Genomic DNA, 71,226 nt, shown 5'->3' with positions numbered 1-71,226 from the left:
TATTTGGTTTCTTTTCAAACTTCCCCATTTCCCACAACCAATGCAGTTCATTTTAACGATCCTTGAGTGCGCTCCAGTAAATATTATTTGTGGGATTCACACATTTCCTTTAGTATAAGTCACACTCTATGAAATTTTCTCCTCATATGGCCTTTCCTGGTACATCTTGAATTGGAATGGGTTCATATTGATACAAGTTGAACATGGTATGAATTGTCTTTGTATGAGCTGGGTGGTTGCCAGTGCCAAAACGTTGTATCAAGAAAAGGGAAGACAATGACGACGACTTGTTGACGACGTTCACAACAACTCGTCGACGACGACAACGACTTGGGCGGCTGCCCCCCCTCACTACGGCTCTGTCTAAGAGCTTTCGTTGTATGCAAAGCTGTTATGGTAGTACATACATGACTGTACATAACACTGTCATTGAAGTGTTCAGAAACTTACCTCTTCTGGAGAAAGCAGGATGGACAGTTTGATATTGGACTGAATGTTGCGCCGACGAAACTTCGCATGGTACACAAAGCTCAAAGCCAGACGACGAAGATACACAAATTGGCGATCTCTGTCGCAGCCAGTAGAGGATCCCCTGGGTGATTCGACGTCTGCAAGCACTGCTCGTAAGCGAACAGCCTGGAAGTCATAAGAAGCAAACTTACTCCTTTTCAACATTTGGAATGTGTCAACGTGTAATGCAATAATGCTGTAACAATTTTTTAACTGCAGAAAAGAGAAGTTCAACATCCAATGTCAGAGGAAAGAAAAAGAACACCAGATAGCTCTGAGAACTGCCCATGTATGGAAGCGAAACGCAGAAACTAGTTTCCAATTGCCTGTGGAAGTCTTTTTTTTTCCTGTGTGTGAATGTGAAGATTGATGGCATGGAAAGACGTTACAAACTAAGCGTGAACCGCAAAGATTGCGATAGGCCAGTGCCAGGATTTCCCTAGCACCAGCTCACCCATCCCAAAATACTTGCCAAAAAGGCCAGAGAAGCCGACTGATACGGATGTCACGTAAAACGGGCAAGCTGGAATAGTATGTTACGGTCATAGGCTTCCGAATTAATGAAGAAAAATGCTACCTTTGCTTGGGTAATTTGCGAGTTCAACTAACAATATTTGCTGAATTAATGCGTGACACAAATGCAAACTACCGTGATGTGTGACAAATACCTTATGTATGTATCCCAAGTAGTTTCAAATTTTTATGTAGTGAAACCTGTTTTTACGAATTAAATGACATCCTCCCATTGGACACCCTGTGTTGTTACTTTGTTACGTCCCTAGGTATTAGTAGTTACAGCTAGCAGACTTGTTTTCAATATATTTTACTTTGTTTTCAACTTACACACATCTGACAGGCAGTTATATAGTAAGTTTTCCATCAAAGTATGCTGCAAAAGCATATACTACCTAGCTGCAACTTTCTTTGCAAAATTTGCAACACTTGGTTACCAGATATGTTGCATTGAAACAATGTTACAAAAGATTTGCAGACCAAGTTTAGCTTGCTTGAATGGATGTCACTATCGTGAAAGTATCAGAGCATCTTGGTTAGTCACAAGCAAGCTGTCCTGTTTCTGAAAGAGGGACAGATGTTTGAGGACACTGAGACCCACATTGTCCAAGTGCTAGGGTTCACCCTTGCAGCTTATACAGGGTGTCCCAGAAAACGTGTCATTGAATTATAATAAAAAGACTACGCCACCTAAAATCATGCGGTCAACGGCATTTGTTCTTACTAGGTTTTTGCCAACTCCTGATGTGAATTTCATGTATCGTAAGTTTAATTATCTAAATATTTGCGAACTGAACTCTGAAATTTGCCAAGTAAAGGTCACTTTTTTACCCCCACCAATATGAAGAGCGTGCCGAATTCACTCAAATTCATGATAATTGACGGTGATATTCACAAGCTATCCCATCGAGAAAAATAGCCGAACATCACGCTTTTCGTAGCACCGAACCATAACGCGCGATGACTTTTTGAGCGCAATCGCTCTCAGTCCGATGAAAGGAGGTTCCAAACCTAGCCCACAGAGTGATAGTAGAAAAAGTGACAGTTCCTGAAATCAGGAGAGGGAAAGTGGAAGGAAAAGCGATCCCAGGGAAAGTCGGATGCGATAAGCCATACCTGTGTTATCTCTTTCTGCGTTACAGGTGTGGGCTGGGTTTCCAACCTCCTTTCGTCGGACTGACAAGGATTGCGCAGAAAAATCTGTTGCGCGCTCGCTCCACAGAGCATGATGTTCGACTATTTTTTCTGATGGGATAGCTCCTGAATATCCCTGTTAATTATAATTAGTTAGAGTAAATTAGACACGCTCTTCACATTGGTGAAGTAAAAAAGTCACCCTTACTTGGCAAATTTCCAACTTCAGTTGGCAAAAATTTACATAATTAAACTTACGTTACACGAAATTCACATCAAGAGGTGGCAAAAACCAAGTAAGAACAAATGCCGTTGACCGCATGAATCTAGGTGGTGTAGTTTTTTTATTATAATTCAATGACACGTTTTCCCGGACACCCTGTATAATTACGCTTGTGTACAATCTGTATCCTGCACCACTGTGAACTGGGCACTAGTGGGGGTTGCAATGCATGAAATCCAGCATACTTTGCTTGTGAGATGTCAACACTATGCTAGGTCTGCAACTGGTAGTTAAACAAACAAAAATAATCTTTAGAAGATTCTGTTGCAGTAGTGAGAGCTAGGATCTAGTTGGGACAATGCAAGGCGGGCGCATCAATGTTGTTTCATCCCATTCCCATCGCAATGAAATGAAGTGAAACATCAGGTCCCTGTATCGTGTATACTGCAAGCAACTATATACTCTACCTGCAAGTCAGCTTGGCACTTCTGAAGGTCCGTTTTCAGTTCCCGGCACTTGCAGTCGCAGGGGTCGCACAACGGTGCAGGCTCTGAGCGCACCTCCTGAGTCTCTTGTGTTGGCGGAGGTGGTTTAGTGCGGACAAGCTTGGGGGTTGCCCATGCTTTCTTAGAATACAAAGCTTTCCGTTCACTCGGAGTCACGGTGTCTTCAGATATCGGCTCGTCAGTCTCGGCTGTGCTCTCTGATCGTTCGCTTGGTCGGTTCACTTGAGATCCTTGGTTGTAGCTGAACATGTTGTGTGGATTCACCCAGCCGGAGCTGTCTCCAATGATAACTCGAAGTTTTTCAGCGTCGCCAACGTCTTGGCTGTAAAAGTCATCATCTTGAACAGAGTTGACAGCAAATACATCGTTCTGTGGGATGTTTTCTGATGCACACAGGCCAACTGTTACAATTAAAAATATTACTCGCAGCATGTCGGTGTCTCGCACCACAGCGTCCTATTTTTAGAGTTAGATGGTTGTAACCCGATCACAGCTAGCTGCAGTGACCTCCCAGAGCAAGGTGAACGGCAGGTGCAAATTAAACGACTAGCTTGTGCAATGGTATGAACAACACATAACACTTTCACACAATTGTCTCAGTGCAGTGAGTTGTTGCAGTCGTGTCTTTGGTGCACAACATTTGAGTCTTGTTTCTGCGGTTTCTGTTTCGTCGTCGCGTGCTCTTTCGTGCGCTTCTTTCGACTCGGATTGGATTGGATAAATAAACGTGACAGCACACAAATGATGCGCTATGCAAGACAGAAAAGTTGTAGGAATGGACATTCACGTTATTACTTAGCTGATCACAACATTACTTCTATGGACAGTGCGTAATTTTTGTTGTAGCAGCTCGTCAAAGCCAAAACTACAAAACACCGCTCGTGGCGGATACGGCGGATGGCGGATATTATATTGTGACGCACGCTGTGATGACCAGTGACGACTGACGACGTGCGTCACCTGACTAGTCTATTAGCTTCTGCTCTATATCGTCTACACACTCCGTTGTTAGACAGATCGAAAATATACGAGCATAAAAATACAGCGCTCTCATGTTGATTTGTGCTTTAAACATCTGAGCCGTGGCTGTATTCGCCTGGTGGCCGGTACGACCATTAGACGTAGTGGTGGATGAGTGGAGGTATCCAGTTAAAGGCCATTTGTCGTCACCTGACTTGATTGAAACGGGCAATCGGAGAGGCTATTAATCTATTAATCTCCGTGCATATTTCTGACCAGCATCAACTTAGAGCGGAAAGTGCGGTTGCGAGATTTGAGGTGTTCACGAAATGTTTAGTTGGTCTAGCGCTACATTCGACAAACTCTTGGGTAAGTGCGTTTCCCCCGATGTTCACACATGATTCTTCATCACTAAGCAATACGTTCCTGAGCTGATATGTTAAGAACGCTATTTCGATCTTCATTTATTTCAAGCTGCTGATGCAAAAACTGCCATTGTGATATGGAGTAATCACTGATACGCAGCCTTCGGCTGTTTGCAGTGTATTTGCAGAACGTGTTTCCTCCTCCGTTATCGGGCGGAGTAGTGTTTAATTTTCGGTGAATTACAGACAAAGCTACCAGTCACCTATTACTGGAGCCCGACTGGCCCTCTATACTTCAGATTTGCGATTGCATTCGGCAGGGGGATGTCCAGTAAGTATGACTCATCGCATATGTATGCGCTGACAGATGATGGACATCTCTTTCCAGATGTCATACATATATATTACATTTTCAGGCCCAAGTACGCGATAAGCGCCGTTAAGAAGAGGCTGTACACTAGGAATCCTCACGTTACACTGTTTGCATTACAGGTAGGTTGTTGGGTACTGTCCAAACTTATAACATTACAAAAACAACAAACAACCAAGTAAACTGTGTTGGCAAAGGATGCTACTGTATAAAAGATGTTACTATGAAACCAGTTGTCTGAAACCAGATAGCAATAACAAATATGCGGGTAAAGAATTAAACTTAATTAATTAATTAAAAATAATTTTGAACCAAGATAAGCCATAGCTCGAGGGAGGAAGAAGATTGGTACGTGCTATTGATATGATGAAAACAGTAAGAGTTCTGAAGGTAAATAAGAGACCGTGGCCATATAAGCCCATGAGGTGTAATCTGCGATGACCTTGGACAGACACAAGGATCTGTAGGAACGTACAATGTACACGCTGTACTAACTGCAAGGACCTCTTCCGGGCAAAGCGAATTTGTGAAGGTTTGAACAATAAGACATCTAAAGTGTAAGAAGTGTGCATATATGCTTTACTGCACAATGTGCAATGGAGAGTGTGTTAATAGGGAGAAGAGAAGGAAATTAAGGCTAGAGCGACCAAATTTACCAGAGGTGAGCTTGGTTCAAACAAGGATGACATGCCTGTTCACATATTTTGTTAGGCAGGTTACCCCTGGGAACTAAGTTGTTGCAACCCTGCGAATTGTGTGACGAGAAAGATGTAGCGACTCCTGCTCAAGGCCAAGAGCGTTTCGTCATGTGCGACAAAGCATATATGTAATTATCTGGATGTTAGGGACCTAGTTATTGATTGCAAGGCAAAAGGGAAGCTAATTCAAGATACTTAAACAAATAAAGCTGGAGCTGCCTACATAAAAGAGTTGCTATCATCCACATAACGAACACAATTTTTTGACACATAGCTAGGTAGCTAAAAGGGAGAACCTGGGGCAGTTGACTTATATTTTGAGATTAAATTTGTGCAGCGTCCCAAGGCACCTTGTCAGATGTCATAAGAATATGTGAGTTGTTGGGATACCTGGCAATGAACGAGCTGATCTTGCTGCTACGGCTGCGTTAACCAGTGACATAACCCCTTTCGAAACACCATATCAAGATCTGAAACTATGTCTAAAATGATTAATCAATATCGACTGGCAGACATCTTGGGACAGGCAAACCTACATAGTATAAATTAAAACAAATAAAACACTGTCAAGGAGCCCGCGAAGAGGGAATCACACACGTAACATGAAAAACGGTTAGGAGCAACTAATATTTATTCAGACAAGAACTTTCGTGCAAGAGACTGCACTTCTTCAGGTTACACAACTAAGTGCGACACGAGTATATATACCAAGTGAACAGATACAATAAAACAGGTTTCCAGAACTAAGTAAACACAAAACAACCAGACAGTAATAAAATGCATCACGTGAGCAACCGTCACATAAGAATCAGGAAAGAGAAGGTGTACGGGTAAATCTTTGCACTGTAACTCCTTTAACATTTGTTATCTAATAACATGTATGAAATGCAATGTTCAGTACATTGGTGAAACCTCCAACACCATGCGTCAGAGGTTTTACGGTCATAAATCCGACATTGTCAATAATCGCCCCACTCCTGTTGCTATACATTTTAATCTTCCCGGGCACGACGTGGATACACACCTGTCCAGCTTACACAACAGCTTTCGATCATTCACATCCTTATCACATGTCCAGCGTACCAACATCTTCGTCAACATAATTCTGCTTCCTTTTAGAGAAACTTTTTGCCACTCCACCCAACTCTTCTGCTTGGTGACGACACTTTTGCACCTTTTGAGAATGTGTATAGTTTTTTTTAGGGATACTGGGTTTTTAAAAGATCTATGATTTTAAATACTAATGTAACAGTTACTCCAGTTTTAGTCCTGAACATGCACATTTTAACTAGCTTGTCTTCAGTGGTATTTGGCGCACTATGGCCTTAGTAGCTGATGCGCCAATAAAACCCAAATAAAATCAAAACAAGGGTGTGAGACTGAGATATGCAGACTGAGGACTGTTTTGAGAAGCGATAAAACATAATCCCCGAGTCTGTCTCAAAAACTGTGCTCGCTTGCTTGGCAGAACCAAAGCTACTCACAGCAATGTCATAGCAACAAATGTCCTGGTTGTAAAATTCTGTTTTAGATATGGTGACACTGAGCATAATAACAAAACATGCCAGTGTGTTTATAGCTTTGGTTTGGGTATGAACTGTCATTGTAATGTTCAAGAGTAGGATGCTGTGGAATGGGTGGTCAGACAGTAGAGGATTATGAAAAATAAATATGTTCACTCAGTGTAGAGGTAGCTTATCGTATATCCACACGAGCAACATTTCCCAGAATACTTCAACAGAAGGTGTGCAAACCGTCATAGCTTTCTGCTGCTGCCGCGCGAGCACAAGCGCTCAGCGTCGTGTTTTTTTCGTGCTCTTCTAACCATAATGGATATCCTGTGCCTCAGCCACAAGATATTTCATAGCAGACGACAGGGTTGATGGTGTCGTCTGCTATGTGCACCATGCCACTCCTGATATTCTGTCGCCGTGCAAATGCTCAACATAAGACGCGTTGGAACTTCCAGTTCATAGGCAGTTTTTTGCTTTTTCCTCCACTAGAATATTTCACGGTGATGCTGCTCATGTGAGTCAGACTTCTCCAGTAACATGAGCAGAGTATCTAAGTTACATATATCTATCTTCTATACTTTTTGCAATAACTTTGACTCATTTTCTAAGTTACTTTGAAGATACTCCTCTGTGAATAGGGATGAAAGTGGGATTATGACGCAGAGACCGAGCTAAAGATTCTCCTTTGTCTCGGCAATGAGTTTTGTGCTGCACATATGCCATAGCGTCTGAGATGTTCGGGTCATCGTATTCCATCTTGGGAAAGAGTGATGATGAGAAGAGACGATGCTTTGTATTGAAGGGTATGCAAGTAAACAATTTAGACTCCTGTCAGGTACGATAGAAGACCCGTTCTGAAAGCTGTAGCGAGAGAGGGCACGTGAAATATTAATAGCTCTTTATGAGGTTAAAGCAGCGATAACGAAAAAAACGTCTGTATCTGTAGAGCACTTGTTTAGTGTAAGGGATAATATTAAAAAAAAAAAGTGGGACAGGCTATCGGACAGTAATTTTGAAAAGCAGTCGTTCCTGCAAGCTAATGAAGTTTTTTGGTGATGTCATTTTCAACTTCACGCTCTTCATATTTCTCTGATAGCGAATTCCAACTGCGACGTCAAGCTATTTTGAATGTAACAGGTTACTTTAAGAGTATTTAATACTTTATCTTAAATACTTTTCAAGATTGAGTGTTTGGTAGTCTACTCAGTTACTTCTTTGGTCCGGTACTCAGTAGCTTAACTTAAATACTTTGTGTGAGCACCTTGTGCAAGCCTAGTGTGAATACACTGTTGCAGGACCAGAAGTGAAGATTTGGCTGCTTGGTGCATAACTGTGTTCACAGGGGCATGATGAAACTGACGACAACAAAACACACTGTCAGTGCTTTCTCATTTCTCAAGGACAACGTTTTGTTGTCCTTCTTTTCTTCATGCTTCTTCGAGCACTGTGTAAGCTACAGGTAAAAAGAAAAACGTTTTCAAAAAGTTGTCACATATTATTTGGAAGACTGGCAATTGTGGGGGGAATTGAAACAGCATAAATGTAGCCATTAAAATCTGTGCAGATTGGGTGATGCATCTAAAAAACATAACATTTTTGTTTTTTGTGCATCTTTTGTGTTCCCAGCAGTTTTGAGAGTAATAAGTGGGTATACAAGAATGCAAATTTGAGAGAACATGGTGGAAAATTTGCTTGTAAAGTGTTTCTCATATACTGTGGGATTTGTGGATATCGAAGGATGGATAGCACTGACATAACGTATGAGTAGGGTTTCTTGTTTTCCACTGTCATTTTTTGTGGGGTATTATGAGGTAGGGTGAAGATAGGTGAGAAAGAGAAGATATCCTGTCATCTCACGATGTTACAAGCCAAACCAGACCTGTAGCACTGTAATTTGGTTTTGCACTAATTTTTGCCACATTTTGTGAAGCCTGAAAAATTATAACTAATTGCCGGAAACGATAGACAGTACATATGAGAAATAATTCCCTATTGCATCTCTCACAAGTGGATATACCGAGGGAAAGTAAAACTGTTAGGAACACTTTATTACAATTAACATGACCTACGTGACGTACTTGACAGACAGACTTCCACTAAACAGAGTGAATAATTTGTGCCAGAGAAGCCCCCGAAAAAAATCGTGGTTACCAGGCACTGCATAACAAAGTAAATACGACCACGCAAACTTGTGTCTTCATGCATTTCCTATGCGCTATACCGATGTAAACACAGCAGTCTGCCACTAGTTGAGTGCAGCTTCCGCCTAGGGGCGCTAGCGGCGTCGAAACCGAAACGAATTCATGTGGGCGAGCGCCTCTAGGCGGATGCTATACACAACAGTTGGCAGACTGCTGTGTATACATCGGTATAGCGCATAGGAAGTGCATGAAGACGAAAGTTTGCGTCGTCGTATTTATTTTACAACACCTTGCTTGGTAACCACGATTTTTTTTGTACATTTCTCTGGCATAAATTCTTTACTCCGAGGCAATGGAAGTCTGTGCGCAAGTAGGTATCGCACCATGCGCAAAAATGTGACTGACCTTTTAGAGTACCCACCCTATACTTGTGTACCCTGTACTTGACGCAGCACAATTTTTCTTATCTATCTCAACCTTAATTGCCTTGAATGAGCTAAAGCTCATAAAGTGCTTTGCTCATTGTGTCTTCTCACTCTGACATAAATAAAGACGAGTATGTTAACGATGGCGTAGGTGGAGCACTTCACGTTTCTGAGGTCTTTTACGGGACAGGAAACAAAGCCCTTCCTGTTCCTGCATTTTAATGTCGCATGTAATTAGATTTCAGAGAACTGTGAGCCAAAAAATAGAAAAATATAGAGTTACCCAACAAGAGTTGTATACACATCATGTACCTTTCATACTGTTGTCTTCATTGCTGGTTGGACTTAAAGCGAATTGCAATCCCAAGTCAATACCACCATTACGGAAACATAGAATGATGGCCCAAAATACCATATTTGTGTGGGTTATTCTCGGGTAATGCGTGTGCTTAAATCTTTGTGATGCAGGACGTGTTCATTTGTGTCCTACTATGTTCACATACTTATCTTATCACATTGTGATGTACGGCTTTCTGATGTACAAAAGGGACGAAGGCATGCTTCATGCATAGGGTTGCGAAACATTTGCTGTGTGGTATGGAGGTGTGACATGCTTGCACTTGAGTGAGAATTCTACTACTAATGCCCAGTGTTCTCCCTCTGACGTTGTTCACCATTAGCCCGGTGTCCGCCCATTACATCGAATGCTGTTTCGTCGAATGCCGTTTCATCGACGCCTGACCAAGAAGAGCCTATTACGTATTTCACATGTTAAGGAGACTGGCCAAAGTTAGGTCAGGAGAGTCTTTTACGTATTTCACATGTTGCCGCAAGAAAAAGTGGCGGCCACTGATTCGATGAAATGTCAATTTTCGACGAAATGGTGTTCGATAAAACGGCGTTTGACGAAATGTCACGGAACCCATTAGACCATAAAACATCATCTCCTTCAACCAAAATAAATGTGTTACATAGTTATCAGACATTTCACCTCACCTAAAGCAGGCTCCATTTTTAGTGTCTCGCATTACGCCTTTAAATATAGCTTTTAGGCATTTTTGCAAACTACAAGCTAAGAATATGTGATATAATTCTTGTACAGGAGCAGAACCATCAAGATGCAGAGTAATATGCAGTACAGTGCTAGGTGACAGTTTACGGAACAAGGAGCGTCATATGGAGTCCCTAGATTACTCTCATCCCATTAGCCATCATTAAGGCCTCTAGGGACCATCTCTCTGAGTGGATGCACATGTTCACTTCTGTTCCCAGCTTAAGTGTCGAAAAGGGAGAAAATAATAGAGCTTCTATGTTCCGTTAGCCTTTGTCTAACACTGTACTTGTACATTCATAGGACACATTGTACCCTTGTACCTTAAAGGGGCACTAAAATGCAAAAACAAGTTCATTCCAAATTACATTACGTGCTACGTTAATTTAGTACTTGTTATCATAACCCTAAACTTCAATTTCGTTACGAAGCTACAATCAATATTATACCGAACTCTTTTGTGCTTCTGCGCTAAGCAGTGAACGACCCTTCAGCTCGTGCATCTGGGTTTTTAGTCCAAGGTGCGCGTGCTTGGCCATGGCGCAGTCCTGGTGAAAAATGTAGCGCGCGTTGCTAAGCGGACTGGCGTCGCTGTCCGAAGGACGTGAAGATAAATGTTGGCAGTGAAACATTCTCAAAAACTGTTGTGGGCTACAGTTCAGAGAATCGCTATTAAAAAATGCAGTAGTGTGCATCATGCTGTGCACATATGGAACACTACGATCGGACACATTCCAATCCACACACGCACGATAGGTATGTGCTCGCTTCTCCTGCTGTCTCATTGGATGCCGCCAATATTGGCCTCCTGGGGATCCCATTCGTTGCCGCCAAAGACGGCTCTGTTTTCATTGCGTTTTTCTTCTAAACGGTAACACTATGTGAACTAATTTTGTTTGAACTATACTAATTGAAACACAGACTTTCATTTGAGAGCGAGTTGTTTTTGCATTTTAGTGCCCCTTTAGATCACGTGTACAAGGCATGAAGTACGCTCACTGTTACTAAGCAGCGTAATACTCCTGCAGGTTCTAGAATCGTGCGTGAAAAACTGTGGAGCCCCAGTTCACAATGAAATTGCTACTAAGCAGTTTATGGAAGAACTTCGTGACCTGGTGAAGGTATGTGTTGTAAGAGCCTGTACCATGCTTTGCGCTGGAAAGGGTCTCGTTCATTTGCAGGCAAATACCAACGAAGCAGTGCGAGACAAGGTTCTTGAGCTGTTACAGGCCTGGGCCCATGCTTTCCGTAACGACCCTAACTACCGTTCTGTGCAGGACACGCTCAACCTCATGAAAGTTGAAGGTACGGCAACAAACGGGAAACAGTTTTTTGTTTGTACAGGAATATCTGGTATAGTGTTTGTTCTTGATACTTGTATCATGCCAACTTTCTGTATTCCTGTTTTGGGTTCTGTAAAAGTTGTGCAAAAAAAGAAGAAAGACACAAAAATTTATGTGTACTGCGCATAAAAGTAGGATGTCAATGGTTACATATATTTTTGCCCTTTATAATATAAGTCTGAAAAATTTCCCATGTCGGGGGTACGTCCCTTTGTGAGAAAAATGTTGCACATGCATTTCTTATGTGCATTCATACATTTCTATTGTGAAGTACCATAATTTCATGTGTATAAGCCGGGCTTTTAAGAATTGTGACAAAATTTCCGACTCCATCTCCTCCTGATAATCCACGGCTGGTGCGCAGGAATCGTGTGACATGCTTGCTCTAATTACGAGGGATTTATGCTTTTATGTACCTAATTGCGTGACGTTGCCTCTGGTGTGCATTCATGTATTATCAGTTGTTTGAGTGAGCTCATTTGAGCCGTTACCTCTGCAGCACTAGGACACTTCTTCATTTCGTTTCAGTTATTTATTTCATAACGATTTATCACGGTACAGAGTCATAGGAACTGGTCCGATAGCAGTGGCTAGTAACGGGTCTGCTAAAGACGTTTATCATTAGTATTGGCAACAGCAGCATTTCACACTACAATCTGTCGAGAAAATCCCACGAAGGTACACATAACTATAGAGTGTAATTGGCATAACGAGAATTTACATATAGTTATAGGATTCTCCGACAGAATAAAGTCCCATCAAGATTTTGTGAACAACTGGGCGTTCTTTATTTTGAGCAGTAGCTGGTCCCATATGCACACTCCTAGATACTGTATAATTCTGGTATCATAGACATTTCTTGAAGCTGACAGGACAAACTTTTTGTCTATTTGCAATTTGGTTACTCTGTGCAGTTGCTACAGGTTGGAAACAATAATTGGAGAATTTTATCTAATTATGTTACGCATTATTCGAGTCCATCGCTCAACGACTAACTGCTCCAAAGTCTGCAGTGTATTGAAAATAACCTTGGATGCACTCTTAAAAATGAACTTCACCATATAGCACGCTCCTAGCCAACCATCATCTCGAATGATATAGTTATCTGCCCTGATTTGTTGAAAACGGGAGGCATACACCTCTTTGTGACACTTGCGCTGTTCATAATTGTCACAAAAAAGGCGTACGCCTCCCGTTTTTCAGCAAATCAGGGCAGGTAACGATAGCATTCAAGATGGTGGTTGGCAAGGAACATTCTGTGTGGTGAAGTTCATTTCCAAGCGTGTGGGGAACGTCAATTTGTACATCCTTTGAATATGTGTGATTCGTACTAGTACCCCATGTCTCAAAACAGTAGGTAAAGTGACTCTGTATACAGGAGAAATACAGCAATAACTTTATTTCCAAGATGAGGAATGGGGAGTTTCATTGCCAGGGGTGATACTCTACCCCATCGCTGGTTGTTATGTGGGGAATGAAATAATGAGCCCCTCCACAATACGGATCGAAGTCCTATTGTGTCCAAAAAAGGTCAAAAGGGCTCTGAGGGCCGAGCGTTGGCGAGGCTGGATTTGGCCAGGGACCAAGCAATTTTGATAGAGGTGAAATACACCAGTTTCATTACACGCATTGAAAAAGTATGTCTACACTTGATAAGTACATGGCAACCGTACACCAGTTTCCTTTGAAGCGATGCTGTATGCGGCTTTCAACACGGTATGTTATCAAGTAGTATTATGCCCAGGTACCGAACCTGACTCAATTGTATTATGGGATTATCACACAATGTCATGTGAAAGTTACTTGTGTCTGTCTGGCTCTTAAAGGAGCGAAATATAAGGAATATAGTTTTCATTGTACCTAATGTCAACTGATTGCGCAGCAGCCACCTTTCTAGTTTATGTAAATTTCTTTGCATATTGTCCGAGATATCCTTTAGTGTTGAATGAATTAATGTTGAACCCGACATGAATAAGCACATGTCATCAGAATCAAGGTAATGAGTAAAGGACCTTAAGGCATTTGGGGGATCATTTACGTGTAAAGAAAATAGTACAGTTCCTAACGTGGAGCCTTGCAGTACACCAGTCTTTATGTCCAAATATGTTATGATTTATTATTTATGATACAAATAATTAATGATCCCCACATAGGAAGCCCATGTCGGAAGCTCCTGTCTTCATTTTTGAAACTGTCGTCTGTGCGGATAACGGAACCAGAGGCGGTGACGCATCACAGCCAAGACCTTACTCTCTCCACTAATGGGAGGGAATTAGGTACCAGCAGGTGCATGTGCATTAGAGTGGTAACAGGCTTCCCTTTGGAAAGGGGATCAGGGAAAACTTTCTCGACAGATAGTCTGCAGATTACACATGTGAAATTCCGGTACCTTCGTTTACATGGGCTTATTCATTCAAACAAATGATGTGAGCACTGCAATTTTGGTGCATTTGACTGGCTTCAAATGCATACATGTCATCAGTTGAAGTGCAGCATAGGAAGCTGAATTAGGCAACCGAAAATGGCATGAAGAAAGAAAACAGAGAATTCTTATGGGACAACAACAACAACAACGAAACAACAACTTTATTTTGGTGTTAATGAGCATAGATCGACAAGTTACCCGTCAAAACGAACTCGTTACAAGTTAAGTTACCGTGTGAAAAATGTAACTAAGTTAGCAACGAAGTTCTTCAGCCTGAAATGTAACTCGCAGTTACAGAGTTACTTACAAAAAAGAACGAGTTACTTCCAAGTTACTTCGGACACAAAATGGCAATACACAGGTGCAGCGCGCGTGAGCAGTTGAGTTAGACCTTGAGTTAGACCTGCGGAGGAGTGCAACATACTTAGATCTTTTTCGTAAACGAGCCACAATTTGAACGCTTTGCATCTTACTCCCTGTGGGCGCACAATGGTTCAGCTTCATTTCAATGGCAGCGTTCTTACTCCCTGAATGGAATACTGTTATTGATTGAATATCACGTTTTATGGCATAAATGCCATAAAAGAACTGGAGAGAAAGCAAGAAAATATGTGGACGTGAGTGAAGAGCGAATTAAAAGTAACTTGGAACTTAGCTTAAATTACTTTGGCAAAGTTACCCAAAAAAGGAACGAGTTCCTCTGAAAGTTACCACGGCGCAAAAGTACGAAGTTAAGTTACAAGTTACCAGAAAAAGGAACTTACTTACAGTAACGAGTTACCTCGAACTCTGTTAATAAGTGAGCAATTTCATTGCCAAAGTGGGACATGACTGAGTGTGACACCGCATAATTTTTTTTTTCTCTAGAGGCCTCGTTTCTTTCAAAGTTTGCTGTCAACTGATGAGGTGAAGTCGACATTCTGTTTCACTACACCTATGAAACTGCAGGAGCATTAGTGTACGATGGAATAAACACATATGTGTCTACTGTCTTGAAGAAAGGTGGCATACATGGATAAATAAGTCCTTCGATCAAGTTAATTAAATGTTGAAACTGCGAGTGGACCACCGTATAATTTGACAAAAATGTATGACGTATGTTACTGTGCTGTCCACCCATTACTGTGCCAACATGTTTCTTTATGTCAGGCGGGATGGCTTGCATCTAAACCTGCATTGTCAGGCCTTCGCTACAGTTAGTTACACATGCACAATGTCACATTTGCGCAGTTATGATATGACCACTAGAACAACATGCTATTATCTGGTTGGAAATGACGTATGTGGTGCACCCATTGTGTATTGTGCTCGAAAGAAAAAAAGCCTCTGTTGTCATATTTGTTTATTGGACTCGAGGTAGTCTTGCAGGGTGGTACATGCCAAGGCTGGGGGGTAAAAAAAATCACTTCGTACGTGTATGTCTTCTTCTTTGTCCCATCTTTGTGCTTTTTTCCCCCCTGCCTCGAAGGTCTTGAAGTTTGAATACTTAACAGGTATCGATGATGCAGCTGACCTAACCAAGATCCAGCGAAAGGGTGATTACTATGCTTTCCAGTTCTATCATGTAGTTAAAGACGATGCGCAGCCTCCAGGGACACATTGTAAAGGGTTTACCTATCATCATGCATACTATAGATAGGGAGTGACTTTTTCGGGTTAAACCCGATTCCGCCCGGTTATTCCCCCCCCCCCCCCCCCCCCGAACTGACCTCCGACCAATTCGGGTTAAACCCGATTTCTCCCCGAATTCCAGCCACTATGAAACCCTCAAGTGACGTTTCCACTGAAGACGAACAAAGGTAACACATGTAAGAATGGGTCACTTACGTTCCCAGCAATACACCCATGTGTGTCAGCACTCCCGAGTAGAACAACATCTTGGCCCAATATTGGACTGATATTGGCAATGTCGGCCCAATATTGGGCTAAGGTGCTGTCTATGCCTTCGGGGATTAGTGCCGGTAGGGTACCCCCCCCCCCCCCCCCCCCCCCCCCCCACACACACACATACACACACAAAAACAAAGGAAGAAAAAAAGATTAGCAAAGGCCTTAATAGACAAGATGAGAAACAAAACGCGATAACACTCGAAGGCACAATTATCGCCCGATTTCTCCCCGAATTACAGGCTTAAAAATAGCACCCGATTTCTACCCCCCGAATCTGAGAAAGGCATTTAACCCGAAAAAGTCACTCCCTAACTATAGATGTACCATGTCCACGTGAACACAGACACACCGAAATAACAAAGGCACTTTTAGTCGCGCCACATTACACAATTGGTACGGGTGCGTATTTGCTACCGATCATTTCCCCGTTGCAAACTGTTTGCTTCCAAGGCACTATTTTGGCTTTGCAGGGTACAAGTTTCCACCATTAAAGGAAAGTGACGCCATGTTTTCAGCCGACCAAGCACCCGACTGGGCAGATGGCGAGTGTTGTCACCGCTGCCGCGTTCAGTTCAGTCTGGTGCAAAGAAAGGTGGGAGTCTGCGTAACAGTGGTCAGAATTTGCAACTGGGGTTTCCTTTTGCAGCACCACTGCCGTAACTGCGGCCAGATCTTCTGTCAGAAATGTTCTTCCCAGGCTGCTCCCATTCCACGCTACGGTATTGAAAAGGAAGTTAGAGTCTGCGAAGCCTGCTTTGAGAAATTGAGCAGGTGTGTCAGAGCAAGTATTCAATTCTTTTGCCTTGTGGGCTTAATGAAAACGTTTCCATTCAAATGCTCGTATTTTCCAGCCTCGCACTCTTAAGGTACGGTACGGTTCTGTCGGAACTGCTTGAAATTTGCCATTGGTTAACTGTCAGTGTTTCGAGTACTTTAACTAAGTAAGAAATATTGTGTCGCAAAATTTTGCTCTAAAATGTTGGCATAAGTCTTAGAAATGCTTAAGAAGCTCCGCAAAGTGTGTCAGTAAAGCTTTGGATATGAGAAAGTGCAGACGTCGTCCTGCGAGCTGATTTTCTTCCCTTCTTGCTCAGCCTCCTCCACAGGTGGCAGAACCCGCAGTGCATTTTCTGCGGCAATGGAGGCCACGCCACTTGCAGAGGGCTGCTGAATGAGTCATGTCTCAAACATGGCTGAACTCGCTGGATGAAGGATGATGTGCATGTCCAAAATGAGAGTCTCTGTACTTAAATGAGATGGCACTACAAGAAGCACGTGCGAGAAAATGCAGTGTGTGTCGGTTTTAATGTATGCGTGATAAACAAATGCGACGGGGAACACGGACAGCATTCACTCGCAACACTTATTGAAGGTGCATGTGAGAGACTGCCGTATATGCGCGATTCTAACATACACTTTTTTGCTTAAAGGGGCACTCAAATGCAAAAACAGGTTCACCTCAAATTACGTTACACGCTATGTTAATTTCGTACTTGTTATCATAATTCAAAACTTTGATTCCGTTACGGAACTACAATTGAAATTATAACAGACTCTTTCTTGCTTCGGCGCTAAGCAGTGAACGTCGTTTCAACTCGTGCATCAGTGTTTTTAGTCCATACTCCACGTGCACGCACGTGTCACGCCATGGACCAGCCCCTGTGAAAAACATAGTGCGCGTTGTGAAGCAGACTGGCGTCGGTGTCCGAAGGGCATGAAGATAAATGTCGTCAGTGGAACATTCGCGAGAACTGTTGTGGGTTACTATTCCTTGAATCGGTATTGAAAAATGCAGCAGTGCGCATCATACCATGCATATACGGAACACTACAATTGGACCCGTTCCAAATCCACATGCCCGCGATAGGTATGCGCACGCTTCTCCCGCTGTCTCATTGGATGCCGCCAATCTTTGCCTCCTGGGAATACCATTTGTTGCCGCCAAAGACGGCACTGTTTTCATTGCATTTTCTTCTAAACGGTAGCGCTGTGTGAACTAATTTTGCTTGCATTAGATTAACTGAAACACAAACTGTCATTTGAGAACAAATTGTTTTTGAATTTTAGTTCCCCTTTAAAATATGTGCTCAAAATCAAGTGCCAGCACACGATCATGATTTTTAATTGTTACGTTTACGAGTTTCACAAGCACTTATTGCACGTGGGAGAGTGTGCACACGCGCTCAACAACGTTGGCTGCTGTATGCACCAGTGTGCTCTGGCAGCGGTGGGCATGCATCGCGCTGGAGTTGAGCACACTCTACTCTTGACGTCGAGGGACAGTGCTTAGTTACATTAGGTCCACGGCGTGGTACAGATACAAGCACAAGAAAGGTAACGCAGTGTGCCGTAGCAGACCGGTTGCCACACTGCTCGACTGTGTGGCTTCCGACGTAGCGGGATTTTAGTCATGCCACAAAAGCGGTTTCACTACAAAGTTTCTGTTTTAAGCAGAAGGGGATTGTATGAGTGGAAAGAGTCTGCGCAGTAGAGTTAGAATGGGTTAGTTTTTGAATTTTCGGGAGCTAATGGATGGCTGCACGTTACATTCGAGGGCACGTTAGAATTGAGCAAATGCGGTACGTTTAGCATGGTAGGTACACAGCTACAAAAGTGATTTCTGCTGAGGAAAGCTTCACTGACCTTTGACATATATAGTTGTGGGAGAGCTCATTGAGTGTGGTTTGCGACGATCACCTGCCTGTAGCAGGAAGAACAGGTGATCGTCGCAAACCACACTCAATGAGCTCTCCCACAACTATATATGTCAAAGGTCAGTGAAGCTTTCCTCAGCAGAAATCATTTTTCTGTAGCAGGAAGAACATTGCACACTTTGTCTCATGTACTACTGTCCACAGCACAACTGGAACAAATACTGTACGTTTCTCATGCGTAGCGTGAGCTATACAACAAAAAATAGTGAACAAATAACGGATAGTTACTTGTATGCACAAAGCTGGTGGAAAAACCTTGTAACATATGCTTTTCACTGAAGGTCACATATGCTTGTCGTATGGTCATCGGTCTGTACTCATAGCCACAGTTGATTTGCGGCGCTAACACGAAAAAACAAATTACCATCTAAAAGAAGCATGGAGACCCTTATCTTGGAGCTACATATGCTTTCCCATCTTGTCGTGAGAGATCAGCTACGTTTGAGACCTGACTCATTTGGCAGAACTCTTCAAATGACATGGCGTCACGGAAAATCAGCGGGATATAGTCACCTGCTGAGGAGGAAGAGTGTTAAGCAAATGCAACCTGTTTGTGCAAGTGCGGTACAAAATTCGGGTTTTCTTTTTAGTATGATTCCAATTAATTTTCAATAACACATTGGCACTGAGGAACGCTGTAAGACCCTTCAGTTTTGTGCCCCAATTTTTCACGAATTGGACAGATTGCGCATATTCAAGGCCACTAAACTTTGTGAACTCTTAATGTCAAAGTTCATGGATAGATTGCCTCACTTTGTGATACATGTTAGATTACCCTGCCTATATTGAATTAAAGCGAAATTGCACATATTTGTGCAGTAAAACCATTCATATCCCCGCTAGCAACAGAGTGTCAAAATAAAGTTTTGGGATTGTATCAGTGTTCTTGAAGTGTCAGTTCTTGCTCCAAATTTTTGCATGCCACTAAAACTATCAAATTTTTGAACTCACAAAATTAGTAAAAATTGGGATGCACGGACAATAAGGTTTTTACAGTAGATATAATTGGCCTTTGCGAGGGTAGGTTGGGCTCCTTTTTGTCTTTTATGATATAACGCTAAGATATATCGCAGATTCTTTCAGCAACATTTGTAGAGATTAACGTTTTTTCTTAAAAGTTACCTACTTGTTGTGGTTGAAGCTTTTTTTTTTTCCTTTCGTTCCTTCGATGCAGTGTAACAAAATCACCAAGGTCTTCACAGAAAAGCACAGAGGAGTCTTCACCAGTGCACCAAACAAACTCATCTGCGGTGAGCGAAGCCAATTTGTATTACTGTAGGTTTACGTAACGTTGTCGCAGCCCCCAGGCAAGTCAGAGCAAGAGCTACAAGAAGAGGAGGAGCTACAGTTAGCACTCGCTCTGTCCAAGAGTGAAGCCGAGACCAAACAGCGTCCCGTGAGCTGGCAGCCACCATCCACTCAGAGCACTGTTAATCCCTCAAGCGTGAGTGAAACTGGGATTGCTTACCAGCGTATCCACTGGCATAGAAAACTGAACAGCCCAACCAACTCGCAACTTTCATGTTGAGGAGTATGTATATAAGGTAGATGAAGAGCCTGGCATTGAGTGTAACTTGTTCTAAAGTTACTGTTTGATTCCTGGTCTTTAAGATGGAAGTAGATCGCATGTTAGTTACTTGGCTGTAGCTACTTGCTATGGCACACCTGACTCTGCTTCAAATTCATATCTGGCTATGTCCATGAAGAAATTCCTTGCATCCTTGATGCCATAGAGACAGGGAAGTGCAAAATCTGCATAGGGGAGATGTGTATGTGTGTGTCCTCTCTGTTTCTGAATTTTGTGTACTCCAGCTGTCGCGATTTATTCTGCGGAGAGCTGGATGGTGCCTGTGGTGTTGTCCAAAAAACAAAAATGCTAAAATAAAAATACTAAATAAAATAAAAATAAAAATTTTTATGTTGCCAAAAAAACTTGCTGTCCCTCGAAGAAGTGGCCAAAAATATTGGATGTGATTGGTTCTATGGACTGTTGGATGGTGGCTATGCTGCCATTCAAAAATAAGAAAGTTGATCTACTGCATCAATTTTTGCTGTCTAAAAAATTGAGCTCCGACTATGCCGCGAGCCAGCTGCAACAAAGAATGTGTCATGCATATTTGTGAGCTAACACTGTGATTGCTCTATTTCAGCAGCAGGAAAAGCCAAGCACTGAGCGGAAGTCCGAGAACAGTGCAACGGAATCGGACCCAGAGCTCGCACACTATTTAAATCGCTCGTACTGGGAACAGCGCCAGCAGGGGCAGGACTCACCCGGTGGGACACCTTCGGTAAACAACCGACAAAGTCCGGTGCCAAGTGCACCTGCCACAGCTGTGTCGTACTCACCCAAACATGCTCAGGTGAGACAGCGGATTGCTTGCTTGTCAGTGACAGCCTAACACTGAGTGTCATTCTGTAGCGCTCGTAAGAACAAACTGTACAAACTTGCACGTATAGTGCTGGACAGAAGTTTACGGAACATGCTCTGGAGCATTAATTCCTCACAGTGCCATGCTAGCAGCGAATGGTACTGTACGGAATGATAAACAGGTGACTAGATTACCCTGAGACAATTGATGTTCTGAGGCTGGAACACATAGAAAGGACAAATACACACAAAGTCTCAAGTGCCTAAGCAATTAATGATGAAAGATGGAAGTCACTGAAAAGGTTAGCCAGCTGTAGGACTCGAACCTACATCTTCTGAATTACCGTATTTGTTCGATTCTAAGGCGGTCACGATTCTAAGGCGGGGGTGCACTTTAGCTATTAAAATTAGGGAAAAATTTAGACTCACCCGTAAGGAAGACTAGAACAACATTTATTGCATACAGAACACTGACAAGTCATCGGTGTGCGAGTAATCCGTGTTTTCTTTGTTCACACGAGTTTTTCTGTTATCCACCCCTTCTCTTGACATCGCACGATGACACCCTTCGGAAACGGTTCATTCGCTGGAATTGTCTTGCGTTTAAACGCGATGTATGGGGGCAACTTTCGGACGTCGGCGGTACACGCGAGCACATTGTTCTCCGGAACGTTATGCTTTCTTCCCGCTGCACAGTTGCCTAAGGCTTCAGCGTCAAGGATAACCTTCCTCTTGAAAGCCGCGTCGTAGTGCACACAACGGGTTGCCATCGGTAATCGTTTTGCGAATCACGGTGGAAATCAGTCGCAACTAGAACCACTGAACTGCCGAGTGCCGATGGCCGCAATATCGCGACGACGAAACGAAACTTTACAGGAAGACGCCAGACGCTGCGCCCACGGTCACGTGGGCGAAAGGGGAGAGGACAGGCGAGGCGAGGGTGCCTGCGGTTGCATGATGGCACGTAACGGAAGGCTCCGGTCACGAATGTAAGGCGGGGGGCGGCTTTTGGACTCCAATTTTGCGAAAAAAACCTCGCCTTAGAATCGAATAAATACGGTACCGGTCCAGGGCTCTACCAATTGAGCTAAGCTAACACACCTCCCCAGCGACTTCCGAGGGCACGTCATCTGAAGGAACAAACAAACAAACGAATGTGTGTACGAGTGAGAAAAACATAAGAGTGAAAGGGGGATGAGAGAGAGTGGTTGGTTTGTCCATTCAGATGACGCACCCTTGGAAGTCGCTGAGGAGGTGTGTTCGCTTAGCTCAATTGGTAGAGCCCTGGACCGGTAATTCAGAAGATGTGGGTTCGAGTCCTACAGCTGGCTAACCTTTTCAGTGACTTCCATCTTTACTAGGTTACATGACTAGGTTACCTATGCAACATGTCTGTAAATCTGTACGGTCCTATTCACTGCCGCCTTGTCACTCTGAGGAAGAAATGCGCTAGAGCATGTTCCGTAAACCTTTGCCCAGCACTGCACAAGGAGCCCGTAATTCCTAGAGTGACAGCTATGTTTAATGAAGGTAAAGGGAGTCGGCTCGCAGTTTCTTTTTCTTGCCCAATGCATTCAACAATGTCCACTTGAGGGTTTCAAAGTTGGTGATTCTCTTTTTAGCAACCCACACAAGGCATCAGCATTCCTATCGTAAGTTGTGCTTTACATATGCCTGTTTTTTTAGAAATCCACAATATATTTAAAAAATAAACGCTATGACAGCAGTGTTACGAGGATACGAGAAGAGAGCATGAAACGTACACTAGGAGGGTTAAGTGGGAACTGTACTGTTTCACTTAACGGCGAGTGGCCTGATGGCTTCTGTGTGGTCTCTCAGGTATGATGTGCTCCACTGGTGGAGATCCCATAAGCACACAGATTCACTGAGCTGCTGCAGTGGACTTCTGTTCGAGACTTTGAATGGTAGTGCAGTCACGAGGCCTTCTTGCACAAGCGCCTGATCTTCAACTTGTCATTAACCCGTAACGTGTGTTAAATGTATCGCTTCAACCCATGGTTTGCCACGAGCTCTTGCGCAAGTCTACCACACCGACTTTGGAGCATACAAACTTTAAAGATAACGATAACAATCGTTATGTGAACCAGGACCGAGAGCAATGACTAATGTCCAGAAGACACCAGGCATGAATGCAAACGAGAAGACACTCAGCCGGACAAATTCATTCAATTAAACCATCACACAGTTTCATGCACTCAATATGCCACACATTTCCCCCTGTTTGAACACATGTCACTTTGACCAGACCCAAGCATCAGTTTGAATTATCGAGGAAGTTGAATTAACAGGATTGCACCGTATGCTTAGGGCCCCATGTTTTCGGGTTTTACATTTTTGTGAAAATGGGAAGTTATGATAGTTGACAGTCGTGCTACACGTCAGATTGGAATATACCTGTAACCATGACCTACTAGATTATAACGACCATGTTATAATCGGCAACCCCTATGAGGACCCCGTTCGCACGATCCGCTAGGGGCGCTACTCAATGGCCGCGAGATATGTATCATGATTGGACAATGGAAATTTGAATTTTGAATGCGCTGAAGTGTTCGACTACCGTAGCAGGCGACAGCAACAGCTCCTATGAAAATGCGTAGGATGAGGATGATAATCAACTTCAGAATGAAACATCTTCCGTGGGGTATCCACCACTCGTACAAAAATACTAAGGTAAGCTGAAGCACACAGTATTGTAGAAGTTGAGGAAGCAATGACCGGGCCGATGAGTAGAGCCACCGCTATCTTCCAAATGCAGTGCTGGGAAGGGGTGCCTATGACATGATCGTTATAGTCTAGTAGGTCGTGCCTGTAACACTCCACAAAATCAGAAATTTTGCTTTATTTCATAATCTACGATCTGTACTATGCCGGAAACCAGGAGGAGGTACCAGAGTTGTGTACTTATTTGATTTTCACTTCAGAAACCGTTAACAGCACCAGGTATTTTGCCCAGAAATAATGCTTGTTTTCGTGTAATTTACTAAATAATTGCACGGTGCTCAGTATGGAGCAGCTTTGTGGAAGTATTAAATTACTCTTGTGCGCAGACAATGGGAGCGAGGGTACGAATTTCGTGGGCGAATGAGTTGTTGCGACCTCATTATGCAAAAACTGTCATTCATACGAATTTAATTAAATATCTCTGTATAGCACAGCACAAATGACATTATGACCTGACTCATCACATACTTAATGTTGTTTTTTTGTGCCCGTGTGGCAGGGGTATAAAAATGTGGTTTTACAGTCACCGTCCGAATAATCGGGCAGTCCGAAAAAATGAATTTCGCTTCAAGGTAAACTTTCCTAAGCACTAGTAAGATGGAAAAACTGTGCAAATTACGGGGGAAAAACTGGTTTTACCCTAATACACAGTTCCCTATGTATGCTGTATTTGAGAACTTGTGACAGATCACCTGTCTTTATGTACTTATGCTGAGTAGTTAGTAATGTAGAGAATCCTATTGCTGGCAGTGAAAAACAGTGAGCTGAAACAGATGAAGAAATGGTTTGTATACCACGGTGTGTTACTTCTTGCAGAAGGGTGCGAGTGATGCGGCAGGCGGTGACACAGAGCTGGATGAGTTTACTGGCCAGCTGCAGAGTACACTTGAGGTGTTTGTTAACCGACTGCAGAGCAACGCAGTTCGTGGTCGCCATGTGTCCAATGACTCTTATGTACAGAGCCTTTTCTTGAGCCTAAGCAGTATGCATTCAAAGCTTCTGCACTACATACAAGAAATGGATCAGAAAAGAGGTGAGGTCAGGTGAATTGCATGTTCTCCACTGATGAGCTATTGTAATGTCTTTGTTAAAGAGTATTACGAGGGTCTTCAAGACAAGCTGAGCCAGATTCGAGACGCCCGAGCTGCATTGGATGCCTTGCGTGAGGAACACAACGAGCAGTTACGGCGGCAAGCTGAGGAGGCAGATCGTCAACGCCAGATTCAGATGGCTCACAAGTTACACATTATGCGCGAGAAAAAGCGGGTATGATAGATTCAAAGCCCTTTATCTGTATTGTAGCAAACATTTTTTTATGTAAAGTGTCGCTAAAACAGCATATATGCTTCTGATGCAGGAATATTTGCAATATCAGCACCAGTTAGCTTTGCAAAAGATGCAAGAACAGGAGAGGGAAATGCAAATGCGTCAAGAGATGCACAAGCAGCAGTACTACATGGGTTATGGACAGCCACAGGGGCCGTTGCCACCAGGAATGCCACCTCAGGGGATGCCACAGCAAGGTGGTCCACCCCATGGGATGCCACAGCAAGGTGTTCCACCCCAGGGGATGCCACAGCAAGGTGTTCCACCCCAGGGGATGCCCCAGCAGGGTGTTCCACCTCAGGGGATGCCGCCACAGAGCATGCCACAGCAAGGGATCCCGCTGCAAGGGATGCATCCTCACGGTATCCCTCCCCAAGGGTTACCACCACAGGGTATGCCACCTCACGGGATGACAACACAAGGGCTACCGACACAGGCACTGCAGCACCAGTCTGTGGGCCCACAGTCTATGGTCTCACATACCATGCCCCCACATTCTATGGCCCCGCAACCAGTGCCTCCATGTTCTATGCCCCCACAAACCATGGCGCCACAGTTCATGCCGCCTCCATCGATGGCGTTACCATCTATGCCACCGCAAGCGCTACAGCAGCAGACAGTTTCACCTCCAAAGACATCACCGCCTCATGGCCACCCACAAAACCTCGGGCAACCTGCAGGGCAACTTTACGGCGGTGTTCCACCACAAGGCATCCGCTTTCCAAATGACTTTCACCCTTACCTTGTTCATGGTGAGTACAGTGGAGCCTTGTTGCAGTCCTTCCCTTACCCACAGTAGTCTAGAAAAGAAACTAATGTTTGGCAGGCAAGTATTTGCCTTGTGGTGGTCAACGGTGGTATATTTGACATACGCTACAAGCCATGTGTAAATAGTGCAGCAAATAGTGTTTCAAATAGCGTGGCACTTGATACGTAACTCGACTGGTATAGCTGTAGGGGAAACAGTTAAGATAGTTGGCCTATGAGGTCAGCATATCCAAGCAAAGCTGGCCATGGAGAAGTATCTGAACCATCAACATTGCTTGATGGCTTGCCGGATTCGATGCCTTGTCCTTTCAAGTACTGCTTTCTGTACAAGACCTATGACTCACAATGAACTCGTGCGAAAACAGGGTTGTGCTTTGGATGACATCGTCCACATATGTGTCACCCGTAGCCACTGTACTTTGTGGAACAGAATGGTTGCAAGGTGGTCATAATAGGGGCAGAATGCCAGTGTTCTCTCCGTTTGTCCCCAAAACTTTGTTCATAGTCTGTGAGGTCAACAGTCGGTGGTCATAATAGCTGGGGCAGAATACATGTGTTCTACCCGATTCGTCCTCAGAAGTTCGGTTACAGTCGGATTAACGAGTTGTCATAATAATGAGGAAGAAATACATGGTGCTTCTTTTGGGGAAGACACGATTCCCTAGAAAAACCGTCACAATGTGAGGATGTGATATTAACTAGTGTAGACTCTACTTGGGACAACTTATTTTGAAATTTTCGACTGTCAGAGAAGAGGATATCAGCTACACCGTACTATATCGTGGTTCCCACTTCTCCTTGAGACCCTTGAAAACCCTTGATCTTTTTCTTGTTCTCATGGTGCTCCTGGAGCTCATGGAACTGCTATTGCGAATATTCCCACTTACCAGAGTTGGGACGATAATTTAACTATCCTCGACCTATAGGGGGCGACGCTGTCACCCTTATAGTGTGGATAACACGTGGGCCGATGTTCGGAGTTGATGGTTCTTTTCCGTGATCATTGTGTATGTTCACAGGAACATTACTTGTGCCGCGATGGTTCGGTTCCCTAATGCTCCCTGTACTTCACTGAATGCGGAATAAACGTGTAAAAGCAGACGACGCGTCCACACTACAGTAGTTTTTCGTTCTCCGCAGAGTGCCGACACCGTTCGATCTTGGAGTGAATAGTACGTAGCTATAGCTCAAAACTACAGGAGTTAGCACTCTTCGCAATAAGAGTCGGCAGCGAGAAATGAATGCAGCCCTCTGTTGTATTAAACAATTTTCTGTGCTGTGCTGTGATCTTTAACATTCAGGAGCCATCAGACACGTTTGTGAATGGTCTGGATCACTATGGTGTAGTCCCCGTCCGTTGTAGGTTGTCCCGGGCACGCTGTTGGTTGTAAATATTTTTGTGAAATCTTGAAGCCCTGGCCATAAACTGTGTTTTACATCGCACATAAAATGACAGCTGAGCCCTCAGAGGACCTTGAATGTTGGTTACAAGATTCAATGGGGACTATGTATATGCCTTAGCTGAACAGTGTGTTTGGACTGTGAGCAGTGTTGGGTTCGATTCAGCAGTATAAATGGTATCTATCTGGTTTGTAGATATATATGCACCTGTGTTTCATGAGCTACTTTGAAATGGGCAACTGTCGGATATTGTCATCCAAATGTGTCTAAGCCTTCAGTGCTGTGAAATGTAACCTGCAGTAACTCGAAACCTTTGTTGTCATCGAAGTCGTCTGAAACATTTGTATTTGGGATCCAAGTTCAACACTGCTGTGCGTTCTATTATGTGCTTGGACATCATCATATTTTGTGGTCCTCATGTGAGTGAATGAACATTTGGCCCCAGTAATGTTGCGTAGTGACACGCCTATGAGCCAGGACCCAATGACGAAGTGCCAAGTGGTGGCCAAGCCAGTTTAATCATACGAAAACAGCGTAATTTGCTTTTAAAGAAACTGCAAGAATGAGTTTCCTTGGCCCAGGCAAACGACGACGACGGTACATACATAACAGTATCCATCTTGCAGTGTACCCTGTCTTGTTTGCCCATTACATGTGCAATGCACTGATATCTGCTTGTATCTGCTGCCAAGCCACAGTTCATAATTATAATCATCCTTATTCTGACAAAAAAATTGTCATCTTAGCTGTGAAAGGAAGTCACAGATGCGACTTGTAATCGTGTTCCACCAAGAAACACCTTGCTGTTCCTTCTTTGTCTTTACAGAAGCTTGACAGTGCACTATAATGCAACTATGATACCATTAAAGCTATTGAAGGGTGCTCCACCTGTTGGTGAAGTCTTGGCTTTGCCGAAATCTGTAAAAAAAAAAAGAAGTGTTGTGCACGTGCCGCCCTTGGGGGATCAGTCGGTAGCGTGTCCGCCTGCTGAACCCAAGAGCACGGGTTCAGACCTGGCCGAGGATGGTGGCATGTTGGTGGAGGTGTACATGTTGCTCAGACACGCTGTCTTCCGTGACGGATGTTAAATGTGGTGTGTCGTGTGTCAAGATTTCGGTGCGCGTTCGAGGACCCTCAGGTGGGCAACATTAATCCACAGACCAGACCACTGTGGTGTCACTCATGATCCCTGTTGTCTCGCAACATAAAGACCCTAATTATCTTCCGCACATGTCTGTCGTACATCTGTGACTTTATTTTCTGTCACATTTTTTAGTGCCTCGAGAAACACAACGTAGCTGGAACTAAATTTTGTGACACACTTGCAGGTGCGATGGGGCCGCAGCCCCAAAATGGTCCTCAGCATGGTCTGCCGACAGGCACAGAGCACAACCAGGTCCCTATGGCCCCACCAGAGCCTGCACTTATCAGCTTTGACTGAAATTATCCCTACTGCCTAGTACAAAGGACACGGTTGCCCTAATATGGTAAAAGGCTCGAGGTGGTACTACTGCTCACTAGTGGCTAAATGGCAAGTTGGTGCAATTGTTTGTAACAGTAATTAAAATGAGACTGTATTTATTTGATGGCTTTGTACAACATTCCCGTTGGCTTTTGGTCGTTATGTATAATAAATGCTAGAGAATCTTATCTGCTATCCTCCTATGCACAAAAACGCGCTTCCATTAATGCTGCTGCCGGTGGTAGTTGCAGTAACTGTGCATGTGTGGACTGCCATTTTTTGCTTCTGTCAAGAGCATGAAATCCTGCAATCATTTAAGACGGTTGGCAAACCGCTCAGGTTGTGGCAAGTGCTCAGAAATCTGTGTAGAAAAGGTATCACATCGGTCAGTACCCCCCGCGGACAGTCGTGCATATTGCGTGTGGAAGCAAGCAATATTCTTTTTCCTTGACCTTTTGAACATTGATACATTACTCAGATGTTTACCGAGATGACTAGTTATATGGAATGTTGACGTTCTCGTCAGTGATACTCATTAAAGTATTAATCCCAAGTAAAATCATACCACTAGTATAGTATTTATCCCAATGGGAGGAGGCGATTCTGGCAGTCCTCCCCCCCTTATTATGTTGCTGCTGGGAAAGAGGGTAAGAAGTGCACGGGGACCAGCAAGGCCTATATTGGCATGCACATTGACTGGAAAGTGCGTTCGTTATACAGTCAACAGACTAGATTTATGAACGGTTAGCGTTCCTGGGAAAAGCGTTCATAAACCGAGGCTCGGAATAAGGAAGGGGAGATGTGTCTTGTCCCAGAGGGCATCATTCATAAAGCTTCGTAGATCAAGTGCCGACTTTACACACTGACTTTGTCTAACTGATGCTGATGTTGTACCACCTTGTACACATGTGCATGTAACTTGTACATGTCACCATGTGCTTGTGTGTGAGCCTGCATCTCATTGTTACGGCTAATATAAATGCGCATACAGATATGTTTCCTTGGTTGCCAGCTCATAGATGACACTTAAAGGAGCATGAAAGGGCACCAAAAAATTCAGTGGCAATTTAGCGGTACAGTCGTACCTCGTTAATATGGGCAGCTTTCGTCCCCGACGAAAATCGTTAGTATTATCGAATACCAAGGAAATAACAAAAACAATTATGAAGGTTTACTGAAAAAAATCCTGAATTAGTGCCTACTTGCACATATACATGGTTGCGCATCGATTTAAGCTCCGCAAAACGTCCGCAACATGTAGAGGCTGCTGCTCATCACAATTGTCCTCAAAGAATTGAAGAGCCGTCTGTAGTCCCGCTTGTGCTATAGCAGATGTGGCCGCTGGCTTGGCGTTGCGCACGTCGTCGATGCCAAGCCTGACAGCCTGCCTGACTGCGGTGCCTCTGTTCTCGTAAGCTACCGAGCGACTGCGCACAAGCGTCAATCGCCGGTGGATATGTTCGGAACTTTCATGACATCGTACAGGATTTTCTAGGCCCGTCACGTATGCCTCACAGAAATCGTCCATAATTCGAGTTGTCCATATTAATGAGGCATGACTGTAAATGCTAGAGAAATGCATTAGCATTAAGCGCCTTTTCCAGTCTAAACCAGACTTCCAGTTGTTTACTTCCGGTGTAACCTGACTTCTGGTTGTCCACCTCCAGTCTATACTTGACCTTTGGTTCGACACTTTCAATTACCATGTGTAAGTCCATTTAATTAACCTTAAATTAGCCTCACATACTTTCAATTACCCTTTATGGTTACCTGAGGTAATCTTGAATTTCATTTAATTCCCTTTAATTTTGTTTACTTGCTTTAATTCAATTTCCTTGTAATTAACATTAATTACCTACAATTACCTTGAGTAATATTTAATTTAATCTTTCTCTTAATTACATATATCTTACAATCATTACCTTTAAACTAAACTTTCTTGCTTTAGTTACCTTTAATTACTCTTACTCCTAATTGCCTTCAACTACTTCAATTTCATATCATTTACCTTCATTTACATTTACCCTCTTATTTCATCTTTACATGTCCACTTATACCTCTGCCTCAGTGAGGCTTCACCATCTCTAGCACACACACCCACCCACCCACCCACCCACTCATACTCCCTCTCTCCGAAACACATGCGCAGCAGAGATGACCGCACCTGGCAAGCAGCGCCACAGATGTAACCCAGGCAAACAAACAAACAGCCCTTATGCACCTTGCACACCTGTAAGTTCAGACTTTCCCATGTATCTGGCACTAGGCGCCTTGGCTGGATCAACACTGACACTTTTCCTCGAAATGCCGCTTCTCATGCTAACGCATTAAATTGTCAGGTGGAGTAGAAATTAGGATTACAAGCCTTGGGATATTACTTGGGATACCAGTACAACAAATATGGGTGCCGTGTGCAACCCTGGTGCACTTCAGTCATGCGGGTCAGAAAAACTATTTTCTTCAGCTGTCCAGTAGTGAGGAGCGCGCCCAGCATCCAACACCCAAACACAGCAGCCGACCAGTTGCCTTGCTCCCGTGTTGTAGTGGGCAACTCTTGGCAGCCAGTGAAAGTGCTCGGATGAGCGGGAACATGCCAGAAAGAGCTGGGAAAGTTCGCCACTGCTGCACATATTCTTGTGAACAAATTTTCTCAAGAAATGCATGCTTCCTGAAGAAAATACTTTGCGTGGCACTCGCTGAAGGTAGTATGTTAATATCATGCAGGAAAAATAGATACCGGGTGCTTTTACCTGCAACTGATTTTTTTTTTTAAAGCTAACTGAGCAGTATGAATGGGAGGAATGTAGGGAGGACAGTGCTCATTACACGTCAGAGGGGAGGGCTACATGCTCTGGAGCAATGCAGATGGATTGGAGTAAGTAGGAGTACCTGCTGGTCAGATCAACTGCTTTGCAGCCCAGGCAACCCTCTGACTGTGAAGGTCATGTGTTCCTGAGGCACGAGATTTCGGTTGATTTTCATAGCAAAATTTGCCGTGCAGATTTCACCTTATGTGATTTTTTTAAAAATGATTTTTAAGAAACAAAATGTCTTTCAGCAAGGATAGCTTCCTGTGTTGCTGTCTCGCTTTTGCCTGAAATCCCCAAATTTTTTATTTTTTTTAAATTCCGTCTTAGCGCCGCGAAGCAGCTGTAGCTATGAGTGGCGTACAGATGTGGACAGATGGAGAGAGGACAGCATGGAAGGAGTGGGGGATAGGGGGATTATTATGTGTCCTGGGCCGACTTCAAGGGGAACTGTGCCGACATTGTCTGGAAAGTCTTCGGGAAAACCCAGGGAAAACCTCAGACAGCACAGCCGGTGACAGGATTCGAACCCGTGTCACATCCCAGTCTCGGCGTGGAAAGCGATCATCTTAACCACTACGCCACGGGAGCTGGTAATTTCCTAATTAAAAAGAGCTAATTAATGAAGTACCGTATTTTCACGCGTATTAGCCGCGGCTTATGCGAGATTTTTTTTTCTCACGGGCGCCCTGCGGCTTATCTGATGACTATTTTTTCCTGGTATTTTCCCCATATGCTGATTTTAACGAAAGTGCCGACAGTGTCTCTGGAACAGCAGTGCCCTGCCGAGGCACGAACAGTGCGTAACAGGGACGGGTCCACATTCGAGTAGACTGATCTTCCTGGTGCATTCCCCCAAGCAGCTTTAAGGAAACTGGTGACAGTGATTCATGTCTTCTGGAAGATCACTGACCCATCAGTCCACGAAAAACACCCGACAAGGGCACAATCCGATCTTGGTAGAACTCCAGAACTGACCTCTTCTGTTGTACACTGTGCCGATCCCGGAGTATGGACCACAGGGTGTATGGCCTTCTCTATGGTCTCCTTTGTCGCACAAATCAGTCGTCTCGTATTGCCCGCGGTTTATCTGCGGGTGTGGCTTATCTGCCAGAAAATTTTCAAAACGTCCCAAAAAACGCGTCCTGCGCATCTGCGGTGCGGCTTATACGTGTGAAATTACGGTAGTTACATACATTCTTTGAGACGATATCCGCCTGGCCAGTGACATAGCCAGAAGGGGGTTTGGGGGATTCGACCCCCCCGCCCCTGAAACCGTACATCTGGCTGTGCATTTGGGAGAGGGCAAAGAGGGTGAAATCCTTCTCCCCCATATAAAGTTCCCATAGAACCCCTCCTGAACTATTTTTCAGGCTATGCTACTGCGCCTGGCTGTATCGTAATACTGCAAAAGCAGTTTCCATGCAGCTCGCTATATTCAAGATGCACTTCATGCCCTTTTTAAGGGAAAGTTCACTCCCTAGCGCACGTCTGGCAGGAGCGAATAACTGTCCTGTGTGATTCCACCCAGATTCAGGCAGGTTGGTCCTGTCGACCTCTTAGATTATTTTTCTTCTGATATACAGGTTGTTTCATTTTTTTTTCAATGTGAAAATAATTTGTATAAGAAAATCTGCTTGTTTGACCATTATAGAGTCAACACTATTTATCTCTGGGGAGATTTTGCCATGATTTTTGAACACTGTTATCAAATTCACCTGAGAAATTCAATTTAGCCAATTGAACTCCTAATCAGTCAACCTAATGTTTTTGTTTTCTTTACGGAAACAGAAACTGCATGCCGGAATTACCCCACACTATTGCAAAATAGATTCACTACTACAATGGTAATAGCTTTAAAAAATTGCAAAAAATGTCATTTTGAGGAGTGCAAACTGCCGGATGTGCTCAGATCTCCGAAAGAAGTGATGTGAGGAGGCCATGTACCTGCCCTTTCATTTTCCCTTTTCAAAGCTGATAATGGCAGCATGGTTGCAACCAATGGAATTTCAGACTGTGTGAATTCAAATGATTTATAATGCCGATAACAAATCATACCGTTCTAGCCAGCGAACGTCAACATTGAACGGAGTGTACACAGTGACATTCAAGTGATCATAATCTGAAAGACTGGTAATCGAAATGGTACACAGTATATGCCATTTCGGATATTAGAGGTGGTAACAAAAATGGAAACACATGCCACATTGCTGTACTCACTAAATAAAAATGACCAGCTAAACAAAAAACAAAACAAAACGACCAGCTAACCAAAAATGACCAGCTGCATTTGAATCTGGGTTTCCACTTTTCTGCAAATTTTCTATTAAATTGCAGATGCCAAAATGAAATTATTTGTGTGGTATATATGGGATATTAACTTTAAACTTGAATTGGACAGTGCTCCCAGTCACACATACAAAATTGCAGTGTCCTTCAAAGCTGCTGTGGGGTTCTGACTGCTGGACAACCCACCCTACTCCCAATACTGCGTCCAAAGTGACTTATTTATTCCTAAACATGAAAAAGATCTGAGTCTTGGTCATCACAATTCCACAAAATATTCAGAATGCTTTTCAGAAATGTAGACACATATAGCAATCCTGCAGTGAGACAGCTATAGAACTGTTTTATTTAGAAAATTGTGCACAGTAACAAAACATCTTAGGGGAAAGCCATATTTAAGCGAGAGATAATCCTTTGCTTATCAAGAACGCTTCGGTGTTAGGATCTCGCCCAAGAAAGTCCCTGAGCATATCTGCGCCATCCTGCAATGTGGAAAGAAAACATGAGGAAGTTATATGTCGAAATTGAACGAGAAGACTGCGGTAGCAATGGGCATCGCACCTTAGATCCTGCCGGCTCGAGAATCTTCTTGCGATACTCCATGCCTGTCTGTTTGTTAAATATCCCTTCCTTCTTGAAACGGGAGCTGAACAGGTCCTTGCTGAACACCTCAGTCCACTACGTAATAGAGCGTATTGCAGTAAGCATGTCTTAATTGAAAACTGTATGGAAACATGCTTGCTGACAAAGAAAGTCGAACAAATTTTAGCGCACAATTCATAAAAAATCCCAACATCGTAACAAAGGCAAAAAAAATGTGTTCCATGCTGTGGTATTGCCAGTGAAGCACACCATCAACTCAAAACCTCTTTTCATTAGGTGGAATCTGAATGATTGCAAAATATAGGGGAACTTAAAAAGAAGGCAGTAATAGCCATGCCACAGTACACCTCTCCAGAAATTAGAAACTGAAAATACGTACAACCCCTGCTGCAAAAGGGGACAGTGGCTAGTCCTGCAGCCAAGCCAAGTAGTGAATCACCTTTGCAGCAAGATCCCAGTGCCACCCCACGTTTAATGGGCTACACTTTTGTCGGAGATTCCCCTTAAAATGTAGATTATTTGTCAAGGCTTTGCCTGTGATTCAAAGGGGATTAGGTGAACGCTGAAGCTGATCCCACGGTTCCCACTTGCCCTTGAAACCATTGAATACCCCAAAATTTGAAAATGCCATTTTCAAGGTCTGGAAAAACCTGGAATTTGTTTCCAGTCCTCGAAAGCTCTTGATTTTTCATCCTTTTCTTGTTATTATGGAATTGCTAGTGCAAATTCTGCTTACTCGGAGATAGTTTTGAAACCACAGGAGTTGGCACTCTTTGCAATAAAAAAGGTCCTTGAATTTTTGTTCAAAAATTCAGTGGGAACTACCACTACATAGGAGTTGCCAATTATAACATGTGGTATGTATAATGTAGTAGGTCATGATCAAACTGCAGAAAAGTGACGCCAGTGAATGGTGTGGGATTTTCGATATCATCGTCAATCATCATCACTCATCAGCGAGGAATAAAATGCCAAAATATGTAGTTTCTACGGGTTTGAGGACGACACTCTAACAGAATGCGGAAGGCATGGTTGCAAAGGTTACATTACGGAAGCCAAAGAAAAAAAAAAGGAATTTGCATCATTAATGCTTCCGCTTTGCATAGCCATAACACGCTCATTCTGCAGAACTGAGTCAAGTTAAGCACTGTATTCGGTTTTGTAATCCAATGGCACCATTCACAGGATATGCTCATTCCACTGAAATTGTCGTGTGAGAAACCTGTGTTTGCTCCTCAAGTATAACAATCTGGCTCTACGAGCATTTCTAGTGCAAAATAGAACAGAACAATCGTGTTTTATATTCCCTTCAACGGAGCAGTCGGGCTTTTACAAAACACCCGAAGCTACTGAATCATCGGAGTTACCTACCATGTAACTGTAGTAATTTCCGTCGTAGCCCCAAGCCAAGTGACCAAAATGTGCTGCCATGTTTGTACCCTCTTGTGGCAGGCACTGTAGGAGCTTCTCTTGGATCTCCTTGTGCACCTTCTGGGTATCTACACGTGGCTGTGTGTGGATAGTGTAGTCCAAAAGGGCAAGGCTGATCTGGCGCAGGTAGGACCAAGCTGTACCTGCCAATCGTGACTCAAGCAGCAGGTCAATGAGTTCCTGGGGCAACGGCTTTCCAGTGACATAGTGACCAGACATCCTCATGAGTGGTTCTGCTTCCCAGACCCAGTTTTCAAGCATTTGTGAAGGACATTCCATGAAATCATTTTCTGTTTTCATGCCTCTGGGGTGTCAGGGAGAAACAGGGAAAACATTTCAGTCTCAATTGCCATCTCAGTAAAGGGACACAGGCAGGTGAGTCATAGGACAGGTCACTCAACAATAGAGGAAAGGAAAGCTTCATGCTGGGTCAAGTCATGCTGTTTTTGCTGTATGCACTGTGGAACCAGAATCATGGGACAGAAGTTTTTGGCTTTAATCAGGGCTCAGACCAAGGCTAAAGCTCTAACAAGATTTTGAATGATGCAAATTCAATTGCGGACAAGGAGGATATTTTTCACTTACAATGAATAATCTCCTTGTAGCTCTGTGGTGCACACATATTCACTTAAGCACTTGAAATGGCTGAAGACATAGTCAGAACCGCACAGATTTTACCATAGTTTGTTGTACACTAACCATGTTTTCCCTTGTTCGTGGTCGATTTATGAAGCACAGATTTTTGTCTTCATGAACTCCACCACACCACGTGAACTTACAGAAGAAACTTACTCAAATATGGCCAAGGTAGCTCTGCTGCAAATGCTGTGCATCGTGTGGCCAAACTCGTGAAAGACGGTTTCCACCTGTGAGAACACTACTGTTATCTATCTTCTAACATTTACATCAAACATGTGAACATGTTGCTACTAAATAGTGTACGTGATAAGTGACATGATATGTGATTGGAGTTCGGGGAGGAATCGGGTGTAACTCGAAAAAGTCACTCTACGTATGATCTGTGAGCAACAATGGCATCTGTGCTATGTATCACAACTTTTTAAAGAAAATATTCTGTACTTAACAAATATTAAAAAAAAGCATGTGCAGGGCAAAATGTACAAGTTTACTTGCATCCTCGTGAGTAAGCAGAGAGGGCTTGTCTGCAGTCGGCTTAGGGAAATTGCAGATGAGAGTGTAAACAGGAAGCTGTCTTGTACCATCTGCTTTGAGGCATCCCGGCTTTAAATAAACAAAGAACAAGCTCAGTACCAGTCACAAAATGGCCAATGATGATGCAATTTGTAAAAGGAAACTGGCTAACAAATTATTTCAGCAGACAGGACCAAGTACCTGCATGGGAGCATTGCAGAAATGGCTGTACTTGCCCTCTCTCGGGAACATGTCCAAAGCGAAGTAACCCATAAGTTCTCCTGTGGCTGCATCATTGACCTTGTACTGCAGAAGAAAACGCCGCATGAACCAACACAAGCGCTCCTGGCTTGACGCAGACCCACCAAACTCGCCTCAGGATGCCAAAGCTTTACATCTGGCACTTGCTCGAACACCAATCCAAGAAGTTGCTACAGGGATGTAGGACATCAAACAATTTCTCAGTTAAGCTGTATTATAAAATGCAAGTTCAATTCAGGTCAGCCTCAGCGTCATTCTTTTCTGTACTGACTGTGAGTAATACTTGGCCCAAGTACAACAAAAGCAGACGCTGAGGGTGTCTGTGCTACTATAGAAAAACGTACGTGAAGGAGGCCAGCAGATAATGCTGCTTTGTACTGTGCATTCAGGTGTTTACGCATTCATACTGATGTACGACACCTCGGATGTTCGGCACTTTACTCTATCCTTGGGCTCCTCTTCCATACAGTTTCCTCCTCTTCCACCTCGGGGAGGGCGCCTACATAGGCCCTGGGAGGGGGGAGGGAGGGGGCAGTCCATCCCTACCAGGATGGTATTTAAAAACATTGCCGAAAGTTGCCAGCGTGAACTGTCCGTTAGGGTGGTTGTAGCCAATGGTCTTTAGTATTCCCTATCTATTCTGGACGACTGTACGGGAGCCAGGAGTTTTGGCCGATTCCCTGGGACACCCGTTCGTACCATGACAAGGTCATTCACTTTTATATCTGGAACGGTTAAAGATGTTCTTCATTGCTGTTTGGTACTCGTTGATTGCGGCAGGTGTGCTGCGGCTGTCGTCCAAATGTAGCTTCTTGACTATACCAAGGTCGTGGTCAGCCCTTAACATGAGTGGTTCTCAAGAGGCCCTCTCATGGGACGCCGTGCAGTACGAGCGCTACCACACTCTTGTTCAACAAACAGGATTCTGCATGTTGAAGAAGGCGAAGCTTCTCGAAGTAATACTCACTTGCAGATCCATTATGGTACCGCTACCTGATGGCTTCATCCCATCTGTCTACTAAGTTTTCCTGGAACGACACTAAGAAACTCTCCTTCCAGGATCTCGATGAAGCTGTTTGGGAACCGGAAAAGTGAAAGTCGTGCCACTTAATTGCGGTGCCTGCAAGGAATTGTCGCAGGTTTTCCACCTTTGATTCGTCAGTTGCCCAAGCATCCTGCCGACAGGCGTGCTCTTAAATAAGGGACATCCAAGTGTCCGGATTATGCATACCAGCATCAAAGCAATCAGGTGTGAAGACGTCGGAGCGGCTGTCCCGAGTGAGTAACGATGAGCTCAACATTTCCGCAAGTGGTTGCTGTTGCCTTGCCATTTGATTTTGTTGTTGCTCTATAATACTGAGGATGGAATGTGTACCGAGGGGTCGGGAAGACTCTTGACTACGAGATGCAGATGATTCTTCGTCATTGTCAAGCACCTGCGGTAGCAGTCGTCGGAAGTCGTCGCGTTTCATATTCACCCTGATGACCTCTTTCTGAAGGAATCCTGTTAAGTTGTTTGCCACAGTCTTCGTAAGAAGGTAATGTATCAGTGGTTCCTCCTGTGGAGGATCTAACGTCACCTTCAGCGGAGCAACCGATGATTAGCAGTCCAGTGGAGGCTTCCCTTATTTGAAATTCTGTCCACATAATCCTGTCGACAGTGCCAGTGTATGACACCTTGGATGTAGGGCACCTTCATTCTATCCTGTGGCTCCTTCCATACAGTTTCCTCTTCTTCCACCTTGGGGCGCGCATCTACAAAATACTGACTGACTGGCATACATACTGGGCGTGACGTTTTCCGTGGCACCCTTGAAAACCTGCTCTAGAGCCACAAGGTACATTACCATAGGGGTGCTTTTAAAGTCATAGGAAACATAGCTATGAGTACTGCCACCTACTAATAAGAAAGATTGCTTTTTTATTGCAAATTCTCTTTTGCTGCAAGAGCTCGATGTTTACACAAATACATAAAATTGACATACCTCATATATTTCGAGCAGCCGAGTCAGAACAGTATCAAGGGGAAAGTATTCCCGCAGCTTTTCGTGGTCAACGTTGTAGATGCAGTTCTTGGCCATGTTGTCATAGTATCTGATGTCCCAATAGTTCAACTTCCCATCAAATGGTATGCCAAGTTGTTGACACTGTTTATGAAAATGAAATCTGTAGCCAGCCTCCCTTCCTTGCCTTGTGACAGGAGGCTTTTTTTGACATACTTTATACAGTGAAAAGTTTCATTCTCCAGTGACATCAATAATGACAGAAAAATGTACTATGGCCTTCCTTGAAGCATTTTGCAACTGCAGGAATGACTCATTGTTCAAGGCTCAATCCTATTTTAACTGAAGCGCATGCCATGAAGCTTTTAAGCTACTTTGACAGAAGCAGCTGCCATGTAGTACTGCTGATGGTGTCATGAATCAAGACGATACAAAAACAATCAAGACGAAAGGAGACTAGAGTTTCTGTTCGGGCTGATATGATTTTCGGATGATTCAGGTTCGGACAAAGGCTAGGTTCCGATTCAGCTCCAGGGCGACATATATATGGGTTCAAACTGGTTCTCAAAAATATTCACTGGTTCAAAACTGGTTCGTTGCATAACATATGTGCAATTAAGCTGTATGTACGCTCTGAAAACCTTCTTGCCTAGCGATGCCTGCAATAACAACAACAATAAGCTTAATTTTTCTCTCCACTGTTTATTTGTAGTTTCGGGGTTGAACATAATGAAATGCATGTAACAGAAAGAACGTAGATTTGGCTCGACACGAACAGAGTCTTTATGGTTTTGCAAATTATAGATTACTAGGTAATACATATACAAAATAAAACTTGTCAGTCAATCTGACTGCGTATCTGTCGACAGGGCTACTTCAGAAATGAGCGCAGCAAAATATACTAACATCATCTAGAGCAGGGGCCTCAAACTCAAATTGAACCACAGGCCGCATTGAGGGTTGCATCATGGAGCGTCACACAGACAAGAAAAAACAGTAATTACCATAAAATATCCTAAAATACCACAGAATAAAAATACCATAAACACAAAAAACAGGAGCGGTGTAGCTATTGCAGAATCGGACAGTGTGCGCAAAATTCATTACTGGAAAATCTCCACTTGACAGACAAAGAGAAATAAACAAGCTACCTTTCCAGATCGGGTACAGGAAGTGCGAAAAACAATTCGAGGGGAATACGTAGTTCGTCAGAGATGACTGACAACGTTCGGTGGCACTGACATTATCTCATATTTACACATTGTACTACCTTTGCTTACAGCTTCAACTTAGAAAAAGAAATAGAAAACAGATAGAGAAACAGTAAGCTGACTTTATCGACATTGGATAATTTCAGATTTGCTACTTTAGTGGCACTCCTAAAAAATTGAAATATAATGGCTTTTGTGCGTCTTTATTTGTTTTTCTCTGCCTCTTTCTGTTCCTTTCTAGTCACTCTCGCCACGGTCTCTCACTACTCTCTCTGGTCAGGAAACTCCGGCAGAATACAATGGAGCGACTTGCTTAGGGTCCAGAGGTGTCGCACGGGGGCACTAGTGTTGATCGGCGGGGGGCGCCGTCCTCTGTTAGCAGACGACAGAGCCATAGGGTGCCGGGGAGTGCCCCTCGATCTACCAGAGCGCCATCGCGCTGCCGCGCCTAATGAGTTTTTCACCTGAGTTTCCGGACCAGAGAGAGTATTGAGAGACTGTGCTCTCACCGCTGATATCTGCAGAAACTGCTGTTTCTGTAAGCTCAACTTAGTGTGAGGATTTAGATGACCCCATCTTATCTTAATCCTCACATTAGATGCAGTGGTAGTTTACCAAAGTTCACGTGATAGACCAGGTTGCTGTGGCTGTAACTTATTGAGGATCATAAGCCACAAGACGAGCCTCTCGTCGCATGCTCGTTTGGGGTGCTCGGACAGCTACTTGCGCTACTGTGCATCACAGACAGTATATGTGCAACAGACTTATGTGCAACATAAGCATGTCACAAAAGTTTGCTCCAAGAAACATTGAAATACAGGCGAGCTTGTTTATTACGATCTTCAATATAATGATAACTCCGGTATTACGATCAAATTGCTGGTTCCCGTCAGCTCAACCATTTAAGTACATGTAAACAAGAGGTGATATAGCGATCACCGCAAAAGCGTTGGCTCACGTATAGGAATCAGAATTTTCCCGGCGGCCGGTAAAACGTGTGAAAAGGGCAAGATTGCACCTTTTCACTGAAAACAAATTACGCTGGCATTTTCAAGAGCCCTAGCCCCCATGAGCGTTAAAGTGAGAATGCGGCGCATGTATCTGCGCATCAGTGTTGGGGACTAGATGCGCGCGTTGGAAGGCGCGCGACTTCAAAATGGTGGAAGGGACTCGTGAGAAGTAGAGGAGGTTGTTCCCTCTCCACATCATTCTCTTGCCCTGAAGTCTTCCTCTTTTTGTTTTCTGGTTTGCTGCGTGCTACGATGGCCATCTGCGGTTCCAAGACGCGTTTTGACGAGAAAAACTTGTGGCTCAACCCGAAGTTGCACGTGCCCGACGGGTTTTGTACTGGCGCAAAACCGGCATTCTACTTGTCCCAATCTACTTCGTTGACGTGATCCCAGGCGGCAATTTCGCGAAAGCTGGTTTTTAACGATACTCTGATATAACGATCGGACTTCGCGTTCCCATCAATATCGTTATAAACGGGCTCAACTGTATTTGAAAGGCTGAATAACCCCAGATAAACAACTTCAATGTTTCTGAACCTTTACTTGAACCGATAACCGATACTTCTTCAATCGGATCAGTTGCAGTTCAGCTTCAAGATGGCGGCCGCAATATCAGGTTCGTTCTGCTACAGGCCAACCGAAAAATAATTGTTCCTTTCGGTTTCAATACTCTGAAGGATACAGCCTCACAGCAGTACCAATATTTTTTACATGTTCTCGATGCATGGTGCCACCAGCATAGCTCAGCAAAACTCACTCATGCTCAATGTGATGAATGAGTTGAGCATGAGTGAGCATACGGAGAGCTGAGCACAAGACGCGTGAGCAAACGAGGAGATGAGAATGAGCGGAACTCACTCACGAGCATGCTCATTCGTGCTCACTGTGGGAGCTGAGTAGGAGTGAACTTGAGTAATGCTCACGCCTCACGCCTTTCGTCACAACCTACATGGTTTCATCTTTACTTCACCTTACCTCACTGCCACCTCCTAACCTCGTCTCACCCTCACATAATACACATCACAAGAGCACAACTATCCTCAATCATCTTCACAGTCGTGACAACCTAGAGATCTGCGAGGTGAGACAGCAATCCAGAATCAGAGGCAACTCCATGCATGCAAGCGTGAACACCCAGGTAGCTCAGCCAGAGATGGAAAAGCCAAGCTGAGCGCGAATGAGCAAACGAAGAGCTCAGCTCCGAGTGGGTGAGTGTGAGTGAGCAAACAGGGAGCTGAGCAGGGAATGAGTGAGCACGAGTGAGTGCCGACCTCTGGCCACCAATACCCACACGAAGTTGAAACGTAGTGTCTCAATTTAATGAGTTTGTACTTCCAGAAGCTCCCAATCAGGGTTGCGGAGTTGCCACTCTGCGGTTGGAATGATTCCGGAATCATTCCAGATTTATCAGAGCCCAGAATGGAATTGGAATGGAATGGCGGAAACTGTCCTGCAAATGGAATTAGGCATTTTTTCGCAGGCGGAATGGAATTGGAATGTAATGGTCTGGGTGCCACACGGTCAAGGGCGATGGTTTGGTTTGGTTTTAAGAAAAAATAAAATGGAGATTTTGGCTTCACTAGTGTGAGGCCCGCAACCCCACATCACTTGCACCAGTTACTTTAGTGGAAAACTCCTGTAATGATGATGCCAATGAAGACGAGGAGAGGAGGAGGGCGAAATAACCTTGTCTTTGTGCTTTTTCCGAGCTGGGTAATGTCAATCTCCTCTACAGCACTGCTGGGCTAGCTAGTACGGTTACCGGTCCTAATTATTTTATTGGTGGAATTAAAAGAATGGAATGTGGTTGCCAAGCCATTCCAGGAGTGGGAATTGACTATACCTCTTCATTCCGAGGAATCGAAAGGAATAGAATTATCACAAATCTTCATTCCTCGGAATGGAATTGGAATGGAATGGGTGATCCCATTCCGCAACCTTGCTCCCAATGCTGGGTGAGTTTGTAATGTAATGTTGCTTCTGCATATTATACAAATGGGTCACAAAAGTGTTTATGATTATCAGAGCCGTCCCGATGAGGGGACAGCCACACCGGGCGCCCTTGCCAGAGAGGGCGCCGAACGGCGGGTCCTGGGAGGTTGGTTGGACTACATGAAGCTCGAGTCCAATCTCAGCAGCTCAGACAAACGTTTAATTTTCTTTCGTGAGGGAAGGGCTTCATGTTACACTGCCTAGGGAGGAAACTCTCCTCGGGACAGCTCTGATGATTATACATGTGTCAATGAAACTCATACCTCTTCCTCCTTGAGTTTAAGAAAAACTTGCTTTTCCTTCTGCCACAAAGGTTGCAGTTTTTCTTCCATGCCAGTCAGAAAGTTGTAGACGGTATCCCTCGATTTGGCCATTGATATTTCCGTGACAAAACTGACATTGTCGGGATACCCGAGCAGGACAGCTTTCTGGTCATAAGGAAACATAGACTTAAAAGAGAAGCCTCCCACAGCTGCGAGCGCAAACAATTTCACCAGACACTACCTCGTGTCTTAAAGCGCCCAGCTTATCTATCGTTGGAGTGTTCTCCAGACAGCTGCACATGAGGAGGAGAGAAAGACAAGCAGTGAGATGCGCTTCAAAATCAGATAGCATTTTTAAAGGGACTATCGCATCCGGGAACGTATGTATGAGACCGATACGGTAATGTTCGTCACCGCTTCACAATCAACTTGCCAAAGTTTCTCTTCCGAAAACAGCTTACATATTAAATAAACCAGTTTTAAAGACCCACACTCCCCTTGCAGCTAACACCATGATGACGTAAGTCAGGCATACCAACGGGAGCGCAGCGCAGGCGGTTGTCTACGAGGTCGTCTGCTTGGCGTTCACATTGCAATATACCAAGTGAAAAGTCCTCGGTAAATACGCAGACTTTCGCTTATCAGTGTGAGTGACTATGTTGTGTGGAACACAGTGTTATGCTCCTGGCTGTACAAACATGTCCTACGCTAACCAGAAACAACATTCCACAATCCGAGCACAGAGCAGATGCCGTTCCCTAGTATTCCGGCTCGCCGTCGGCCGGCCGGTCGCCAAGGCTACCAAAGTCCCTCCAGCCGCTCCCTGATTGGTCTCGGCCGTGCCAAAGGGCGCTCACTAATTGGCCTTGTCCGGGTGACGTTTCCACAGAGGGAATCCCGGAATACTCTCAGCATGCGTCGTCTGCTTTTGCCATGTGTTATATCAAACTGCACAGGAACAACGCCACCAATTCGCGTAGGATTTTCGTCATTATTATCAGGGATGAACGCAGAGTAAAACAAGTCTGTGGTTTCGGAATCGACCAAGACGGAGGCGATAGTCCCTTTAAATTTCACAGTGTATAAATTTTTTAAAGATTCATCACCAGGATCCACGAGCAAAGTCCATGCGGCGGCGCGTCTCAGGGTGCTTCGCCTTGTTCATTACGGACATGCAGTGGGGTGGTTTCATCGTAAGCTTCCGCTTCCCTGATTCAACCTGACAAATGTGACGAATAGCTCACTGAAAAATATGTTACGCAGTTATGGAGTCTCACCATCGCTGTTCTAACTGAGGACTCAACATAGCTAAATCATGCGGGTTGGTGTCTCTCCATAATGTTATGTGCACTATCCAGAATAAGGACCCTTTGTATGAACTCCCATGGCCTACTGATGACAATAGAACTCTTCTGCAACCAGGGGGAATACCTGGTTCGCAGTATGCTTATGGAATGACTTGTGAAGAGGATAAACAGCTAAAGGACATTTTATGCAGCTGGCTATGTATTCCAAGCATTGAATACCAGCCGTCCGATGCTGTCTGTTGAGCAAGCAAATAACGAGTGCATTGTATAGATATGTCTATGGCAGCACGTGTCAATCTCTAGCTTCCTCTCATTCTGTCAAAACACATTTCCCAGTCTTCCCTATTTACATACCTATGGATGAGGTGATTGGTTGCAGATCACTTTAGATTGGTACAAAAAAAGTTGGATTTCAATGTTTTTAGTGGAATCCATCCTTTATGCATTTGTCTTCTTTGACAAAAAAGACAGCTTGCACTGGCCCTCCGCACAAAGAATTGCAAAGAATGGCACAAGGCCTACCCGACTATTGAGTTGTTGCCTCTGGAAACATATTTCCTGGATTATCATTAAATCCAATAGATACGAAAGAAGAGGCAAAGTTTCCACACAAGTGAGCACAAGCACACTGGACCCCTTATCTACATCACCCTCTCTTTAACTGAAATTGAACAAGTTTCAGAAAGAAGAGCATATTGCAAAGCATAGTTATTCCTCATGAGAATGCATGATGTTAAGGTACCTTCTTTTTAAACATTTATACACCGATCTAATGGTCAAGAAATTAAACTTCTTTTAACCCCTTCATTAGGGGTTTCATACCAATTCAAGACTTTTCACAAAGTCTTCAGGAATGCCGTCAAGTTCTTGCTCTGTGAACTCAATGGTGGAGCTCTCTTCATTGAGTACGCCCATATACTGAATGCACAGGTCGTTGATTTCATTTGAGAGGTTCTTAACTTGCTCTTGGATGTTGTTTGGTAGGTGGAGACCTGGCACAAAACACAATGGGTTAGTTTAGTTCCCACATGCAAATTCCACAACTGTAATGCCACATTTGAAGCAGATTTAACCAGATGTATCTTGACATACCATTCCTTTCACCAAGCTTGATCAATCTCTTCAAGTACCTCTGCATTTCTGCGGGCAGCACCGTTGCATCTTTTTGTTGCAGTGCTCTCAACTTCTCAAATATATCTTGCCGCATGCTGTGAACAAGAGTGCCCCCCTTTGAAGAGGAGAATGAGCAGAGGACATTTAGTAAAGAAATGTTACAACAACAATCTTTTAGATGAGGAGCGGGGAGTGGCATCACCAGGGGCGATACTCTGCCTCATCGCTGATGGTGATGTGGGGAATGAAACAATGAGCCCCTTAACAATAAGGGTCGAAGTCCTACTGTGTCGTTAAAGGGCCTTGAGGGCAGAGTGTTGGTGGGCTGGATTTCGCCAGGGACCAAGCATTTTGATAGAGAGAAGGGGCGAGAGTCCAACTGAGTAAGAGACCTGGAGAGTGCAGTTTCGGAAGGTTGGTAGTGTCATGATGTGTCGAAGAATAGAACGTCTCCTCTCGGCAATGCAATACTCGTCCGCTTCCAATACATGCTTCTGTGGCGCTGTCTGCCTGATCATTCCCCACGACACCCACAATGAGTTGAAACCACTGGAGAACCAGCCTGTGGCCTGCTTTGTACACATATGATGGTAAGCCATTAACACATCTGTGACTAGGGGTGCGGATGAACCTCGTACGACAGAATTCTCAATAGCGTGCAATGCAAATTTAAGAGTCAGTGAAGACTGCCCATTCCAGCGGGATAATATCAGTGATGTGCTGCAGAGAGAAAAGGACGGCATAGAGTTCCCCAGCTGCTGATGAGGCTGGATGCTGCATGAGATTTGCTCAACTATAGAAGGCCTTTGGGATACACATAAAACTGAAGGATGAAGCACTTTCCCTCCCCAAATGAGACTGAATGAAACCCAGCAACCACGATGTTCCCAGGATGTTTTCTGGGGGACGCAAAGAGTTTGGGGGGGGGGGGGGCGGAGCATGTAGCCAATACATACTGGACAATAGAGTGGCGGGATGTGGTGGATTAGATCCAGATTATCATGAGAACCTCGACAGGTGATTTCGACAGGTGATCTTGGAGCTCAGGGGAGGGGAGGAAGGGCCCCTTTGTCCCTCTCTTGGAGCGCTCATGCTAGCTACAGTTTCCTGAAGGTGTTCTCCTTGTGGCACTTATTGTTAGATCCCTTCACATCTAGACATAGGGTCCGGAGTTAGGCGCCACGGGACAGTGCGGATACACGTGTCAGTGCCAGTGCTACGTGCATCGAGGCTGAAGAACATGTACAGAATTTTGAGAAGTGATATTCTGAGGCAGATGGGAGCCACCCTGGACCAGACAGGCAGCGAACATCGAACAACATCTACGACAACATTTGCTGCAGACATACTTGACCACTTGCACTGGCACATTTTCCCTGGTTCCAGGCGACTGTTTACTGCTCAAGCCTTTGACAAGCCACGTCGAGCTTATTCTTCACTGCCAGTTTCTTAAACCAGACTTAATCTACGTTCACCACTACATCCACCACTCACTGGTAAACTTATTTATTATCGTTCCCGTGTGACAGTTTCCGACTGTGTCACACTAGTACCTCCTCCCAACCTTCAGTGATGGTCGCTTTGACCGACCACCACATTATGGTCATAGTTACCGCTGCGCCAATGAACCATGAATAATCATCATCATCATCACCGACCACCACATCATGCGTAGCTGTAAGAAAAAATTTTCTGTTCGTGTTGATTGTAACAGCACGTTGGTTATTATCCAGAGACACATTTGCTGGCAAGAACATAGCCTGCTTGCGGCATTTGCGTACTGTAACGTACAGGAGCAACGGTGAGTCTTCAAACGGTGCTTTACATATGGGTTAGTGGATTTGCAAGAAAGAGCGGTTGCCATGGACTTGAGCTCAAACACATTAATCGCATCACTTACCTCGTTTCAACGTAAAACTTTCGGATCAGCTGCTCCGCCTCTGCACACTCTTTTCGTAGCTCTTTGTCTGGGGCAACATACTGGGCCACCATCAAGTAGTATTCCTCGTTCTGTGAACGTCGGTCTAAATCTGCCAGTACCTGGTATTTCAAAGGAAGCACAAGAGGTAAGGGTGCAATATACAAAGTGATATATGCACAGAAGCATTGCTGAAGGAGAGAAAATAATATTGAGCACTTACATTTAATACGTTCTCAAACGTCGCCTCCTCTGTCTTCAAACGGCCCACTTTATCGTACTCAGCTCGTAACTCATCAACAGCACTGTTTACACGCAACAGTAGCTCGTTGGGACTTATACTAAAATCCCATGGTTGGATAATTCCGAGCGGAAGCATCTTGTGTAGTGGACGATATATATACTGTCTGAAAAGAAGAAAAAAAAAAAAAAAAAAATCACTGGAAATGACATGTAGCTCTACATTGGCAAACATTGTTGAATGTCGGTTGTGAATGTCGGTCCTCTTAAAATGAGGAAAAGTAATGCCCACAAACAAACGGAACTGCAACTTAGGCACTATAATAGCTGCATTCTTTTCGTCTGCACCTCTTCAACTAGTTCAGGGAGTGCAACATTTTCTAATTCTTTTTGGGGTGCCTCACACACAGGGCTAGCTCTAGGCATGTGCTGCTGGTGCAGCTGCTACCGTGCCCCGTGCCTATGGCAAACATTACCGATGTCAAGCGGAAAAGACAACTCCCTCAAAGCACAAGTCCAACGTGCAATCCATTACACCACGGACCAGCCTTGCAATGCTCTCGGTCAAAAAGATATATAGCAGAACCTGTTGACTTATCAGGTATTATTTCCGAGTTCTCCCGAAAGAAGGGAAGAAAAATAGTTTTGTAGTATGATATCTTCACAGTATTCTAACCAACAGTTTAGTGCTCATATCAACATGTATTAAATTGGTACAGTGCAGAAAATTGTAGTAAAACGAACAAGTAAAGATTTTGTCATACTGCTTAAGCACTTTTGTTGTTTTGTCACTGATGATTCAGTGTTTTATGGCACAAACATAACTCTGACCGTGATGCAGTTTTTTGCTCTTTTGTGTGCTTTCATAATTTTTTTTTATATTAGGCCCCACGCTCGTGTTGAGACGCGCCTGCTCCCACACTACACTTGCACGTCCCCATTCTCTTTAAGTAGTGCTGACCTTAAACATGTTCCCCCCGATATCCTTGCACTGCATCTCTCTGTGGTGCAAAGGTTTGCGCAGGAGAATGTGCATGTAGGAGACGACAGCATCAGCCACTGGGCTGATAGCTTTGCCGGTGCTGTCGGATGACGGCGAAGATGTGATGAACAATGGGGAATATCTGTATGTACCATCAAGTAGGAAGACGTACAAATCATAGCATATAGCTAGGAAAAAGTAATTGTGGCAAGAAACGGACTTTCGCATCGGTTAGATAGGTGTAACCCAGATGTTAAAAAAGTTTACGTCATAATAAGGCATGTGTTTTCCTCTGTGGCTATGCAATTCCATCATGCGGTTCTAGTTGCATGCGTTTGCGAATGCCCGTGTATGTGGCAGCCTATGGTAGCGAATGCCTGCCTATTGCACCATGGTTGATAGCGCCCGCATAATATTCCACAGCCAATGTTGCTCTCAAATCTCAATCAGGCGCGGATCTGGGGTGGTTCCGGATCACCCCCTCACTTCGAGACTTGAACATAGGGTTCAATGGACCAATCCCAGCATGCACGTGGCACTTATCCACAGTGCCCCCCCCTCGGGAAAATCCTAGATCCGCCCCTGGTCTCAATGTAAACGTAGCCCATTGCTTGCGTCTGTTCTACGACCATGCTTTGTAGTGCACACGTTAGTTTGTTGAGAACAGGCACTGCCATGGCTGTAGCCCTAAACTAAACTGCAAGCCTTGTGCACACCGTGGAGCCAATCTTGAACTTTCAGAATACAATCGTTATCGTTATATTTAAAATTTGCGCGCTCCAATGCCGCTGTGGTAGGCTCGCGCAAGAGCTCGTGGCGAATCACAGGCCGAAGTGATGCATTTTACCAGCGTTGTACGTATCGCCGTTACAGTAGGAGTGCGAATCATGATACTTTTTTAAATCAGTACTGGAAAAGTATTTCCGTTACAAATTTACAGTAACGCGATCTCTGTATCGTTACCTATACCGCTACTTTTTAGTGCACATCCTTTCTTCACCGACCATATTTCTCACTCTTATTCATTGTCAATGGTCCACCTAGCCCTCGACAAGAAGCCTGTGGACACGCCACTTGCTCTGTAACCGGAATTATGGAATTATACCAATGACATGTTCAGTGTTTTTCTTTGAAACTGGAGGAAATAACCACGCTGTGTTCAACAAAAGAGTTCAGGGCAACGAACAGAGTGTCAAAAGAGTCTTTGACAGTGCGTTTTGGATTCCACTGCTAAGCTGCCGTGTCGCACTGAGTCACGCTAACATAGACTGCGGCGTTGTTAACTTCGGATAGGATTTCTTGGTCATTGGACGATATGTGTAGTTATGACACTAACGTAATGGTCACACTGGCCTCTGTCACTTAACCGCAACCCTAAACTTAGTGCACTAACGCGTTAGTGCAACACTTGCCAAGTGTTACACTTAGGATTGTTTCGTGCAAGCGGGCCCATGTCCTGCAAGGATGGCAGAAGACGACTTCGAGAACCAGCTATTGATAAAAGTCAAGTATAACGTCAATTTGTCCCTTCTATGTTGTTCCAGCCTCAGAACATCAGTTCTTTCAAGTATAACGTGTCCAAGCTACTTATGAAACATTTGCTGTCTTTTTACAGCAAAACTGTTCACGTAAGCGATATTTCATGTTGCATTATCTTCGTATTTCAAACAAAACTATCGCGCAAAGTATCGCGTTACTTCTTTTTAGTAACGGTAGCGGTATTCAGTTACTTTAAAAAAAGAAGTATCGATATCGGTATTTCGATACTTTTAGTCACTGATCTCTATGTATAAAGGCTGGATCGCGCATGGGAGAGGGGTTCGTGGGGGAGAGGCACGCATTCGGGCCGCCATGTTGGGAGGCCCTAAAGCGCTTTGTGCGCCCATAGAAAACAATGGGAGGCAACAGAGATTGTGAGTATTTATTGCGCTGCAGGCGTTGATCGTTGTTTGTCGTTATACAATTTTGTAAGGTGCCAGTATACTGATGTATCCTAACAGTGTTTCACAGGTGTCCTGCCGTTCGATTCTTAATTACGTTATGTTTTGCATTCCGAAACTAGACCGTCACTGCAGTGTAGCACTGGGGATTGTACTACAGCACGTTTCCCAGCCAATATTTCAATAAGAAACGATGTGAGATTAACAACAACCATGTATATAATCTCCCGTGCTGCGTTCTGGACAAAAATTGTTCCACAAAGAACGGTCCCAGAAAGGATATACCCGCATGGTAGAAAAAATCGTCCCGTAGAATCACAGCCGTTGTTTCAGACAGGCGTATGCGTTTAGTGTGATTTATATCAAGCAAGAAAGAGTCTTTTAGTGAACGACAGTGGTGTCTTCGACGTAATGCCTCGCAAACATGAACACACCGAAGCATCTTAAACAATTACTTCACGCAATTAGATCACGCTTAGGCCAGTTAATCTTGGTATTGATGTAAACTTAATCAAGTTACTTAGTAAGTGGTAACACCACCTTGAGACACAAGACTTATTTCCTTTTGAAGTACCGCACTTTTTTTTTTCTTCCTTCACTTGCTCTGATTATTTGCAGGTGAAATTGAATGTCCTTCACGCGTACTCACATGCTTTTGCTGAATAGAACTGCAGCGTGAACAAAGCTGCGTAGGGACGAGGGCCTGCCATCCACTGCTGACTTTGTCCTGCTTGTTATGTGGAGCACGTTGCAAAAAATGCAGCTGCACATCTGAAACTCCAATCATTATCATCGTCATCTAAAAGGGAGTGTGGTAGCAGTGCCGTGAAACCAGGCACGATTTCTGAAGATCTTCTGTGACACTTTCCGCAGTTTGCATACTTTTCTGCAGCGTCAGTCTCTCTCATAGGAGTTACTTTGCATTAACAGTGACTACCATCTTACATTTTAATGTGTGAGGGCTCTCTTGCACTACACATGTACGGTTTCCAAACTGCAACATGACGATTTATAGCTTGAAACGGGAGCCCCGGTGTACCCTGTCTATGAAATGATACCAACTGAATCATGTCAAACGTGATGTTTAATGGAAGATGGCTTTCTTGGTTGTGCATTCTGCGTGACAAAGATGTAACACAATATGCTTTTGTAAAGAAGATAAGTGATGTTATGCTCTATGAATAAAGAGAATATACATTTTTCAAGTTCAACATTTATTCTGGCATATATCAAGCATCACAATGAATGTGCAGGGAAGTGACAAAACAATACATTTATTGTTTTGTGACCTCCCTGCAATGACAATATATATCTCAGGAATGACAATGTACAGGTACACTATGCAAATTTGTTGCACCCAATTTTCATACATGCTGAATTTTAAATTTTTGTTTTGCTGCCTATGTGTTCAGTATATTACAAATTGCTTAATGCAAACAACACTTTGTTAATTTCAAGCTTTTTGCTCCCATCTAAGATATTCCTACCCTGAAGGAACTGCCACTTCGACACCATAAAATATTCAGTAGGTTTCACTCTGGCAGGCCCTGCCACTGCAAATTTCCTGAATTGAAATCCTTCAAACTGTGTCATAATCTTAAATACGTCAGTATTTCTGCAAGTAGTTGACATGCTGGAGGACACTCCTCCTGCAGCTAAGGCAACCACAGAGAGTTCCAAGAGGCCGAAGGTAAACCTACAGCTGCATGAGTGTGATCAACAGTAGAGCATTCTCAAGAAATAATTTTCTTCTTATAGCATATATGTGCATGCCTATTAACTGAAACAATGATCACAGTTCCACAACGAGTTTCAATTCCTGAGGGTGTATACTGTAGAGGTGGGTTAGATCTACAACAGTTTATACAAGATATTACATACTATGAATACCTTTAAAAATCTCATGTTACACATATGCTTTTACTTTTTGGAGGTGCTGCGGTGATCGAAGTGTGTGGGCACTGCTCAGGTTTTGCACCCATTTCTTGCGTATGTCGAGGCAGCTGTGAAGGACAGAACATTGGTTAGGATGCAACTAGTTAAAAATAAATATGTTGTTTAGTAAGAGCATTGCATAAATGTTTAAAACATCAGTTAAAAACAGGGTTTACAATTCCAATATATTTTAAGAATTTCAACGTTTAAACGCTGTTCTAAAAAGAATTATAGCTTCATCACCAAGACACAATGCTGGGTGAAGGGGTCTAAGGTGTATATAAAACTCTCTGAAGTGATGTGTTTCATGATGTGAACATGTAAAGAGAATGTGCAAAATTGAGAGAGGCTCACCACAGTGCGTGCACTGGGGTGGTTCCTCCCCGTAAAGTTTGAACCTGTGAATGAGGAACATGATACTTATCTGTAAGCTCGATCGCATCAGACGATGACACAGATGATGCTCGATGACACAGACGATCCTCTGGGTAGCCCCCGTGACGAAACCTGTATTGAGAGACCACACTGTTACAAATAACACGACAAGCTGCAAATTATTATTATCGCAACAAGCTAACAACATAGCTCAGACACAAAGGCGGTATCCAAGTCACACCACAAGGATTCTTCGTCACAAATCAAACCAAGGTACAAAACAATACCAATACATGAAAAAAGGTGACCCTCTTGGTCTTATTACGACGTAACACTGAACTTATACGCGAAGGTGGTTCAAAGAAATGACTGCGCACTTGCTTCCGTAGAGAACACTAGGTACCGTGCTAGCAATGCATGCAGAAAAGCGCTCGAGTGCTCGCACATATTGATGGCACCACTATCAGTGTAGCGTACCATGTTCTCTCCAGCATATTATGCACTCAAACTGTATTTGCCGGCGTTTAAAATGCAAGTGTGTTCGATTGAACCTCGGAAGAGCGATCAAACAACTTGCACCCAGTGCTGGTTTTGGGCAAAAAAAACACTTCATAATTGTCAAATAAATGTACAGAATGGACGCCTATTTATTCCTTGATAAAGAATGACTCACCTGTAGAAATTTCGGCCCTGTATCCTTCCCGGTACGGTTGGTACGACCGTAATTGCAAGAAGTTGCCATGATCGCTGCGGCGACTGTTTTGGGTACAGTAAGATGGCGGCCGGTTGCCGCACGCTCGCGCTCCCTATCCGCGATCCAGCCTTTTACAATCGAGATCAGTGCTTTTAGTCAAGTAACGAGTACCGATATCGCGATACCATATTTCGGTAACGGGTACAACACTGCATTTTACGTTAGAAGGGTATGCCTACGTATACTGTCACCAAGTCCTTGGGCGTAGCTTGAAGGAGCACCTTTGTGCAACGTGTAACCAGTGTAAACTTGGGCGCTTGGGCTTCGGGAGAGGAAAATCAGTTGCGCTGCGCATGGGCATGGGCTAGAAGTGATGTCACGTGTCTTTCTTTGCCGCCGCCGTGCCGTCTGCTCGCTTCGCGTGCGTCCCAGTCGACGCGGAACTACAGTGGCTAGAAGGAGAAGTGTGCCGGGCGCCGGGAAATAAGCGCGCAAGTCGCCACAGTCCCCCAAGGTCGCCATTTTCCCATGTATTTGTTCCTATCCCGATGCGTGCAATGCCGGAGGCCGCCCTTAGATACCCCATTGTTACCAGACGTTGGCTTGCATAGATTGTAGCGCGCTAAAGATCCAGTTGAAGCACAGTCCAAGCCAGGCCAAGTCACCGAAGGAGAAATGGACGACTGCAGCGCCTGCGGCGCCTGGTACAACAGGTACGCTGTGTGATGCACGCAGCCGTGCACTAGAGCCTTCCGATCGCTCAACACGTTTAAAAACGGGACCAAAAAGTGAAACACGACAGAGAAAGTTGTTATACGCGTTTTATTTGGACATATAAAGACTAGATTCATTCGCAGAAACAACAAAAACATTGTGCCGCTAAACTTAGCGCGCTGAAGTGATCCGGAACCACAGGGGTGACACAAACCCGCCATTGTTGTAACTACCCTCAAGCGGGTGCTTTTCGCAAAACTGCCATCTTGTCCTGGTCGCACGTCATAGAAAACGTCATTTTGAGGTCATGTGACTTTGTTTACATGTCGTTTTGCCGCTTACCGACATATTTTCGCCGTCATAACACCAAGAGATGACCGTATTTTGCCAGCGTAAACTATGCGGTGCGTCTTCCGCAACATGGTAGCCCATTTCACCTTAGTTTAAGTACATCGCATCGGCTCGGTAAGTCTTAACGCGCGGTCGTCATCACATCTTTGGAAGTTGTCAACAATACGAGGCTTTATGTGTAAAACTGCGCGTTTTATTGCGAGATTATCGGATAAAAATAATTACCGTGATCGAAAAACATCCAAAACGTCGTCCAGAAACAACAACCGCATTGTTTACAAACGGTTTGGCCGCCGATCACGGGCGCCGCCATCTTTAAGGTCACGTGTGCCTTGACGTTTGCTGTGACGTGCGACCAGGACCTGTCCAGGATGCATTGCGTTCGCCCAGCACGCTTTCGTCTACGGAGCAATACATTGGATGCCACCCCTGTGTCCGGAACGGCAACAGTGGGGTATCTAGTGGCGGCCTTCTTCGTTGCACGCTTTTCCGAGGTGAGTTTAGGTTCAGGTTCAGGTTCAGGTCGTGCTTAATCCCCTTTGAGGCGGGGCAGTTTCCTGTCGGAATCACAAGCACTGAAGACTTAAAAAGGAAAGAGAAAAAAGGAATCTGAGAAAAAAAAACGAAGCAAAACGATGATGGAACGTCGGTTTCCGATGCACTATTTTGAGGCGCGCAGTGTACGCGTTGTCTGTCTTTCCCAGTTCGCCAGATGGCGCTTGGCCCGTTCGACGACCTCGGCGATGTCGCTGGCGTTTGCTTCTTTCGTTAGACCGAGGGCTGCAGCGATGTCTTCTCCGTTGGGGCGAGTGGTCTTCGTGGCTGGGCACCTGAAGAGAACATGTTCTATGTTCTCATCTTCTTCATGGCACAGGATGCATGTTGCTTCGATGTTATTAAATAGCTGTGACAGTCTCAAACGAGTAAGGAGGGCTCCCGTCCTGGCTTGAAACAGCGGCCGCTCTGGCGATCTCCTCGGTAGAAGTTGAAAGGGGCCGGTTGTTCTTTGTGTTGGTTGTACAGGGCTAGGCTTTGCTTTTTGGTGGTCCGCTGTCTCCATCTGTCAATCTTTATTTTCTGCATTTCTTTATCTGTCCGCTTGTTCCACTCCATTGCAGTCGTCGCCTTTTGCCGGCTCGTCCCCTTGCTGTAAATTGAGTCGATCCTACTGATGCGTTTGATCCATTCGGTCTTGATTCCTCGGTACCTAATATGTTGGAATAGTTTCTTTATGTGTCTCTCTTTTGGTAGGTGGATTAGTCGACCCAGGTACCGTGTTTTTGATCTTGCTTCTCGATGTTCGTAGCTTGACCAACCTATTTCTCCTTCAATTGCTGCGTTGGCTGTCGCTAAGTTCCCTCCTAGGGTCCATCTTCCTATTTCTCTCTGCTGTCGTTCAAGAGTTTTCATTGTGGTGTTGCTGTAACACAGAACTTCGTTAGCGTACGTAGCTGCCGGTACCGCCACGGTCTTCCAGAGGATTTTCCCCACGTTATACGGGTTGTACGAGTGCCGGGCAAGGTGCCATACGTGGCCTTTCCTTTTGTTCGTGTTAGCCAGGATTGATTTTTCGTGGGTTTCCAAATAATTTGGTTTGTTCTCAAGGAGTACGCCAAGGTACCTGTACTGGTTTGTATGATCAACTTGAAAGTTTTGGAGCCAAAAGACATCGTCATTTTTACGCCTTCCACCGATTTTCATCCACTGTGTCTTCGCTCGGCTGAATCTCATTCCGTTCGGTTCGGCTAATGTGGTACATATGTTGAGCATGCTTTGCAAGTCCTGTGCTGTCTTCGCTAGGAGGAGGATGTCATCCGCGAATGCGAGTGTTGATATGTACGTTGTCGTTGTTTCGCCTTTGGTGTCTTGTGTGGTTATGGTGATGCCCTTTTTGCTGTCTTCAAGTTCTTTCAGCATTTCGTCGAGGAATAAGTTGAAGAGCGTGGGGGAAAGCGGGCATCCCTGTTTGAGTCCGACCAGTTGTTTGACCTCTTGTGATTTAATGTCTTCCAGGTGATACGTGGTGGTGCAGTTTGCGTACATGTTTTCTATTAAGGACACCAGGTCCTCTGGGAGTCCCATGTTTCGTAGTTTTCCCCAAAGTACTTTATGTGGTACGGCGTCGTAAGCTTGTTCTAGATCGAGGAAAGCTAGATATAATTCTTCTCCTGTCTTTTGTGCCATTTCTATCAGTTGAGTGACGATGAAAAGGTTATCACTGCCCCTTCTGTCGCGTCGGAAGCCGTTTTGGGACTGGGCTAGCTTACCATCGCAGCATTTTGTTATCCTCTCGTTGATGATGGCCGCAAATAGTTTGGAAACGTTGCTTTGTAACGTGATTGGTCTAAAAGATTTTAGGTCGTCCCGGGGTTTCCCTTGCCCTTTGTAGAGTAGCCTTACTGTGCTGTGTTTCCATGATTTTGGTACCCGTTTCGTTTGTAGTATAAAATTGAGCATTCTTCGCAGGGCTTCTTTTGAGAGTGGTTCCAGTGCTTTCAAGAATTCGTTTGGTATCTCGTCCGGGCCTGTCGCCTTCCCCCTCATTAACTTGTTTAGATGTCTCGCCAGTTCAGCCTCGCTTATTTCCTCTACCCTGGCGTCACTTTGTTGGTGAGCTGGATGAGCTGTTTGATCGTGTTGTGGGCTGATTCGCTCTTGCATGTCTTCTTGTTGTTGTTGGAAGTACTGGGTCATGTATTGCTCCTGTTCTTCTTTTTTGTTTATTTTTCTCCCCTTGATGTTGTCGCAGAGTACGATTTCTGGTTTTGTTGGCAGTCGCTGATTGTTCATATCTTCTATATATTTCCAAAATTTTTGGCCGTTTTTTCGCCCTCCGTTCATGATGTCTATCTCTATCCCTCTGTAATACTGATCCAACTTCCCCGCTACCAATCGCTTTGTCTTCTCTTGTTGTTTTTCGTAGGCTTCTTTTTCAGCCTCGCAATCCGTCTTGCTCTTTCTCGCTCTCCTCCATTTTCTGCATAGCCTCTTCCTTTCCCGAATGGAATCCAGCACCTCTTTGTCGCACCAGGGTCTTGCTTTGCCTTTTGATGCGCCACTACTTGTTTTTCCAACAGTTGTTCTCGCCGATTCTTCGAGTTTCTGGATGAACGCTTCGTAGTCTGGGGGCATGGATGTTGCTAGTGCTTCTTCAAGTTTGTTAGCGAATTTCTCTATATTGTCTTGATTATTAGTTTTCCACCTTGGCGTCCGCTTTCGCATTAGGTGCTTGCGCCGGGTCTTTGTTTGAGAAGTCGTAATCAGTATTTTGATTCGGTTGTGATCGCTGTTGCAGCTGAAATTTTTTTCCTCGTCAATGTTAATGCTGTGTATCGTAAATGGGGCTTGTTTCCATCGTGGGCAGGCTAGAGCGTAGTCGATGCACGTTTCCTGTATTCCTCTACTCCATGTTATTTGGCCTGTGCAATTGTCGTGTAGGTTCAATATGTCTAGGTTTAGTTGTTTCACGATCGCTCTCACGTTTGGGGGACCTGACCACAGGGGTGACACCACTGATCTCTATCTATAAAGGCTGGATGGCGCATGGGAGAGGGGCTCGCGGGGGAGAGGCGTGCATTCGGGCCGCCATGTTGGGAGGCCCTAAAGCGCAGTGTGCGCCCATAGAAAACAATGGGAGGCAACGGAGATTGTGAGTATTTATAGCGCTGCAGGCGTTGATCGTTGCTTGTCATCACACAATTTTGTAAGGTGCCAGTATACTGATGTATCCTAACAGTGTTTCACAGGTGTCCTGCTGTTCGATTCTTAATTACGTTATGTTTTGCATTCCGAAACTAGACCGTCACAGCAGTGCAGCGCTGGGGATTGTACTACAGTACGTTTCCCAGCCAATATTTCAACAAGAAACGATGTGAGGTTAACAACCACCATGTATGTAATATCCCGTGCTGCGTTCTGGAATTTTTTTGAAGTACAGCCCTTCTATGTTTGTTTGTTTCTTCCTTCATTTGTTCTGATTATTTGCAGGCGCGGTTGTGCCAAACTGAATGTCCTTCTCGAGTACTCACATGCTTTTGCTGAATACAACTGCAGCGTGAGCAAAGCTGCTTAGGAACGGGGGCCTGCTATCCAGTGCTGACTTTGTCATGCTTGTTATGTGGAGCACGTTCGAAAAAATGCAGCTGCACATCTGAAACTCCAATGAGTATCATCGTCATCTAAAAGAGAGCGTCGTAGCACCGTTGTGAGACCAGACACGCTTTCTGAATATCTTCTATGGCACCTTCCGCAGTTTGCACAATTTTGTTCAGCATCGAAGTCTCTCATAGGAACCACTTTGCATTAACTGTGATTCCCATCTTACATTTTGATGTGCAAGGGCCTTCTTGCACTACACACGTATGGTCTGCAACAGGATAATTGCAGCAGGACGATTTGGAGCTTGAAACAGTTGTGATTTTGTCATTTTGGCCCTCGTGTACCCCGTCTGTGAAACGTAAACAAAAAAAATCTAACACGATATGCTTTTGTAAAGAAGGTCACTGATGGTGAGTAAAGAGAATATACAAGTTCAAGTTTATTCAACATTTTATATCATACATTATATTATTCAACATTTTATATCAAGTTTATACAACATCAAGTTTATTCAAGTTATTTCTTGCACTTATGCGTTTCAGGATACAATGAACGTGCAGGGAGGTCACAAAAGACTACATTTATTTTTTTATGACCTTGCTACAATGACAATACAATATATTTTAGGAATGACAATGGACAGGTACTCTCTCTAAATTTGTAGCACTCAATTTTAGGTTAGAATGAGCAATGAATAGCAACTTCCCTCCTGGTATTTTCTCATATATGATGAATTTTGAATTTAATGTGATCAAATATGTGTTAATATCATAATATATATAAGAATATAATATGTGATAAATGAATGTGATCAACAGTAGATGTAAACAACACCAGTAGCCAGAGAAGTGTATTCTCAAGAAATAATTTTCTTCTTATAGCATATATGTGCATGCCTATTAACTGAAACAATTATCACGGTTCTCACGGTTTTAATTTCTGAGAGTGTACTGTAGAGACGGCTTAGATCTACAACAGTTAATACAAGGTATTATATACTGTGAATACATTTAAAAATCCCATGTGACACATACTTTCTGGAGGTGCTGTGGTAATCAAAGTTTGTGGGCATTACGCAGGTTCTGCACCCATTTCTTGAGTATGTCGAGGCAGCTGTGAAGTAACCTGCATTGATGATGATTATTCCAATTTTTATGGTGCATCGACAACAAAGGAAATAATACATCAGAACATTGGTTTGGGTGCAACCAGTTAAAAATGAATATGTTGTTTAATAAATGCATTGGACAAATGTTAAAACATCAGTTTAAAACATGGTTTACAATCCCTGTATCTTCTAAAAATTAAAAAGATGAAAAACTATTCTAAAAAGAATATGGGGAACTCTTCTAAAAAGAATTATAATCTCTAATTATTATATTGCTGGGTGAAGGAGCCTAAAGTGCAAGGTGTGTTTCTGATGTGAACATGTAAGAAAATATGCAAAACTGAGAGAGGCTAACCACAGTGCGTGCACTGAGGTTGTTCCTTCCTGTAAAGTAGAAACCAGTGGATGAGGAACGTGATACTTACCTGTACACCCAGCCGTATCACACTACACAGATTATTCACTGGGTAACCCTCATGACGAAACCTGTATTGCGAGACCACTCTTGCCTTAAAAACTGCTTCAAATAGCACGACACGCTACAAATTATTACTATCGTAACAAGCTGACGATACAGCTCAGACAAAGGCGTTATTCAAGTCGCGCCACACCACCGTTACGTAGGATTCTTTGTCACAAATCAAACCAAGGCACAAAACAATACCAATACATGAAAAAGGTGACAATCGTGGTCTCATTATGACGTAATACCGAACTTGTGCGCGAAGGTAATTCAAAGAAATAAATGTGGCACTTGCTTCCGCAGAGAACACCGTGTACCATGCTAGCAATGCATGCAAAAAAGCGCTCGAGTGCTCGCACATATATTGATGACAACACTACCTGTGTAGTGTAACGTGTTCTTTCAAGCATATTATGCACTCAAACTGTATTTGCCGCCGGGTAAAATGCAAGTGTGCTCGATTGAACGTCGGAAGAGCGATCAAGCAACCTGCATCCAGTGCTCGTTTTGGGCAAAAAAACACTTCATAATGGTCAACTAAATATACAGAATGAACGCCTATTTATTCCTCGATAAAGAGTGACTCACCTGTATAAATTTAGGCCCTGTAACCTTGCCAGTACGGTTGGTACGACCGTAATTGCAAGAAGTTGCCATGGTCGCTGCGGCGACTGTTGTGGGCACCGTAAGATGGCGGCCGGTTTCTTCACGCTCGCGCTCCCTATCCGCGATCCAGCCTTTTACAATCGAGATCAGTGGCGTGTCTATACGTTGTCTGACTTTGGGTACTGACGGCACGAGGAGCCCGCTGGCTGCTGCTTCTTCTTTTCAGGGTGTAGAGACGAAAGAGATCAATAGTAAACACCTTGTAAAGGAAATTGTGTACACGAAAAGACATATATTACTCTTTGGAATGTGCACCATTTACCTGTTTATATCAGAAAATCGCTTTGGAAGAGTGATTCAGAGAGTTTGCATTCTACATGTTGACGAAACCCACACGGTCTTTTTCTTCCGTCGTTACGACACAATGGCTGTACTAGCTTACCATGACCTGTACTATGGTGAACTATAGTTCACCATACCTGTCCTTCCGATGACTTATTTTTCTTTCGTTCGAACATACTAATTGCGCGACAGGCGGCAGCTATGATGGCTTTTAAGGAACCCTACCCACTGCTTCGAAATGTGTGGCGTAATGCACTTGTGTATGATGCCGAAAATAAAAGCTGTCGAAATATAAGTGTATTCATCGTAACCTGTTGTAATTTTTCTTTCCTCAAATTAAAGAGCGAGCGACTACACCTGATTATTCTCCTTTATCAAATTGCGGGGATGACACGTTCATGAGTCCCACTGTTTACTGCGCATGATTTCTCACCACGCTACAATGTCTAAGCGATCCTCTTGCCCACCACCACCGATAAGTGAAGCGGATTGCAGTAAAGAGCGCCCCATTTTCTCTTTTTTCTTTTCTGATTAGTCGGCATCAGACGAGGCCAAGGCAGCCAAGGCTTCTAACGATCAACTAAGTAGCCAACATTTTCTAACATTTCCTTTCTTCTGTTTTGTGAACTGTTTCGAAATTATCTGCGCACACACATACACAATACCTGTCATGCTCCGGCAACCATAATGAGCATTAAAAAAAGCAAAAAAAAAAAACACAGCTTAGTGGCGGATTGCCTATAAAATGTTACACAGTTATCATTGTCTACTGCCATGCAAGAAATATTGCAAAGAAATTGTTCTCGACACGCTGACTTGGACGTGGATCAGCTGTGTCTTGCTAAACACATGTTACATCCAAGCCAAGCAGAGTCCAGGCTGTCACTCTTGCAGTGCATTCTTCAAATAATGAAATCCTGCTTCGTACATTCCGTAGTTCGGTATGCCATCACCTTACAACCTGCGACGGAGTATAGTAAGGACAAACGTGGACAACAGCTACAGCAGGTCCTGAAGGTCACTCATTTCCACAGCATCTTCTCTCAATTTCATATGCCTTGTTACACGGGGATCGATTATTTCTGGCATCAGGTAATGCAGGTAGAACTTTTTGAGCTGGGGCAACAGGCCACAACGATGGGTCTTTTCTTATTGTAAGTACCTGCATGTCCGTGGGTGACCAGATCCCAAGCTTGCAATAACTTCTCTTAGTTATATTTAATTGCGCTTGGATCTGATAACAGTATTTATGTAATCGCGGCAGGTACAGTGAACCTTCTTTGGAAACTTTGACGCCAATGGCATGTCTTTAAGCAGTTTCCACGATGAACGGGTAGTTTAGCGCGTGCGGGGCATTTGATCTCAAGGATGCCATCGTCATCAATAAGGCGATCGGGGCTCGTGGCCACGTACGGCGTGTCAGGATTCACAAAAAGACCACAGCGCTTCACCACACAGGCTGGATTTCTGGCTTGGAATACCGAAGCTGCCTCATTCTCGTGGTCCATACCGTATTGGCAATCCCTGCTCTGGAATGACCTGGGATACAATATCTGCTTCACAATTCACGAGTAGTTGAAAGTCGCTCGATGCGGCCGACATATGCTGTAAATCGAGGTGGAAGGTATCCTCTGCTTTCTTTCTGCACGCCAAAGTGAGCACTTTGGCTCACTTTTTGACTTTGTTCCAGCGTAGATTCCTGGAGGGTGTTCGCTTCGTGGGCTGTAAGTCTTATTTTGTCAGCTAGCTCTTTAGCTTTCTGCAGAAAGATGGTGTTCTCGAGGTCCGGCCTTTGTGAATCTGGTCCATAGTCCTTGTCTCCGGCGACGCTTGCAAATTTTGGCATCCTGCAGAGATTGTCACGACGCACCGCTTTTCTGCGTGCCTTGCGTTCGTCTCGTCTCTTTTTCTTCTATTATCTCGATCAACGAAGACGTCGGCCTCTTCCCGGATGACTTCTGCAGGTAGAACGCGTGCCACTTTGCGCCTCTCATGTTGTATGCAATGGCTGCAAGGCGACACCTATTTCCATACCCCCTGCCTTTCGCAAAGTCCACACGCTTTCCGCCTACTGTACGAGCAACCATGCTCATGTATGTCTCAGCCGCATTGCTTGTTGCGTCCAGAAGGAGCATGTCACTCCTGTCAGGGAGTATATCAATGGCCTTTTGAATTTCAACCATCATGCCGGATCGTATTAGAAGCCTGCCCTTTTCGGTCCGTCGTTCGTGTTCAACCGCATCACCTCTCTTGATGGGACAATGCTCAGAGGGACAGCCGCTGTGGATGCCGAAAACATGATACGGGCCGTTTTTCAGTTGGTGACGTAGCCTCCGTATCGCTTCAGGCGTCACAGCGTGGGTGTTTTGGGCATGTCGTCTAACCGTGGACCTCGCGAGACCCTTTAGGATTCGTATATTCGCTGACGACAAAATCTTCCTGGCTTCCCTTCCAGCTGGTGATGTGAATGCTTTGGTGTCTTTTGCAGCGATGTACAGTCTTTTAGTGTAATTTTTGACCAGGTGATTCACGCATTCAACTTTCTTTACCAATCAACCGTATGAAACTTGTGCTTGAACAGCAACGAAAACGCTGCTATCTCCATCGCCAATTAGTGTCGTATATCTGATTCCGTACATTCGTTCACTTTCTTGGAAACCCTGGACGATAATGTAGCGCTCCATTGAGGTCGAAGATGAAGCCCAGTTGCGTGCACAGGTGTGTGGAAAAGGATCATTCCCTTCAGCCTCCGCACGTTGACAAAGAGTGCAATACTTGTTCCTGACGCCAATGTACAGTATCTTTCGTGAATATTTGCCGACGATAACCGCGACACCGCTGTTTGCATTGTAGCTGTGCCCAAAAGACCTCTTACTCCATCCTCCGTCCACTATGACCGGAATCTGCCAAAAGCCGTCAGGATCAGGACATTCTTTACGTTGCTTCGCCAATTCGATTTCCTCTTGAGCGGCAGCCTTCATAAAGTCCAACGTTGCAGCGTGCAAACTCTCGCCAACTTTGTCCTCGCACTTCTGATACAATTTGTAAGAAAGGAAGGGAAGGCCAACTGACGCTGTAAGTTCTCGGGCTTAAGTGAACCCAATTCCGACCGCGAGACATCCTCGGAACAATGTTAGCATTGATGCTGTTTTTCGAATCCAGTGGAGGTTGTGTGCGCACAAAATGGCTAAAGGTGCAGAGAGGTGATTTGATGCAGCGATATTCCAATGTGACCTCAGCCCCACTCTAACTTCTTTGTAGAACCGAAGCTGGCCACAAAACACTCATTCTTGTGAATGAGTAACAGCAGCTTTTCCGTATTCCTCAATCACTTGTTGAAAGTTGATGACTAGGGTGGCTCGTTCACCATCGACTGGCTTGTGTTGACAGGGGTTTCTGGAAAGTCGCACGCAGAGGTTGCGGACAACGATGCCGTACGAGGCGGGTGCCGGTTGTCGTCGTTTCCCGATCTGCCGTGAACACTCGGCGCGGATGCTGGTAGTTCCAGATCACTTCTCTGCGACTGCTGCCGGTTATCACTGCCTGCGGCGTTGTTATCGCAGACGTGGTGTGGCATGAAAGTACATTCCTGTGGCTTTCCCGTGTTTGGACGTTTTGGGGTAGACACCCATTGTGCTTCAGTGTCCATCACGTCCGCATCAAATGCACAGGACTGATCCCTAGAGGTGAAATTACAAACAAAGACCTGTAAGCGTATGTGAGAGTAGGTGACGCTCACGCGTTTCCTCTAATAAAGTAAGGAATAGTATACCCAACGTGGGTCAGCAACAACGCGCTGCAAGCACAAATGCTGCATCTGGTCATTACTCACTTTCCAAGCTAAAAAGGAAAAACGAAGTGAACTTTTATTTTATTTTATAGTTTTCTTTTTCTTTTTTTTTTTTTTTTTGCGGTGCATCTCGTGCTTTACTTACGAACAAGTTTTGCAATCCTTTGGGGATGTTTCCACTTTAGGGATTGGACAGCTATAAATGGACCTTTTCCATATTCGCGTCGCCCCTGGCGGCGGAATGTCGAACGTCGTGTCTTTTCCCCCAATAATGGTGACGCTTTACGAACTGGCACGTACGTCGCGTGGGAAAGTAGCGAGAGAAGATTAGAAGAAGAATGCGGAAAGAGTGAAAGCGCATTGTACTCATTACCAGACCCCAAACGTCCGCGTAACCTTGAAACCGATTATCTCCCCACAATGAATATGACAGTCGCCCGCAAATGGGTTCATGGCGATGTTTTCCGTTCAAAAATGGCGAACTCAAGGGCTGGGCATGCGCATACGCGTTGTCGGAAATGGTCCATTATGTCATGCGACGCCTACCTGTCAGAGTTTTCCGCCAATGATGTGGCAACAAGCCGCATCCTCTTGCGAGCTGTGGCAATGCTCCTTGCTCTTTTCGTTCGCTTCCTTGCCTTTGATGGACGTTTTCTTGACCTAGTCATTTGTGGATAGGCGGATCGTACGCAACTGGGGAACTTTCTTAAGAGTAAAACTTGCTAGCACCAACAACGGCAGCTTTTTTATTTAGTTGAGACACTATACAATCCCTAATACGTTTCGTGAGCCAAAGGTTCAACTAACTCTTTCAGTCACGAGCCCTTGAGTGACATAGAGGATATGTTTGCAAAGAAAAACAAAGTCGGAATTTGTAATGTATTATCGGACAGTTTGCCCTGCACGCGCTTGCTCACGCACCTTCTCCCGTCCCCTCTCCCAGCTAGGTGCGAAAGCCGAGGTCCCTCTCCTAAAGCGGAAGCTGGATGTGGTGGCAGTACAGTGCAGCCCCGGCGAGCAGACGACAAACAGCCAAATTTATGTCCACTTCACCGCGGAAACTTGAGTGCCTTGACACGAAACTTCAATTGAATGGTGTTCAGAGTCAACATTTGCACTGCTGGACACCATTCTGAAAAGGAAAATTTTCTTCACCGACGTTATACCGACCGTTTTCATGCTAGTCCCATAGGGCTCAATGTATTTGTTTCCAAGGAAGCAAAAAAATGTATAAATTCAACCGTGTGCAGAAGATGAATTAAAAAGGTGTCAATACCTACATGGTCTCTTCCATTATTTTGTGCCCAGAGTTTGGCTACCTAAGAGCCGTGGTTTGCGAGATGCCCCCGGCCACCGTGATACCCATAGAGATTACATTGGGGTGATTCCGCCTTAAAGGGAGAATCCGCATAAGGTCCCTTCCGAGATTTTCGAATATTCGTCACCTTTAGCCATCAACGACCATGCCTGTAAAATATCTCCTTCGAAAACTGAGTCAAACTTGATAAAAATGATTTTCTTCTATGACGCGCTCGGTGACAGGGTAGTGCGAGCCACGAGCGCTTTTCTGCAAGCAACACCGAGCGTGATGTAAGTCGCGAGATATCCCGCGCCGTCCGCCTTGCTTTGCTGTGTGTTTTGGCAGTTTTGACGAAGGAAATTTTCCGTAGCAATTGTGTTCGTTACGTCGCACACTGATCTTACACCCACCACGATGGCCGGTAAGACATGCTGTATAATCAGTTGTGGCAACAGGTCGGATACAACAAGGGACGTAGCATATTTCCAGTTTCCGACGGCCAAACAACGTCACCTGCGGGCACCTGCCGGAGGCACCGACCGCACGTGCACCTGCAACATGTTTCATATTACGCGTGCACCCGTGGCACATATACAGGGTGTCCCTGAAAACGTGACATTGAATTAGAATAAAAAAACTACGCCACCTAGAATCATGCGGTCAACAGCATTTGTTCTTATTAGTTTTTGCCACCTCCTAATGTGGATGTCATGTACTCCAAGTTTAATTATGTAAATATTTGCGAACTGAACTCGGAAATTTGCCAAGTAAAGGTCACTTTTTTACCCCACCAATATGAAGAGCGTGCCGAATACACTCAAATTCATAATAATTCGCAGTGATATTCACGAGCTATTCCATCGGAAAAAATAGCCGAATATCATGCGTTTCGGAGCACCGGACAATAGCTCGCGATGACTTTTTGAGCGCAATCGCTCTCAGTGCGACGAAAGGAGGTTCCGAAGCCAGCCCACAGAGTGATAGTAGAAAAAGTAACAGCTCCTAAAATTGGGAGAGGGAAAGCAAAATCCCAGCGAAAATCGAACATGATAAGCCGTGCCTGTTTTATATCTTTCTGCGATGTCGGGGAGGGCTGGGTTTCCAACCTCCTTTCGTCGGACTGACAAAGATTGCGCTGAAAAATTCATCGTATGCTGTTCTGTGCGACCTCCGTAGAGTATGATGTTCGGCTATTGCTTCGTCGTCTGCTTAGGTTATAGTTTAGCCCGGATGACGCTGTTGCTGCGCACACCGGGAATGTTGTTGCTCTTCTTCTACCTCTGCCTCTGGGAGTCTAGGCGCTGTAAGTTCAATAATAATAATTGTACCTTGATGTTACACGCAAGCTAGCAGTATCGGCATCGGCATCGGCAGGCTGTAGCTTCGTTCCATATTTCGGGTGAGTGATTTTTGGTTTTTGGGTGGTTTCTTCTGTTTCTGTGTGCTGATTTCTTTGTGTGGTTGCCTCACTATGTGAGGTGAGTACAGCGTGTCGTTTTTTTGGCGTCTTCGCCACCTGTTCCTATGGCCAGTCGGCCTCCGGCAGTGTCACGAGTGGACTTCCTACTTCCTCTTGTCAAGAAGGCAGGGAAAGTAGTGAAAAGCATGCGCCACATTGGTGGTGGAGCATGTGATCTGATTGTGAAGACCAGGTCTGGTGCTGAGAAGCTTAAGTCCCTGGGGTCGCTCACAGTGAAGGGCAATGTGATCGAGTTGGTCTCGTTGGAGTCCAACTTGGTCACAGTTTCAGTTATATCGGTGCCAGATGGCATCCCTGATGTAGCTGTGGAGGCCGTTCTTACTGAGTACGGTCCTGTCACCAAAGTAGCCCGCGAGACCTTCCCTCAGAAGGAGCTAGAGGGTATTGAAACGGGCAATCGGCGCGCTCTTATGGAAATGCGGACCCCAGTTCCGAACTTCATAAGTGTGCGTGGTAAGCGTTTGACCGTAAACTATGACGGTATCAAACGAGTTTGTATGCGGTGTGGCGGAGAGGGCCACTTCAAAAAAGACTGCGTGGTCCCAGTGTGTGCTCGCTGTGGTGACTTTGGGCACGAGAGGTGTGATGCTTCGTGTAAGCGCTGTGGCGGGGATCATGCTTTGTCCGAATGTGTGGCCACAACTTGGGCGTCCCGTGTTTCTGGTAGCAGTGTGCTATCAATTGCTCCCGATGGAGCGCCTCCCGTGCAGGCGCTCGCGAACGAGAGTGCCACGGCTGAGGTGGGAGTGCGTTCAGTGGGAGTGCCTCACGATACCGTTAGTGTGGCGGAAGTGCCTTTCGCTGTTAGTGCTGGCAGCGATAATGGTAGTGGAGACGTAGTTAGTGGTGACAGAGCAGATACCGATGACACCGTTGCAGGTGTCTCTGCTGTTAGCGCCGTTACAAGTTCTGCTTGTGCTGTTAGTGTTGCAGCCGTAGCAGTAGCCGTAGTCAGTGGCGGTGCTCTTGATGCAACAGATGCTTCTCCAGTTGAGCGCACGGGTGCTGTCGTTGGTGGCGTTGTGGCAGGGTGTAACTCCCAGATTACCGAGGCTATCGGTGAGGACGATGACAGTGTTGCGTCCTCAGACTCCGAGCGCTTGGTAATTGATGAGGACCCCAAGATAGTGCACGTGGGTGATAGGGATTTTCCGGCCTCTGTCGCTAAACGTATGCGTGTGGCCTCGGACGGCTCCGAAGTGCATGATGACTCTCAAATGGACGATGAGTCCTAGTGTTCAACTCGCTGCATTTCCTTCCCTTTTAATGTCTCTGTTCAGTCTTGCAACCTTAAACGTCCGGGGGTTTAGCAGGGAGGCCAAGCAGGTGGAGGTTGTCGATTGGGCAAAGTTGGCGGGTGCGGACGTTATCCTTCTTCAAGAGACTGGTTGTCTTTCCGGGCGTGCGATCAAGTCCCTTGAAGATTCACATGGGCTCAGAGCTTTTTTCAGTCCTGGCTCGCCACACAGAGCAGGCGTGGGTATTCTAGTGTTGCCGTCATTCCGGGGTACCGTCCGGTGGTTCGACACAGACACCGAAGGTAGGGTTGTGGCGGTAGAGTTAGAGTACGGCAGTTGTGCTTTTCGGATTGTTAATGTTTACGCCCCTACCCGTCGCAGTGAGCGCTCCGATTTCTTTCGCACAATTGATCCTTTTTTCTATGGTAACCAAAATCTACTCTTTGCGGGCGACTTCAACTGCACGATAGACCGACAGCACGGCAGACAAGCGAATAGAGAGCTTGAGCGCTTAGTAAATTCTGTTGGTTTCATTGATGCTTGGTCGCACGTCAACGGGAATGCCTATGAATTCACCTGGGTTGATTCCCGGGGTCGCCACAGCCGATTGGACAGATTTTACGTCTCGCCAGGGCTGTCGGGTTTCATCACCCGCTGTATGACGCGACCTGCTGGGGATCTCACGGATCATGTTGGTGTTCTATTATCTTTATCTGGCCTGTTAAATTTTCGCTCTGGCTCCAGTTTTTGGCGCCTGAACGTGTCTTTGCTCAACGACCCTGAAATTAAAAACGACGTAAAAAATTGGCTTGCGGATGTTTGTTCCGCGCCCGATTTCGGGCCTAGTCACTGGGAGGCTCTAAAGCTGGGTGCAGCACACCGTTTTCGGCATTGGGGCAGACAGCGCGCGCGTGAACACCGGCAGTGTAGAGATGCACTCAGGCAGGTGTTAGCTGTGCTTCGCCACCCTGACTCACGCAGTCCTGAATCTGCGTCCGATATCGAGGACGTGCGGAGGCGCCTAGCCTCTCTGCGAATGCAGTCCTGGCGCAAATTTGTTGCGCAACGCAATGTGGTGCGCTGGTGCCGGGAGTCATATTGCTCCCGTGTGTTGCTCAAGCGCTATGTGGCAGAAAATCCGGACTTCGGAATTACTGAGCTCCGGTCAGCTGACGGCTCACTTCTGACTGATCCCGGTGACATTCAGGAAGCAATGCGTGAGCATTGCGCGGCCCTTTATCAGGAGTCACCTCACGACGAGCCTGTTGTCAGCCGAGAGTGCCCACTGCCGGCGAAACAAATGGAGCATGTTGACTCAGGGCCGCTCACGCAAAATGAAGTTTTTACGTCTGTCTCCTCAA

The 71,226-nt window shown here is 44.7% G+C and overlaps 3 protein-coding genes and 1 long non-coding RNA gene across 12 annotated transcripts in view; 2 read left to right on the top strand and 2 right to left on the bottom strand.

The window, feature by feature from the left end:
• Positions 1-3,767, bottom strand: part of LOC135373729 (uncharacterized) — a 15,084-nt gene extending 11,317 nt beyond the window's left edge. For both annotated transcript variants that reach the window (XM_064606816.1, XM_064606817.1), the window contains exons 1-2: positions 2,848-3,767; positions 451-636 (exon numbers count right to left, since the gene is read on the bottom strand). In XM_064606816.1, the coding sequence (XP_064462886.1) occupies positions 451-636; positions 2,848-3,318 (657 nt within the window). In that variant the 5' untranslated portion in view covers positions 3,319-3,767. The remainder of the gene's footprint in view (positions 1-450; positions 637-2,847) is intronic.
• Positions 3,768-3,794: 27 nt separating this feature from the next.
• Positions 3,795-29,040, top strand: LOC135373727 (hepatocyte growth factor-regulated tyrosine kinase substrate-like). Of its 4 annotated transcripts, none has more exons than XM_064606811.1 (17): positions 3,795-4,215; positions 4,458-4,542; positions 4,628-4,703; positions 11,439-11,531; positions 11,592-11,715; positions 15,672-15,713; positions 16,539-16,660; positions 16,715-16,839; positions 16,920-16,934; positions 19,957-20,032; positions 20,083-20,226; positions 20,933-21,142; positions 22,773-22,802; positions 24,712-24,928; positions 24,989-25,161; positions 25,253-25,973; positions 28,719-29,040. In XM_064606811.1, exons 1-17 carry the CDS (start codon positions 4,176-4,178, stop codon positions 28,829-28,831), a joined length of 2,406 nt encoding a protein of 801 aa, XP_064462881.1. In that variant the 5' UTR covers positions 3,795-4,175; the 3' UTR covers positions 28,832-29,040. The 4 variants fall into 4 exon arrangements, with proteins under 4 accessions (XP_064462881.1, XP_064462882.1, XP_064462883.1 ...); XM_064606812.1 differs by having other exon boundaries at positions 3,797-4,215; positions 20,936-21,142; XM_064606813.1 differs by lacking the exon at positions 16,920-16,934 and having other exon boundaries at positions 3,797-4,215.
• Positions 29,041-34,263: 5,223 nt separating this feature from the next.
• On the bottom strand, positions 34,264-54,928 carry LOC135373724 (thimet oligopeptidase-like). Of its 5 annotated transcripts, none has more exons than XM_064606806.1 (16): positions 54,615-54,928; positions 48,433-48,616; positions 48,192-48,331; positions 46,271-46,386; positions 46,001-46,170; positions 44,978-45,090; positions 44,113-44,164; positions 43,872-44,036; positions 39,378-39,539; positions 37,497-37,562; positions 37,333-37,437; positions 37,114-37,221; positions 36,772-36,845; positions 35,920-36,283; positions 34,507-34,623; positions 34,264-34,427 (listed from the first exon to the last, which is right to left on the bottom strand). In XM_064606806.1, exons 2-16 carry the CDS (start codon positions 48,586-48,588, stop codon positions 34,341-34,343), a joined length of 1,995 nt encoding a protein of 664 aa, XP_064462876.1. In that variant the 5' UTR covers positions 48,589-48,616; positions 54,615-54,928; the 3' UTR covers positions 34,264-34,340. The 5 variants fall into 5 exon arrangements, with proteins under 5 accessions (XP_064462876.1, XP_064462875.1, XP_064462874.1 ...); XM_064606805.1 differs by lacking the exon at positions 54,615-54,928 and adding an exon at positions 50,768-51,078; XM_064606804.1 differs by lacking the exon at positions 54,615-54,928 and adding an exon at positions 50,825-51,078.
• A 492-nt stretch (positions 54,929-55,420) lies between these two features.
• Positions 55,421-67,126, top strand: LOC135373725 (uncharacterized). The gene is made up of 2 exons (XR_010416567.1): positions 55,421-55,934; positions 66,791-67,126. It is a non-coding gene; the product is annotated as an uncharacterized LOC135373725 (long non-coding RNA).
• Positions 67,127-71,226: the final 4,100 nt, after the last annotated feature.

This window comes from Ornithodoros turicata, unplaced genomic scaffold (assembly GCF_037126465.1).
Source record: "Ornithodoros turicata isolate Travis unplaced genomic scaffold, ASM3712646v1 Chromosome31, whole genome shotgun sequence".
Taxonomy (NCBI): domain Eukaryota; kingdom Metazoa; phylum Arthropoda; class Arachnida; order Ixodida; family Argasidae; genus Ornithodoros; species Ornithodoros turicata.
The sequence above is the reverse complement of the archived record's forward strand: the minus strand, read 5'-3'. Positions and strand labels throughout refer to the sequence as shown.

Excerpts from the sequence above, each read along its gene's own strand:
- LOC135373727 (XM_064606811.1), top strand. The coding sequence starts at position 4,176 with ATGTTTAGTTGGTCTAGCGCTACATTCGACAAACTCTTGG. Across the intron at positions 4,216-4,457 it reads TACATTCGACAAACTCTTGG|ACAAAGCTACCAGTCACCTA; the intron begins GTAAGTGCGTTT and ends GGTGAATTACAG. Across the intron at positions 22,803-24,711 it reads AAGGCATCAGCATTCCTATC|AAGGGTGCGAGTGATGCGGC; the intron begins GTAAGTTGTGCT and ends TACTTCTTGCAG.
- LOC135373724 (XM_064606803.1), bottom strand. The coding sequence starts at position 48,684 with ATGTTTGCCAATGTAGAGCTACATGTCATTTCCAGTGATTTTTTTTTT. Across the intron at positions 46,387-48,191 it reads AAGTTTTACGTTGAAACGAG|CATGCGGCAAGATATATTTG; the intron begins GTAAGTGATGCG and ends TCTTGTTCACAG. Across the intron at positions 44,037-44,112 it reads TGGGCGCTTTAAGACACGAG|AAAGCTGTCCTGCTCGGGTA; the intron begins GTAGTGTCTGGT and ends CCTTATGACCAG.